This window comes from Enhydra lutris, unplaced genomic scaffold, assembly GCF_002288905.1.
Source record: "Enhydra lutris kenyoni isolate GAN:26980312 unplaced genomic scaffold, ASM228890v2 scaffoldscaffold2, whole genome shotgun sequence".
In the NCBI taxonomy this organism is placed as follows: domain Eukaryota; kingdom Metazoa; phylum Chordata; class Mammalia; order Carnivora; family Mustelidae; genus Enhydra; species Enhydra lutris.
Genome location: NW_019154086.1, coordinates 39,883,639 through 39,955,727, shown reverse-complemented (window position 1 = coordinate 39,955,727; position 72,089 = coordinate 39,883,639). Strand labels below are relative to the sequence as shown.

The 72,089-nt window shown below is 37.3% G+C and overlaps 2 protein-coding genes across 3 annotated transcripts in view; both read left to right on the top strand.

Moving 5' to 3' along the window:
* Positions 1-27,882: 27,882 nt before the first annotated feature.
* Positions 27,883-62,354, top strand: LOC111147955 (carboxypeptidase B1). Its single transcript, XM_022504253.1, has 11 exons — positions 27,883-27,957; positions 28,067-28,142; positions 35,663-35,787; positions 43,238-43,337; positions 43,425-43,526; positions 44,355-44,456; positions 47,223-47,333; positions 47,423-47,513; positions 48,188-48,390; positions 60,093-60,177; positions 61,983-62,354. Exons 1-11 carry the CDS (start codon positions 27,887-27,889, stop codon positions 62,168-62,170), a joined length of 1,254 nt encoding a protein of 417 aa, XP_022359961.1. The 5' UTR covers positions 27,883-27,886; the 3' UTR covers positions 62,171-62,354.
* Positions 62,355-67,901: 5,547 nt separating this feature from the next.
* LOC111151528 (carboxypeptidase A3) overlaps positions 67,902-72,089 on the top strand; it is a 34,856-nt gene continuing 30,668 nt past the window's right edge. Inside the window, exons 1-3 of one of the 2 annotated variants that reach the window (XM_022509595.1) lie at positions 67,902-68,047; positions 68,146-68,221; positions 70,770-70,894. In XM_022509595.1, coding sequence (XP_022365303.1) covers positions 67,980-68,047; positions 68,146-68,221; positions 70,770-70,894 — 269 coding nt within the window. In that variant the 5' untranslated portion in view covers positions 67,902-67,979. The remainder of the gene's footprint in view (positions 68,048-68,145; positions 68,222-70,769; positions 70,895-72,089) is intronic. The other variant, XM_022509586.1, reaches the window with a different exon arrangement.

The following is a 72,089-nucleotide window of genomic DNA, read 5'->3' as shown; positions in this document are numbered from 1 at the left end:
TTGGTGTCCAAGTCCCCAACTTTGCAGTAAAAAGCCTTAAAGAAGATGGAATCTTTTCTCTTCTACCAACAATGATAGTCCAAGGACTGCACTGGAAGTGTCACACTCAGATGAGCAGTACTGAAGTATAGAACAAGATCACTAACTGGCCATCGATGACATATCTTGTTTCTCTGTATCTAGGAGACTGAAAATCATTTGGTTTTCTTTATCTAGGCCACAGCTGTCTTGGGCCTGATTCCAATCATTTTGATCTGGTGAGGATTCTTGTTGGCAACATAAATGCAGTTGAAGAGGGGCTGTAATGACATGGTAGTGACAGCTGAAATGCATTTCCTCATTTTGATCTACGTGAATGTTCTCAGTAGTATTACTGGAGACCATATGCCTATTCCTCTCACACATCTAGGAGATTTTCTTTTAAAGGAACCAAAAGGTTTTGGTTTTTTTTTTTTTTTTTTCCCATTAAACTCTGGACAAAGAGCAGTTGTGAGCCAGAGTTGGTTAATTCATCAAATTATAAAGTATAAAAATCAATAAATAGAAAAATGCAAAGTACCCCTCTCTGCTTCCCCTCTCCCATCTCCAAGGAATTCATTCATCAGGAGAGAGAGCATCACAGCAGATTTGTTAGCCTAATTATGATGTATTTTCTTTTAACCAGTTTGTATGCAATAATTGATCAAAAGTCTTCATAACAGGCTTCCCAGAACAATTCATTAGTTCAGTAAAACAATGTGAATAATAGTTGGAACACACTTGCCTCATAATCATTTTGCTAGGGGAAAAAAAAAACCCACAACAGCTGTAGTTCAGTGTGGATGGCCATCAGAAACAGTTGATTTATCAAAATGAATTGATCTTGGCAGTTTCCATTCTGGGGCTTAGATAGAGCAGCACAATTAGAGTTCAGTGCTGCTCACATAGCCAGAACAAAGTAATGTTGGCTCATTTTCCACTAATATTATGGGTTACACCATAGACTGAAAATTCAGAATTTATCCAGCTGTACAGATTAAGCCGCAGAACTAAGTGATCAATAAATGGAGTAAAAGCATTTCCTGTTCTCACTCCATAGGAAAATGGCAGGTCAACACCTTCTTTCAAACCTGGACCTACTACCACATCCCAAAGCGCAGAGCATCAACAGTAATATAGCACATTCGGCATACTGGAAAATCAATGGGCCTAGAGAGTTAAAGCTAAACTTGTGTAATTACTTCCCGCAGCATTCCTCCCCCACTCCCCTACCCGGAAATAGATTATTGCTCTGACTCTCCATAGGATAGCGTTGTGCTTTGGGAAACGTTCAGTCAATTAGTGCATATAATCCTGATTTTTAACCATAGATCATAGCCCTATACAGTTGCATGCATCTATAACTTCTGTCTTTTTTCCAATCCACATTCTCTCCTTAAAAACTATGGCTTGATTCATTTGGTTTAGCAGCTGCCTCCTTATAGCACTTGCCTCCCAGATACACAGATTACATTGATAACCGGCCATCTGTGCTCGACAGTCACCCACACCAGCTCCAAATCTTTTTGGCTTCTAGTTCCAAGCTGCCAGTGGGATACTTGACCCTCAGGTACTGGGAAGCAGTCAGAGATGCAAAGAGCTCTGGATTACACACAAGGGATGCAGAGCTGAATGACTCCATGAAAGCGGCCTATTTGGGAGTGTGACACCACCCCCCCCCCCCCATTAAATGCAGATAGATTCAGCAAATATTTAAAACTTATTTTCATATTACCTACCTTGGCTTGCCTGAGAGGAAGTGGATTTTCCAGGCCAATGCCCATTTTTTGTTGCCACTAAGCTTTTAAGATCCAAATCAGGCTCTCACTCACACTGCCAGGAAGCATGCTCAGTTGAATATATTATCTGCTTCTAACATTTCCTTATTCTGGAGACTTTGTGGTCTGCCTAACTATGTTGTCTTGGGCGCCAAGTCTGTTCTGTGGGGACCAACTGGGGAACTTGCTCAGTGAACTTGCTCAAATGCTAGGAAAGTCATAGTCACAGGGCTAAGGGAAAACAAACAAAACTCCGAAGTTTCACTGTGAAAAGTCTGTGGCTTGCTGCTGAAGGCAGGAGTGAAAGGGCCATGGCTGGATTATGGATAATCCATGGCTAATAATCCATGACTGGATTATTAGAGGATGGCGTGACTGAAGGGAATTTCTTGAAGGTCCAAGTCTGTTTGGTAGCCCTAGGCCCTGCCTTGACATCATTCTACTCCATGTGAAGCAGCATTAACTCCCAAGAGCTGCCAAGTGCTTATGATCCAATGTATTCATGAACCACAGCGCAATGGGAAAAAGTTAGTATCTGGGATGAAGAGAGTAAAGACTAGAAATTTGATTTGTATGCTTTTACTTTGTTTTCTGTGAGAGCTAGCCATTATTGCACTTTCATTGTGCAAAAGACAGACTGATTAAACAAATGATTATGAGAACTAAGAACCTAGCATTGGGATCTTGGCTTGCCTCCAGAGCTAATCTGGGTTATCAGCCTCCTCTTTGTCTGTGTTCTTAGCATGAGATACACAGGAATTGATAATTACTGAGCAAGGATGAGTTCCTCTCTTTACCAGTCTTCAGATTATGTGATTTCAGGATATTTTGAGCATTTTCACCAAATCCCTTGCAGTTAGTTAGTAGCTCTTATTGCTGATTGATTCCCTCTACTCATGCCTTCCCCAAATTAAAATGTCCTCGTGGATCTTATTTTCCACATATTTAAGGTCATCAGTAGTGCCCACTAGAGTAAGGCCAGAGGGGAGATAGCATGGCTTGCAGGGCATTGAGCTGGGGGCAAGGTGCAGAGGGTAGCTGTGTGATGTTGGACAAGGCACTTAACATTTCTGAACCCAGTGCACTACTCTGAAAAGTGAGAGGGTTCCTTTGACAATAAGATCCTATAGTGACCCTTAGAAAAATCAAGCACTGCCAGAAGTTTCCAAGCACATATAATAGGTTTACATTAGTGTTTGTAAATATAAACTATATATGTTGGTACTAACGTATTATAAATAGAAAATAAGTAGTATATTTTGGCATTTACTTAAAAAGTTTACTTCCTTTCATAACCTTTCCTATTCCATTTCACTTTATAGTTTTGCTGTTCCTTGGGAATCTTGGGGATATTATTTAATATTATCAAGAATGGGACATAATTAAATGGCCATTTTATGGTATAGTTAGTTGTCTTTAGCCGTTTATGAGAAGGGCCATTCCCAGTGATGTGCTTCTGGTGTTGCATTCTTGCCAATGTCCAGGGCTTCTCCTCATCTCATCTGTTGCCTTCTCCCCAGAGCCCAATGTCAGAGGAATGCACGCTTAAGTAGGCTCTGTCAGGAAAACTTGTGGTGACCCTGGAAATGCTATTTAACCTTTCCATGGATAAGCATCCAAACTACAACCCTAAAATGACAGAAGCTGCCTCTTTCACAAATTTAGTTGGTATGACTAAGAAAAGAGACGGTAAAACACTGAAAATCCAAAGTGCTACAGTCAAGTAGTGTTAAGAATTCACCAGCTCGGGGCACCTGGGTGGCTCAGTTGTTAAGCATCTGCCTTCAGCTCGGGTCATGATCCCGGAGTCCTGGGATCGAGCCCCATATCAGGCTCTCTGCTCCGAGGGGAGTCTGCTTCTCCCTCTCCCCGCCGCCTGCCACTCCCCTACTTGTGCTTGCTCTATCAAATAAATAAATCTTTAAAAAAAAAAAAAAAGAATTCACCAGCTCACACCAGGCAGTCATCACCATACCCTTAAAACCAATTGCTTAGCAGAAGTCCAGGTCATTTCTGACTGGAAATGGCAAAAACGTGAATGACAAAAGTTTTCACTAGTATTAGATAATTGGGTTTTTTTTTGTTTTGTTTTTTGTTTGTTTTTAAAGATTTTATTTATTTATTTGTCAGAGAGAGTGAGCACAGGCAGACAGAGTGGCAGGCAGAGGCAGAGGGAGAAGCAGGCTCCCTGCTGAGCAAGGAGCCCGATGTGGGACTTGATCCCAGGACGCTGGGATCATGACCTGAGCCAAAGGCAGCTGCTTAACCAACTGAGCCACCCAGGTGTCCCGTATTAGATAATTGTTAACAGGGAAACTATGGATATTCTGAAGTTCCTGTGAGGTATATCAGCACTATAAGAAAGTGGTTCTCCGGGGCGCCTAGGTGGCTCAGTGGGTTAAAGCTTCTGCCTTCGCCTCGGGTCATGATTCCAGGGTCTTGGGATCGAGCCCCACATCAGGCTCTCTGTTCAGCAGGGAGCCTGCTTCCCTTCCTCTCTGTCTGCCTCTCTGCCTACTTGTGATCTCTGTCTGTCAAATAAACAAAATCTTAAAAAAAAAAAAAAAAAAGTGGTTCTCCTCGGCTCACAGTGAGGTCACAAAGACTGTTAGTGTGGCTTCTTTCACCTGCACTAATTTCACAGAAGTCTCCTTGTAACAAGTTTTTTTTTCTTTCTTTCTTTCTTTTTTTTTTTTTTTTTAAAGAGAAGAAAACAGATTTTGCTAAGTTACGTGACAGCCACAATAAGGTTTTCTTATGTATGGAAGACATTGCCAATCAGGCCACACAGTTTATGTAATTTGAGAATACAGTTTTAAAAATCATATAACAATTGGCAGTACTTAAGATTAGTACAGAGGCCATTTACCTTTTATTACATGTTTTATTAGCACTTAGCAGATTACTTTGCTATAAAAATTATCATAAGAAGGTGACACTATACTCCTCAGTTTTAGGAGAGAAAGTTGTGGAAAGTTTTCTGCAGAGTGTAGCTGATCAGAAGTGATCTTCCCGGAGAGACTACCTAAAGAAAAATTAAGAGAGGATTCCTCTGGGAAGGTGGTGATTGTGGGAAGGCCAAAAGGAGTATGTTTATAATGGGGTGTGGGAAAAAGGAGACCAGTGTAGACAGAGGGAACAGCATATACAAAGGCCTCAGATAAGAAAGAGGTTGGCATGTTCTGGGAGCTGGTCTAATAGTATGGCTGGGACATCATGAACAGGATGGAGCATGACAAAGTGGAATTTAAGACATACGCAGTTAAACATTTAAAAAAAATAGTTTGTAAAGTAAAACCTTAGTTTACTTGTTCATGAATCAAAAGTTACTGTGTCTATAATGAAATTGTCTACATAAATTTTAGCACAGTTATTCCATTTCTAAGGATTCTAAGGGCATGATTTTATATATATATACATACACACACATGTATACACATGCAAACACATATATAGTATTTTATATCCAAGGATGTTTATGATGGCGTAGCTAACTTTTATTTTTTAAATAAAAAATGAATAAAAAATAAAACTCAGTTTCTATGGCTTTATTCTTTATCAAGCTTTCTATAAGATCGATCATGTTTTCTGTTACTCATTTTTTTCCTCTACTAATTTGAAAGTTTTTCATTCTTTTTCTACTTTGTTACCTTTCAATATTTATGTGCCTTTTTAAATTCTAAAAAGTACATCCTCCTCTGAGCCAATATCAAATCCTTAACTCTGAAAACCGCCCCCATTTTCTTTGTTTTGTCCTATATTTTAGTCCCCTTATTTTAAAATCATTTCTATTCTAGGTTCCAAATGATTAATTCACTATTAGCTGCACCTGTTCTACTGCTTAACATTTCATTTTTTTTTTTAAGGTTGATTTATTTACTTGAGAGAGAGAGAGAACAAGCGTGGGAGGGAACAGTGGAAGGAGAGGGAGAGAGAATCCCAAGTTGACTCCATGCTGATTGTGGAGTCCAACATGGAGCTCGATCTCAGGACTCTGAGATCACTATATGAGCCAAAATCAAGAGTCAGATGCTTAACCGACTATACCACCCAGGTGCCCCTAACATTTCAATTTTTTAAATAAATAATTTCAACCTAGAGAAAGCTTATAAGAATAGGATAAAGAACTTTTTTTCATGATACATTTAAGAGTAAGTGATGCCCTGTCACTTAGGATTATTTCAGGTTGTAATTCTTACAAACAAGGAAATTCTTCTTCAAAATCCAAAGGAACCTCAAAATCAGGAAATTAACATAGATACATAAGTACCATCTAATCAAATTCCATTCTAGTTTTGTCAGTTATCTCAGTAATGCCTTTTGTAGCAAAGGATCAAGCATGGAATCATGCACTGCATATAGTTTTCAGATCTCTTTAGTCTTCTTGAGTCTGGAACAGTTCCTCAGTCTTCCGTGACTTTCATGTTGAAATTTTTGAAGATTATAGCCCAGTTATTTTGTGTGATGTCCTTCAGTTTTTATCATGGCTAGACTCACATAATATATTTTGATAGGAATATCACAGAAGTCATACCATATTCTTCTCATTCTCATTTTTATTTTTTAAATTTTATTATTTTTTTGTGAGGGGAAAAAAAGGTTTTATTGATAAATAGGTTACAGGGAAATAAATAGAGTGACAGTTTGTTGGGGAGTAAAACTCGGACAGGATCTCTATGTTTTCACCTCAGCTCTAGCTTTCAGCCTCCACCTTCCTACACGCCAGTTTGGACAATGAGGCCTTGGTGGGCATGTGCAGCCTCCTCCGGCCCTTGGGGACCTCTGTCTTCCTGGGTTTCTAATTAATTTGTAATTAATAAAGATTTTGTGGAGAAATACTTTGAAGCTATGTAAGTATCCCAGTGTTCATTAAACTTTCACCAAGTAGCTTTAGCCGCTGATGTTTCTTGGCTGAGTTAATTGTTACTCTCATGGCTGTGAAACTGTGATTTGCTGATTTGTTTATTCTACTTCTGTTTATTCATTGGAGGTCTACTGTAGTGAAAAGTTTTCTTTTTTTTCCACAGTTAGATATTCTCTTATTTGTATCAACATGGACTCATAAATTATTTTATTAAATGTATTATAATCCCCTACAATAATTATTTATTTTGATGCTCAAATTATCCAAAATTTGGCTAGGAGTATCTGTACACTGGTGTCTGTGTCTTTGATACTTCCCCATGATTCTTTGAGCATTTTCTTACTTTCTATCCTAAAGATATTCTAGGATCATCTTATACTTTCTTTGATGCAGCCCAGAAAGCAGACATTTTCTAAGGAACCCTGGTTCCTTTCAGTGGAGAGTGGTTATGTAGAAACTAAGATATCAGTGTTAAGTGTAATCATTGCCATTATTCTGAAGTTCTCTCACATTCTCTCTCTTTATGTCTCTCTCTCCATATACATAAATATATAAACATACTTCAATATTTACTTCCCAAACTGTCTATATTGACACTGAGTTTCACTGGTACCTTCATTTCCAATACATTTTATTATTTTCTCTTTCCATGTTTGCCATTACTCTCTCCAACAGTGAAGAAACTGACTCTCATTATCACCAATATACTTATTTATTGCACCAGTCTTACCTTTACATTTTCCTGAAAGGGATTCTTTTTCAACTTTTTTTTTTAATCATTTTTTTAAATTTATTTTCAGCATAACAGTATTCATTGTTTTTGTACCACACCCAGTGCTCCATGCAATCCGTGCCCTCTCTAATACCCACCACCTGGTTCCCCCAACCTCCCACCCCCCCCACCTCTTCAAACCCTTCAGATTGTTTTTCAGAGTCCATAGTCTCTCATTGTTCACCTCCCCTTCCAATTTCCCCCAACTCCCTTCTCCTAACTCCCCATGTCCTCCATGCTATTTGTTATGCTCCACAAATAAGTGAAACCATATGATAATTGACTCTCTCTGCTTGACTTATTTCACTCAGCATAATCTCTTCCAGTCCCATCCATGTTGTCTTCCTTGTAGCTTTCTGAGGCGGGCAGAACTTGTAGAATAGAAAGCACAGCATTTAGGGCTCCTCATTTTATACAATGTTTAGTTCTGACTCTTGTGGGTATGACTTCTTTTTTCCTACCTCCTGACATGTTAAATTCCAGCCTCCAGCCCCTGTGGCCTGTATCTGATTCTTGTACCCCGGTGAGTGATTTCATCTCCTTTTTCTCCTTATGACTTTTAGTTTTCTCTTTGATTCTGGCACCCAGGAATTCCCCTATCTTGTACAGTTGGTTATATATTAAAATAGTTTCATTTTGATTTTTTGTTACATATTAGTGTATATTTAAATATTTTGAACAGGGAAGTCTGTATTGTTTCTAGTAATGAAAAATTTTAAGTGGCTGAAGTGGAGTGCTAAAATAAATTATAATGTAAGATGGAATAACTTTTAACTATTATAAATAATATAGTTGAAATCTAATTAAGAAGATAGGAAATGCTTATAATATTAGGTTAAGAAGCATGATATGAAATTATGGGATGTTAATTATGTAAAACAATAAAAATGACATGTAAGAAAAATATAAGAACGTACTAGAATGTGAAGAGTAAACCTTCTGGTTTGTGGGATCATTATTGAATTAACTTTATTTTCTGTAGAGGTAGCAGAATAGTAACTTTGACAAACATTCCTAAAAATTCCATAGAATTCCTCAAAAATTAATAATATCAATACCAATGGTACTTTATGACTTCAGTGGGGGCTAATTATCTGGATATTGGTTGAAATAAAATACTTTGTTGAGGACTAGGGAAAACTAAGCAATTAAAATTGTGATTTGAATAAGGTGAGAGGGAGCTCAGCAAGATGGTGGAGTAGGGGCCCTAAATTTCAACTGGTCCCAGGAATTCTGCTAGAGAGTTATCAAACCATTCTGAACACCTACAAACTCAACAGGAGATCAAAGAAAAGAACAGCAGCAATTCTATGAAGGGAAAAGCAACCACTCTCCAGAAGGTAGGATGTGTGGAGAAGTAAATCTGAGGTGATATTTGGGAAGATAGACTGTGGGGGAGGGCGGGGGGGAGAGGGAGCCTCTGTCAGCTGGCTACTGGCAAGCAGTAGAGCAGTGGATCACAAAATCGGAACTTTTAAAAGTCGGCTCTGTGGAGGGATGTTGCTCCATTGGCTAAGCGGGGGGGTGGAACCCTTGCCGGAACAGTGTGATCTCAGGGCCTTTGGGGTCACAGAAAGACCAGGGGTACCTGAGTATGGTAGAGCTCCCACATATCAGAGCAGGGATGCTGGCTGCAGAGACAGAGCCAAGGAGTGGGTTCTCAGCTCCGAGTCATCATAAACTGTGATCCGAGGCACAACTGGGCTACTACTCTTTGAGCAGGGACTCCACAAGTGGCAGATCTGGGGAGACTCCACCCCCTTCCTCCACTGGGAGGAGTGGCGGAAGCACACTACAGGAATCTGCTGGATTTGGAAACTCCAAATGGGGCTGTGTGCCAGAGATAGAAACACGTGGTCACAGGCCAGGTGAGCACAGAGCGTGGCTGGAGACCAGGGAGACAGGAGTGATTGGACTGCTTTTCTCTGAGGGCACACTGAGGAGAGGGGCCTGAGCTCTCAGCTATTCTGTGTTGGAGCTATCATCTTCATTCTCATCCTCCAAAGCGGTACGGAAAGCTTTCTGGGAACAAAATCTTGTGGGAACAAAACAGAGCAAATTATTTAGCCTGGCCCCTGCAAGGGCAGTGCAATTCTGCCTGAGCTAGAGAGAATTGAGAATCCTGGCAGTAGGTGCCTCTGCCAGAAGATCAGCAAGAACATCCAGCTAAATCCAAGTTTACCGATCAAGGAGAATGGCAAAACTCCAGTGATAGGGAATACAGCCTGTAGAATTCATGGCTTTTTCCCCATAATTCTTTAAGTCCTTCAAAGTAAATTTTTAAAATTTTCTTTATTTTTTTTCTTTTTTTTTTAAACTTTTCTTCTTTCCTATTTTATTTTTTTAATTTTTTAAACTTTTTTTTTTAAAAGATTTTATTTATTTATTTAACAGAAAGAGAGAGAGATCACAAGTAGGCAGCGTGGCAGACAGAGAGAGGCAGGAAAGCAGGCTCGCTGCAGAGCAGAGAGCCTGACATGGGACTCGATCCCAGCACCCTGAGATCATGACCTGAGCTGAAGGCAGACTTTAACCCACTGAGCCACCCAGGTGCCCCTTTTCTTTCCTATTTTAACCATATTATCAATTCTTTTATAAAAATCTTTTTTTTTAAGATTTTATTTATTTATTTGACAGAGATCACAAGTAGGAAGAGAGGCAGGCAGAGAGAGAGGAAGGTAAGCAGGCTGCCTACTGAGCAAAGAGCTTGATGTGGGGCTCAATCCCAGGACCCTGGGATCATGACATGAGCCAAAGGCAGAGGCTTTAACCCACTGAATCGCCCAAGCGCCCCTAAAAATCTTTTTAAATTTTTATTTTTACAATCATATTCTATCCCTTCATTGTATTTAATCTTACTATATATATATGTGTGTGTGTATATATATATATATATATATATAACATATATTACATATATATATATAACACACACAAGTTTTTATTTTTATAAAATTTGGGGATGCAGTTCTTCAAAAGACCAAAATATACCCTATATCTAGTGTAAGGCTGTGTTGGATTCTCCCGCTGATCACATTATCTCCTTTTTCTTTTTAAAATTTCTTCTTTCTTTTTCAACCAACTTTTTATCTTATGAATTCCTTTTTAAAAATATTTTATTATTTTCATGTTTACAGTCATAGTCCATCCCTTTATCATATTTACCCTTATTTTTTGAATGTGTATGTTTTTATTTCTTTACAATTTTTAGGCAGTTTTTTCTAATAGACCAACATACACCCAAAATCTAGTGTGTGACTCTGTTCTATTCATGAACCTGATCATATTCTTTTTTTACACTTCTTCCCCCTTCTCTCACCATTTCAGGTCACTTCTGATTAAGTTAGTGTATATATTTTTGGGGTTGATGCTACTCTTTAGTATTTTGTTCTCTCATTCATCTATTCTTATCTGGATAAAATGACAAGGTGGAAAAACTCATCACAAAACAAAACAAACAAACAAACAAACAAACAAAACAGGAGGCACTACCAATGGCTAGGGACCTAATCAATATGGACATCAGTAAGACGTCAGAACTAGAATTCAGAATGATGATTAAAAAGATACTAGCTGGGCTTGAAAAAAGCATATAACATACTGGAGAATGCCTTTCTGGAGAAATAAAATCTAACGAAGTTGAAATCAAAAAAGCTATAAAAGAGGTGCAGTAAAAAAATGGAGGCTCTAACTGCTATGATAAATGAGGCAGAAGAGAGAATTAGTGATATAGAAGACCAAATGATGGAGAATAAAGAAGCTGAGCAAGAGAGAGACTGACAACTACTGGATCACGAGGGGAGAATTTGAGAGATAAGTGATACCATAAGATGAAACAATATTAGAATAACTGCGATCAAGACGAAGAAGAAAGAGGGTGGGGGCACAAAGTATACTGGAGCAAATTATAGCAGAGAACTTCCCTAATTTGGGAAAGGAAACAGGCATCAAAACCCAGGAGGCACAGAGAACTCACCTCAAAATCAGTAAAAATAGGTCCAGACCCCATCATCTAATAGTAAAACTTACAAGTCCCAGTGACAAAACGAAAATACTGAAAGCAGCTCGGGATAAGAGATCTGTAACATACAACAGTAGAAACATTTGATTGGAGGCAGACCTATCCACAGAGACCTGGCAGGCCAGAAAGGACTGGCATGCTATATTCAGGGCACAAAACGAGAAAAATATGCAGTCAAGAATACTATATCCATCTAGGCTGTCATTGAAAATAGAAGGAGAGATGAAAAGCTTCCAGGGCAAACAAAACTAAAAGAATTTGCAAACACTAAACCAGCCCTACAGGAAACATTGAAAGGGGTCCTCTAAGCAAAGGAGAGCCTAAAAGGAACAGACCAGAAAGGAACAGAGACAATATACAGTAACAGACACTTTACAGGCAATACAATGGCACTAAATTCATACCTCTCAGTAGTTACCCTGGATGTAAACGGGCTAAATGCCCCAATCAAAAGACAGAGGGAATCAGAACGGATAGAAAAACAAGACCCATCGATATGCTGTCTACAAGAAACTCATTTTAGACCGAAAGACACCTCCAGATTTAAAGTGAGGGGGTGGAAATCCATTTACCATGCTAATGGACATCAAAAGAAAGCTGGGGTGGCAATCCTTATATCAGGTAAATTAGATTTTAAACCAAAGACCATAATAAGAGATGAGGAAGGACCTATATCATACTTAAAGGGCCTATCCAACCAAAAGATCTAGCAATTTTAAATATCAATTTTAAATGCCCCTCACATGGGAGCAGCCAATTATAGAAGCCAATTAATAACAAACTCAAAGAAATACATCAACAATAATACAGTAATAGTAGGGGACTTTAACACCCCCCTCACTGAAATGGACAGGTCATCTAAGCAAAATATCAACAAGGAAATAAAGGGTCTTAAATGACACACTGGACAGGATGGACTTCACAGATATATTCAGAACATTGCATCCCAAAGCAACAGAATACACATTCTTCTCCAGTGCACATGGAACATTCTCCAGAAGAGATCACATCCTGGGTCCCAAATCAGGTCCCAACTGGTACCAAAAGATTGGGATCATTCCCTGCATATTTTTGGACCACAGTGCTTTGAAACTAGAACTCAATCACAAGAGGAAAGTTGGACAGAACTCAAATACGGGGTGGCTAAAGAGCATCCTGCTAAAGAATGAATGCGTCAACCAGGAAATTAAGGAAGAATTTTAAAAAACTCATGGAAACAAATGAAAATGGAAGCACGACTGTTTTTGGAACACAGCAAAGGTGGTCCTCAGAGGAAAGTATATAGCAATATAAGCCTGTCTCAAGAAACAAGAGCGGTCTCAAATACACAACCTAACTGTACACCTAAAGGAGCTGGAGAAAGAACAGCAAAGAGAGCCTACACCCAGTGGGAGAAGAGAAGTAATAAAGATCAGAGCAGAAATCAATGAAATAGAAACCAAAAGAACAGCAGAACAGATCATCGGAACTAGGAGCTGGTTCTTTGAAAGAATTAGTAATATTGATAAACCCCTGGCCAGACTTACCAAAAAGAAAAGAGAAAGGACCCAAATTAATAAAACCATGAATGAAAGAGGAGAGATCACAACCAACACCAAAGAAATACAAACAATTATAAGCACATATTATGAGCAACTATACACCCAGCAAATCCGACAATCTGGAAGAAAATGGATGCATTCCTAGAGGCATATAAACTACCACAACCGAACCAGGAAGAAACAGAAAACCTGAACAGACCCAAAAACAGCAAGGAAATAGAAGCAGTCATCAAAAATCTCCCAACAAACCAGAGCCCAGGGCCAGACGGCTTCCCAGGGGAATGCTACCAAACATTTAAAGAAGAATTAATACCTATTCTCCTGAAAGTGTTCCAAAAAATAGAAATGGAAGGAAAACGTCCAAACTCATTTTATGAGGCCAGCATTACCTTCATCCCAGAACCAGACAAAGACCCCATCAAAAAGGAGAATTACAGGCCAATATTCCTGATGAACATGGATGCAAAAATTCTCACTAAAATACTAGCCAGTAGGATCCAACAGTACATTAAAAGGATTATTCACCACGACCACGTGGGATTTATTCCAGGGCTGCAGGGTTGGTTCAACAACCACAGATCAATCAATGTGATACAATACATTAATAAAAGAACGAACAAGAACCATATGATATTCTCAGTAGATGCTGAAAAAGCATTTGACAAAGTACAGCATCCTTTCTTGATCAGAACTCTTCACAGTGTAGGGATAGGGGGTACATACCTCAACATCATCAAAGCCATCTATGAAAAACCCACCGCAAATATCACTCTCAACGGGGAAAAACTGAGAGCTTTCCCCTAAGGTCAGGAACACAGCAGGGCTGTCCACTATCACCACTGCTATTCAACACAGTCTAGAATTCTAGCCTCAGCAATCAGACAACAAAAAGAAATAAAAGGCGTCCGAATTGGCAAAGAATTGGCAAACTCTCACTCTTTGCAGATGATATGATACTTCATGTGGAAAACCCAAAAGACTCCACTCCAAAAGTGCTAGAACTTGTACAGGAATTCAGTAAAGTGTCAGGATACAAAATCAATGCAGAGAAACCAGCTGCATTTCTATGCACCAAGAGCAAGACACAAGAAAGAGAAATTAAGGAGTCAGTCCCATTTACAATTGCACCCAAAACCATAAGATACTTAGGAATAAACCTAACCAAAGAGGCAAAGAATCTGTACTCAGAAAACTATAAAGTACTCGTGAAAGAAATTGAGGAAGACACAAAGAAATGGAAAAACGTTCCATGCTCATGGATTGGAAGAACAAATATTGTGAAAATGTCTATGCTACCTAAAGCAATCTACACATTTAATGCAATCCCTATCAAAATCCCATCCATTTTTTTCAAAGAAATGGAACAAATAATCCTAAAATTTATATGGAGCCAGAAGAGACCCCAAATACCCAGAGGAATGTTGAAAAAGAAAACCAAAGTTGGCGGCATCACAATTCCAGACTTCAAGCTCTGTTACAAAGCTGTCATCATCAAGACAGTATGGTACTGGCTCAAATACAGACACATAGATCAATGGAACAGAATAGAGAGCCTGGAAATGGACCCTCAACTCTATGGTCAACTAATCTTTGACCAAGCAGGAAAGAACGTCCAGTGGAAAAAAGACAGTCTCTTCAACAAATGGTTTGGGAAAACTGGACAGCCACATGCAGAAGCATGAAGCTGGACCATTTCCTTACACCACACACCAAAAGAGACTCAAAATGATTGAAAGACCTCAATGTGATACAGGAATCCATCAAAATCCTTGAGGAGAACACAGGCAGCAACCTCTTCGACCTCAGCCGCAGCAACTTCTTCCTGGAAATATCACCAAAAGCAAGGGAAGCAAGGGCAAAAAATGATCTCTTGGGTCTTTGTTAAGGTCAAAAGCTTTCGCACAGCAAAGGAAACAGTCAACAAAACCGAAAGACAACTGACAGAATGGGAGAAGATATTTGCAAATGACGTATCAGATAAAGAGCTAGTATCCAAAATCTATAAAGAAGGTATCAAACTCAACACCCAAAGAATAATAATCTGACCAAGAAATGAGCAGATGACATGAACAGATATTTCTGCAAAGAAGACATCCAGATGGCCAACAGACATATGAAAATGTACTCAACATCACTTGGTATCAGGGAAATACAAATCAAAACCACAATGAGATACCACCTCACACCAGTCAGAATGGCTAAAATTAACGAGTCAGGAAATGACAGATGCTGGCGAGGATGCAGAGAAAGGGGAACCCTCCTACACTGTTGGTGGGAATGCAAGCTGGTGCAGCCACTCTGGAAAAATGTATGGAAGTCCCTCAGAAAGTTTAAAAGAGAGTTACCCTACACCCAGCAATTACCCTAAAGATACAATTGCAGTGATCCGAAGGGGCACATGCACACTAATGTTTATAGCAGCAATGTCCACAACAGCCAAACTATGGAAAGAGCCTAGATGTCCATCAACAGATGAATGGATAAAGAATATGTTGTATATATACAACAACATATTATGCAGTCATCAAAACCCCAAAATCTTGCCATTTGCAATGACATGGATGGAATTACAGGGTATTATGCTAAGTGAAATAATTCAATCAGAGAAAGATAATTATCATATGATCTTTCTGATATGACGAATTTGAGCGGCCAGTGGGGGGTCATGGGAGGTGGTGGGGGGAATAAAACAAGATGGCATAGGGAGGGACACAAGTCATAAGAGACTCTTAACTTCATGAAACAAACTGAGGGTTGCTGGGGGATGGGGGAGTAGAGATAGGGTAGCTTGGTGATGGACATTAGGGAGGGTATGTGCTATGGTGAATGCTGTGAAATGTGTAAGCCTGATGATTCACAGACCTGTACCCCTGGGGCAAATAATACACTTTATGCTAATAAATGAGTAGTTATGAGTACTATAAAAAAACATAAATTTATTATCTTATACTTCTGAGTGTCAAGTCCACAATTACTCCTTCTGGGCTAAAAATCAAAGTGTTAGCAAGGCTTTCTTCCTTTTGGAGGATCTAGGCGAGAATCTGATTCCCTCTTTTTTCTAGCTTCTAGTGACCACTTGTGTTTCTTGGCTTGTGACTCCTTCTTCCACCTTCAAGACTCTTTGACTCTCAAATCTTTGCTTCTATATACAGATGGCCAACAGACACAGGAAAAGATGCTCAACATCACTCACCATCAGGGAAATACAAATCAAAACTATACTCACCTCACACCAGTCAGAATGACTAAAATTAACAACACAGGAAACAACCGGTGTTGGTGAGGATGGGGAGAAAGAGAACCCTCTTTCACTGTTGGTGGAATGCAAACTGGTACATCCACTCTGGAAAACTGTATGTAGGTTCCTCAAGAAGTTAAAAGTAGAACTACGCTGTGATGGAGTAATTTCACTACTAGGTATTCAGCCAAAGGATACAAAAATACTGATTCGAAGGGATACATGCACCCTGATGTTTATAGCAGCATTATCAACAATAGCTAAATTATGGAAAGAGCCCAAATGTCCATCAACTGATGAATGAATAAAGATGTGGTATATATATATGCAATGTAATATTGCTCAGCCATAAAAAAGAATGAAATCTTGCCATTTGCAATGACATGAATGGAGCTAGAGAGCATTATGCTAAGTGAAATAAGTCAAAGAAAGACAAGTATCACTTGATTTCACTCATATGTGGAACTTAAGAAACAAAACAAACAATCATAGGGGAAAGAAAGAGAGAGGCAAATCAAGAGGCAAATCTCTAGAGAACAAACTTATGGTTACCAAAAGGGAGGTAGGTGGAAGGATGGGTTAAATAGGTGATGGAGATTAAGGAGTGCACCTGGGATGAGCACCAGGAGTTGTATAGATCTGTTGAATCACTAAACTGTATACCTGAGACTAATATCATACTGTATGTTAACTAACTAGAATTTAAATAAAAAGTTAAGAGGAAAAACCCTTGAAAAAAAGAGAATTCTATAACTCGGAAATTAGCAAAGTACGTTAGTTCTTTAAAATTCTAAATAGTTTTCTTTTAAAAATATATGTTAAGGATGAAAAAAAAAGCACATAAATAAGGAAGAATTTCTGGTGCTCATACAGATTTTAACTAATAGTATTAAGCAAGCCAAAGTCAAGAATGTTCTACAGTTTATGGGAAAATGTCAAGGATAACAGAAAAATATTTACTTGAATCATAAATTGACAAGAATTGCAAGAAATGGGTCCATCCTCCTCACTTCAATTTTGGGAGATACTATCATAACTAAACAATAGAAAGGAAGTAGACATAAGTACACAGATCCTAGTTGCTCCTGTCCCTGCTCATCTTCACTTAGAAAGGGTAGAAGGAATTGAGCCCAAGAAAAATAAGGAATAGTAAGAAGTATCCAGTCTATTTACCATGGTCACAGCCTCTAGGCTCAGCTGGACTATGCAAAGAACTCCATTTCCTTGAGGGACTGGAAGCACTGCAGATGTTCAGAAGGAATGAAGTATGCAATATTAAATCAAAATATCTCCATGCAAGTAAAGCCTCCCACTCAATATCTGCTGCCTTCTTTGCAGGCAACTTGTCACATCTCAGCTTCCATTCTTTAAGCCATGCTTAAGGATTTCTTTTACCCTGGGTAAAGTTGTTCCATTTCATCTCACAAAACTGAAGCCATCTACAAGGCTGCCAACTTCTCTCACTGTTCTGCACAGTTCCAAAGAATAATATTGGAGCAAGGATAGTTTTCATGCTAGCACATAAGTACCTCATTGTTGCTGATACTGTCTTGTTACTTAATGCTTTAATAGGGTCTTATTATGCCAATGGAGCCATCAAAAAGCCATGATTAATGTCTAATCTAAACATACTACACATACAACTTTTTTCCTGATTTGTCTCTCCATCTGTGTCTACAATCTTACTAAAGTTCAAGGAAGCCTTAGCTATATTTGGAAACAAGCTAATCCTATCAGTAGGCCAGGGTTCTCAATAGGAGAAACTTATCCCTGAGGAGACATTAGGCAATGTCTAAAGACATTTTTGGTTTCACAACTCAGAGGGAGTAAGGGAGATTACTGCTGGCATCTAAACGGTACTATCAGGAAACAGTACTAAACATTCTACAATGCACATAACAGCCTGCACAACAGAGAATTATCCAGTCCAAAATGTCAAAAGTGATAAGACTGAGAAAACCTGCAGTAGTCTAACAAAATATTCTAATTCCAAGACTATAAAGTCATTTCGATTTGACATGTATTCTTGGTGTACAGAATTACAGTACCTGCCTTCAAAGACTAAACAATAAATGAAGCAGAATATAAGCCTGTTCTGCATATCTGCCATGCATACATTTAAACTACAGAGATCACCAGCCATCAGATAAAATAATGCACGTTAAAAACATTGTTGACTTTTTAATTATTCCCAAAATACATGTAAGCTATTAATATGAATGAATAAATTAACAAATCATTTAATAAGTATAAGAAAAAGGAGTTACTAATGGTTTCTATGCATAATTTTCATTTATGACTCTGTCTCCAGATTATTTGTTGGCCCCATTTAAGCTTTACCTGCATTTAACATGAAATCCCCTCACCATAACCAGGAAGAATATATATGGAGTCCCTCTTTCATATCAGGAGGTCTGAGCCACACAGCTGATCCTACATAGCTGGAGTGTATATTCCAGATCTGCCTAATGTCCATCATGATGCGCCCACACTGTTGTACTGATTCATGTAAACATTTTGTTTGTTGGGTAACATACTAAGTAGAACCATGAGCAGATACATGGTTTAAAAAACATGTATAACTGAGAGAGTGAAAAAGGAAGAAAACCAGGAACAAACAGAGAGAGAGAAAGAGGTTTTTGTTTCTTCTTCTTTTTTTTTTTTTTTCATCATTAAGGCTTATGCCAGAGATGTTGGGGATAAATTACTTCAGCTGTGTCCTCGCTCTGTCTCTGAAGCCCTGCCATCGTACACAATTTGTGACCTGGTCCTGTATATCTCTTGATCAACTTGTCTATCAGTTAAAATTTGCCATCAAACAAAACTTTTACCAAATGCTACCCTTATGCCCATTGGACTTAAACCAGCTACTCTTCCCCACATTTTATACTCTGAATTAAATTGTGTGTGAAAATTACCTTTTATTGACTTTAGTGAGAGCCTTATACAAAGAACTGAGGGCAGATTTCAACTACCCACTGCCAAAATAGCCCTCTGTCCCATCTGTTGGATGCACATATCATTAAGACTTTTATTATCCTCAGAAATAGAGAACTCATTTTACAGTTAGCTAAAAATCTATCAAAGTCCTTGAAAAGCAGCTCTTACTGGTCCTGGTAACCATTGCAACTCAGCAAATGCTGCTAAAGAACCAGACTAGCAATAGATATCAAAAGTATAAAATGTTTCTAAATGATAGCACCAAAATGTAATTCCATGTCTATAAATTCATACTTTACATTAAACTGTTCAAAGAAAATCTATCTACTGTGCCTCCAAAAGCAGAGAAATTTTAAAATTAAAGTTTTAAAGGAATATTAAGAAAATTTCCTCAGAAACATTGGAAAGACATAATGTCTTACAGAAACCACTATGAAGTAAAGACATGGCATAAGACATGGCATCAGAAGAAATCAAGAACTTTCTTGGAAATGAAAAAGTTGTAAAGGGCTTAACCATTAGGGGCCCAGGGAGAAGTAATGACCTTTTACCAGAAGAAGAGAATAAAATCATGGAAGCCTAATATGGCTTTTTACAGTTCTGCTTACAATTATGCACTAGACAATTTACCCCTTGTGGATGAGTTCCTAAAGCCTGCTGAGATGTTGCACTCAGAGAATGAATACATGCTGTTTTTTCTTCTGCTGTGGTTCATTTTTATTAAAACAAAAAACTCACAACAACTAAAAAAAAATTTCACTTTTGCTGAATTTTACTCTTTCCGAAAAGACTGACAGCATGGATGAACATTTGTCCAATATTTGTAGTAAGTCCAACAATAAAAGACAATGGTTTATACATTCATGCCCAGTCAATGTCCTATGGGCTGGAATTCATAAAACAAAGGCAGCAGATGGCATACCTAAATTTAATTTGCTATTTGATTTATCCTTGTGTTACCATTCTGAAATGCAGACACTGAATGTTTTCTAACACTGTTAGAAAACATAAGACCATGCTTTGAGGAAGTTTATCATATAATCTGATGCTGGATCATCAATCCTGAAAAATGAAAACTATATCCTATCCACAGAGGCGCTCTCCTCAGATTAAGGGGAACCTGTCAACAGCCAATATTCCATGCGTCAGGGATGCCATTTCATGTAGTTTGGAATCACCACTCATGGCAATAGAGCAATACCAGACGTCATCAAAAGGGAGAATGTGCTTTTGATTCTGCTGGTCTAATTTGAAATTATCAGGGACATTTCTTGTGTTTCATCCTTACTTTCCAATGTTTCCTGAGAAAACTGGTGTTTTGGTGTTTTTTGTTTTTTGTTTTTTTTTTTTATTAATGTGATCACTTTTCCTTGTGGGTTCTTCTCTTGAACACTGCGCTACCATCTTTGATTGCCTATTAGTATGTATACAGACCAATATTCTAGGCTACCACATTCTAAAATGAGAACTTCTTAAGCCTTATGTTACTGCTTCTGGCAGCTGTCAAAATAACTCCTGCTGACATCATGTTTAACAGACTTGCCTCGGATCAATGTTGGGAAACAGCATGCAGTGTCACAAAATTAGGTCATTAATTGTGAAGCAACCTCAACCCTCCTTGTATTTGGAGACAAAAACTTTCGAGGTAAAAGGAAACTGAGCAATCAAAGAGTCTGAATCTTTTTTTTTTTTTAATCTCAAGTTGTCAATTTAGGTATTTAATTCTCAAAATTCTTTGGAAGGATTTTATTATTTTAAAAGTACAGTGATAAGGTATTTAGTTCTTCTAAGGGACTGTAGAACATTCCAGCATAAAACATATCCCTCCTAACAGAGGAAAACTCAAGTGCAAATATCCATTGTACTGGTTTTCTTAAGCACTTAAATGTCAACTTTTTCTAATGACTCCAGGAGAATCTGTTGTCAACCTGTTACCCTCAAATATCAACCAGAATAGTCATCATAGGGTTAGCCTATCAAATGACCTCAAGTAATATAATAGCAATGTAAGAGTCTCAATGAGTTAGAGTCTGGGAACAGAAAAAACAATCCGGTAGTTAGAACCAGACTGCCAAATGACAGCATCAGCTGCATTATCTGTGTGCCTGGAGGTTGCCCTTCCAAACTAATTTTAAGAATAAATTGAAATTGAACTGGAGCCATGCAAAGTAGAACACAGACCTTTTCGAAGATTCATATCGGGTAAATATTAAAGAGGTTGTCAGAAAATACTGACATTTTCTTTTTTGAATTGATTGTATGCTTTTATTTCTCTACCCATACAGCATTTCATATTATTTACATTTTATTTATTAAAACCCTGCCCTTCCCTCAAAAGGCTTTAAGGGACTTTCATGTTATGTCACAGCATATTAAGAATAAAGATAATTCCCCACTATCTTACAAACAGCATAAAACAAATATTTCATGTATTTGAATTAAAGGTAGAAATGTACATCTTCCCACAAGTTTGTTTTCAATAAAATAAAGACATTAATATGGAAATATAACATTTAATTTATTCATTTAATAATTAGAAATACCTTGGAATTTCTTCTTAAAATCCATAACCTAATATACAAATATCAAAATATTAAGATGGCCTATAAGAATTAACAAAGATAAATGTAGGTGCAAAAATAGGTTGATTTATTTAGCACCATTCCAATTTACCTCCCCACTCTTCTGTCCTGATTAATTGCCCTCAGCAAGGAGCTGGAGCCTAGTTATGCTGTTTCCTTAATTCCTGTTGATGGAGTGTTGATATAAGGATAGAAAGAAAACCAACTGCCTTTGAACTAACCCATTCTTCAAGAGTTAATCAATCATAACCTGTCCATTTTAATTATCTCCCAAATTCCAAATAGAGATATGTTTGCAGTTTCCAAATATTTGCTTGATTAAAGATGTTTTCCTTATTTCAATAAGGAACTTCAAATTGATGAGTTAGGTGGTAAGATTTATGGGATGAAGTATCCCAGTTTATCTTCCAGTTTTCAAAAATTCTGGTCTGCAATTCAATAACAAACAACATTCCCCCCAGAGATATGCAGACTATTCCCATTAATGATGATGCTCATGTTTAAAAACATATGTATATATATATCTCAACATCAGTAGATCTCAGAGAGAAAAGCCTGCCAAGAAAATGTTTACTAGCCTCCCTCTTCATATCCATAAAAAAAACAGTTTATTGGAATATTAAATATAATTACACAAAGCTAACAGGCCATTGGTGCACCTGGATAACATTTTCTGGTTGTTTTTGCCCTCCTTGGAGCAATACCAACAGATCGGGTCATCAATCAGTTATACCCATCAAGTTACAGGGAAATTCTGGCTGCCTCACAAACAACCAGACAGTTCAGTTAAGATAAGGATTTTAGCAGAATTTTCCCTGAATTGACTAAACTAATTAGTTGTCTTAATTAGATGCACACAAAAACAAAAGCTAACTCTTCCTGGAAATAATTCCCCATTTAGGAGCTGTGTTTGTAACATCAGAATCAAAGCACCAAAGTTCTCCTCTCATAGACCTTTCATGGTCTAGCAATGATGATATAATATGATGATAATGATGACTATGATGATGATGATAATACAAGATTTCTGAAAAAAATACTTTTTATATAAAATTTCTCCTATTTAATATCAACAGATGCAAATACATGTACAAAGTACTTTTAAGACTTTAAAAAGTCAGTTAAAACTGTTTTCTCTGACATAACAGAAATTATACATTCCCTAATTCATCTCTTCTCCCATAGATCATTCAGTCCTTTAACAATGAAGAAGAGCCCTCACCCACTGGTTCAATATAGCTTGCAAGTTGAGAGAATGGTTTACCCAGAATCATCAATTGACCCAATTATTAAATCCACACTTCAAAATAAAGAAGGAAGATGTCAAGAAAACTATTCCTTTAATATTTGTAACTAACCACTTCCATGCCTGGCACAGCAGGGCCTGAAGAGCAGAAATCAAGCTCTTTTCATCTCTGAGTACTCCACAGCACTTAACCCAGTGACCTTAACATTGAAGTCACAATAAACTCTTCAGCCTCGAACAAAACAGACCAAGAATGTACAGAACCAAACTTTTAAGTTAATGTGACTCCATTTATGAACTCAGTCTAGAGTTTCCCAAAATGTGTTCCCAAAATCACCGGTCCTAATTGATGCTTTTGAAGAAATATGTTTCACAGCCAAAAATACTGGAATGTAGCAATGGTCCTAAGTCTTCTAATTTTACCTAGACTTAACCAACCTGGCACTCTACTGTGAGATACATTTGGGAAATGCTGTCAGGGTCCCTTTTTGATGATTTACCATACATATTTTAAGAGTCTTTAGACTCTAAAAAGCCCCCCTAAAGGAGCTTGTTTGTTTTAGTGTAAAGCAAACACATTTGACTTCAGAACCCTTTCTTATTTAACACCATGGAAGGTGTTTGGAGAAATGTTTTTCCAAAAACTGAGACATCCTATAGGATGAATTATAACACCATGGGGCAGTTTACAGACTCTCCACAATCTCACGCTGTTACATGAAACACAAACAGACACAAAGGTGCCTCTGGGTTTATTAATCACCAAGCTGTACATAAAAAAGAAGAATTTGAATATATAAACATGTGATGGGAAGCAGAAATTTCAATATCTATGGAAAAATTATTACAACTAACAAAAACAAATTTTAATTACTAACTGAAAATCCTAATTGTCCTCCTCTTGCATTCACAAAGCATCAACTAAAATAAACTGTTTACTATGTTTAAGTCCCAAGATCACACGTCATCCACAAATGATTTATCCCCTTTAGTGTATATTTGTCACTCCTTTTAACTGGCCAGATCTGAACCCCTGCTCTAAGTTTGGAGAATGTTCTAGCTAAAGAGCAATACAAGGCTCCCATTATTTAAGTTAAAATTTGAAATCCAACTTTCCCAGCCTCTCTAGAAGCTAGGGCACTGACCTAAGATCTTGACCTTGACTAACTGCTTAAGATCATCCTGGGAAGGGTAACAATATAAACAGTAATAGCTACATTAGATATTTTGCATGAGGTGTATACTAAGGTTCCAGGGGGTGGTCAAATGACTTAGGCTTGGCCAATCAGCACATCTCACCATCCTGACTATAGAATTGCCTCAAGGACAGAGAAGTTAGTCCACTAGGATTTAACTGAAGATCTGGGTTAAATTTTTGAGAAGAAATTAGTTTTCCAATAGATATATACACACACACATACACATATATATTATATGTATATATGTATGTGTATATACATATGTATGCATATATAAATATGTGTATATATATGTATATGTGTGTATATCTTTGTAAAAATATAAACATCATCAACTGAACTTGTGAAGCCAGCACTATCGCTGAGCACTCCAGCTGCATGAATAATGAGTTTTCTCTTTCATTCAGCTAGTTTAGACCAGCGTTGTTATGCATGATAGAATTGCCATAGTCTCTCTCCTTGCAGGCCATGGTACAGTTTATACAGTAGCTAATAGATCCTGTTGTAACTGTATTATTGTCTCAGGGAAAGTGAAACCGTCAATACCGAAATTGAAGAAGAAAGCTACCTGTCTCTCTAAAGCAGATATTGATAGTTTATGGAATCTTCAGCTAGTTGGGTATGGTACCCTAGAGAGGAATGGCTGAGGTCAATGTTACAGATTAGTTTCATCATGCTTCTTAGAGTCATGTTGATACTAACCTTAATTAAATACAACACTGAATGAATTTGGTCCTAGCCCCTGTCAGTAAGATTAATCAGAGTGACCAACAGAGCACCATACTCATGAGAAAATTCACCAGAAGTCAAGAGCATATAAAAAAGGGTAGATATTGTTGAGAAAATTCTCCATGGATCCCTCTCTTTCAGCACATACTACGACAGATTTTATTCTGGACTATCTTTTCCAAAAATGTTTATATAGCAAAGAGTTTAGAAAACATCTCCCTTTGCGGCAAAGGGAAGTTCTGTTTGCCCTATAGGACAATAAAGCTAATGTCTCCTGTAAGACAAAAGTTGAGCAGATTTGCTAGCAGCTGCCTCGTGAGATTGAGAGTTTCTTAAACTCAGTATACCTCAACTGTGACACAAACCTCTGCACCCAGTATCTAGCTGGAACGCCTTTACATCATCCCCCATAGGACAGGGAAATTAAAGGACTGACACACAAAGTCTATGCTGTCTGCTAGACCATGCATAATAAAGCCCTTTGCTTCTGACCCAGAAGTTTCACGTCTTCTGCCAGCTCTATGAAACCACAACAGGATAACTTTGTATCTTGTAGGTAGGATAAAAACTCAGACCCTTCCACTTTTCGACAAAGACCCAGATTAATATATAGAGATGACATATGTAAGAGCTGAAGACTAAATATTGTAATTATATCAGTTCTCCCCAAATTGATCTATAGATTCAGTGCAATCCCAATCAAAATTCCAGTAAGATTTTTCATTGAAATTGATAAGTTAATACTAAAATATAAATAGAAAGGTAAAGTAGGGGCGCCTGGGTGGCTCAGTGGGTTAAGCCGCTGCCTTCGGCTCGGGTCATGATCTCAGAGTCCTGGGATCGAGCCCCGCATCGGGCTCTCTGCCCGGCAGGGAGCCTGCTTCCTCCTCTCTCTCTGCCTGCCTCTCTGCCTGCTTGTGATCTCTCTGTCAAATAAATAAATAAAATCTTTAAAAAAAAAAAAAAAAAAAAAAAAAAAGAAAGGTAAAGTATTTGGAATCAAACTTGAAAAAGAATGAAGTTGTGGGATTTACATATTATTTGACCTTAAGTCTTACTATAAAGTAAAATAATCAAGACACTGTAATAATTGTATAAAACTAGACAAATAGTTCAATGGGACATAATAGAAAGTCCAAAATTACACCACATATATATGGCCAAATAACTTTTGACATAGAAACCAAAGTTAATTAAATGGGTAAAGAAGTCTTCTCTATATATAGTACTGGATCTCCTGGATATCCATATATTAAAAGTTTTGTTGATCAGGGTACCTGGGTGGCTCGGTCGGTTAAGCGGCTGCCTTCAGCTCAGGTAATGACCCTGGGGTCCTGGGATCGAGCCCTGTATCAGGCTCTCTGCTCAGCTGAGAGCCTGCTTCTCCCTCTCCTTCTGTCTGCCACTCTGACTACTTGCATGCTCTCTCTCTGTCAAATAAATAAATAAAATCTAAATAAATAAGTAAATGAAATTTTGTTGATCCCTACCTTATACCATACATAAGACCCAAATGACAAAGCTCTTTATAAGAAAATGTAAGCAAATATGTTTGAGACCTTGGGATAGGAAAGATTGCTTGGAAAGAACGTAAAAGGCATGAACTATAAAGAAAAAACATGGATAAACTGAAACTTCATCAAAATTTAAAACTTCTGCTCATCAAAAGATAAAATTGAGAAAATGAAAATAGAAGTTACATACTGAGAAGAAATATTCGTGATATACATTTCTAATAAAGGACTTGTATCCAGAATACATAAAGAACTGCTCCAATGCAATAACAAAGCCAAATAACAAATTTCTTTAAAAAGGCAAATAACTTCAACAGATCCTTCACAAAAAAAGATTTACAAATGGTCCTATATATATGAAAAAATATTCAACATCATTAGTATCAGGGAAATACAAATTAAAAGCACAATTAGATAACACAGCATACTCTCCAGAATTGTCAAAATTAAAGACTAATAATACCAAAATCCTAGAGAAAATGGAGAGCTACTGGACACTGGTAGAAGCTTAAAATGGAACAACTACTGGACACTGATAGAAGCCTAAAATGGAACAACTACTATGGGAAAATGTTTGACAGATTCTTATAATGTTAAACCCTCACCTACATTAATATTTAGCAATTCCACTCTCAAGATATTTACTCCCCCAAAGTGAAAACATGCCAACAAAAAGGTCTGTACAAAAATGTTTACTGCAGCTCTATTCATAGTAACACCAAATTGGAAACAACACAAATATCCATCAACAGGAAAATGGATAAACAAATTGTGGTATATTCATACAATAAAACATTACTTAATATTAAAGAACAAGTTAATAATGCAAACAAAAATACTAATGTGTCATAAAAACAGTACCTTGAATGAAAGAATCCATACACAAAGGAATATTTTGGTATGACCTTATTTACATGAAGTTTTGCCTGAAGTACAGGCAAAACTAATATATGAAGCTAGAGATCCAAATATTGATTTCCTGAGGGGAAAACAGAAAGAGACTGGAATGGTGCTCAAAAGAACTTCTTAGGGTGATGAAAATGTTCTATACCTTCACTGGGATCTTTGTTACATGAATGTATGCATTTGTCAAAAGTCATCAGCTGTTACACTTAAATCATTGTATGTTATTCTCAATTCAAAATGAAAAAAATACTACAAAAAAATGACTAAAAAATGTATTTTATTTAAAACTCATTTAGCTCCCAACTATTCAAGGTCTGACATCTAAACTAGATGGGTTGAACTTGAGATTATTTGCTCTGTATCCACAGGTGTTGAGAGAGATATCCTCTCTGACTTTACACAGCTACCAAGGCAATAATGCTAGGAAAACTATTAATCAAAATTTGATAGTGCCTATCTGCAATCAGAAGAAGAAAACAAAGAACACCTTGGACTATAAAAGCAGGTAAAACACACCCAAAGGATCTAGTCAGTCACAATGTTGATGTTCTTGCTTCTTGTGACTCTGGCCCTAGCATCTTCTCACCATTCTGGTGAGCACTTTGAAGGGTAAGTAAGCAACTCCTTAAAAGGGTAACTCCTCTTCCTTGCTATCCCAAAAATTTGAATGCACTACCCAATTTTAAATTTTGTCTTCTTCTGCTATCTCACCATTCAGTGAGAAGGTGTTCCGGGTCAATGTTGAAGACGAAAATCACATCAACTTACTCCGTAAGTTGGCCAGCACCACCCAGGTAAGTAATGATCCTGTAATACAGGTTTGCTTTACACTTACTTTAAAATCTTAGAATGCACTGTGATTCCATCAAAGGAAGAATGACTAAAATATTAACCATAGCAAGAAATAACTTGAAAAACATTTAATGCCACAATACCTTCTTTTTCTGCCTAAATTAGATTGCCATGGCCCTATAGTATTATAAACCCATGAAAACTTTTTAAGGAGCTGACAGGACATGACAACTAGATGAGATGGAACTGTCACAAAGGTCACAGTACATCTAATGTACAGTCACTTCCCTTCTAAGGCAAAAGTGAAAAATGATCAACTTGGATATTACTGAAAAACTGGGCTTCTGTCCAACTTGAAATTCATTTCCACATCCCATGTATCATCTGTTCCCTTTGATTTTCTTTCATTCCAAATCAAACAGCTTGAGTTTTCATGACCTTGATTCAGGCCCTCTTAACGATATGACATGAAGGGGTGGGGGGGGGGCAAAGGAGGTAAAAGCCATGAATGATTTCCATATTTGTTTTTACTTTCAATAAACCAAAATCTCTATGCTAATTTTAAAAAATCCACTGTATATGAGGTGAGAACTGATATTTTTTTTTAAGATTTTATTTATTTATTTGACAGAGATCACAAGTAGGCAGAGAGGCCGGCAGAGAGAGAGGGAGGAGGAAGCAGGTTCCCTGCGGAGCAGAGAGCCCGATGTGGGGCTCGATCCCAGGACCCTGGGATCATGACCCGAGCCGAAGGCAGAGGCTTTAACCCACTGAGCCACCCAGGCGCCCAGAGAACTGATATTTTTAATTACATATGCACTTAGCAGGAAGCTATTGCTGACCACAAATGGTTCACTTGGGCCAAACCTGTTTCCTCATGAAATATAAACCAAAATAATTTGCTAGCCCCTAAATATCCGTCTCCTATCTATATCTACATCTATATCTATATCTACCTTTTTATAGGTTTTTTCTTTTAGCTTTTAAGGTATGGGGAGAAAAAAGAAGATACAGTATCATAATCTGAAACAGATTCAAAAGTTTAGAATTTAAAGAAAATAAAGTCATTTATTCCAACTCAAACCTGGAATTTCCTCCATAGAAATATCATCCCTGGTTGCTAGTCCCAATAACACCTGCTTGAGCACCTCCAGGGATAGCAGGAATACTGCTTTCAAAGTAGCCCATTTGCCTTACAAGTCATTCCAATTGTTATATGAAGCTAAAAGCTACCTTCTCCAACTCTAGCCCATTGGACCTAGCTGAGCCAAATAGTGTCGCACTCTCTAAAATTTTTTTATTTTATTTTTATTTATTTTTAATTTATTTCTTTTCAGCGTAACAGAATTCATTGTTTATGCACCACACCCAGTGCTCCAAGCAATACATGCCCTCCATAATACCCACCACCTGACTCCCCCAACCTCCCATCCCCCGCCTCTTCAAAACCCTCAGATTGTTTTTCAGAGCCCATAGTCTCTCATGGTTCATCTCCCCTTCCCATTTCCCTCAACTCCCTTCTCCTCTCCATCTCCCCATGTCCTCCATGTTATTTGTCATGCTCCACAAATAAGTGAAACCATATGATAACTGACTCTCTCTGCTTGACTTATTTCACTCAGCATAATCTCTTCCAGTCCCGTCCATGTTGCTACAAAAGTTGGGTACTCATCCTTTCTGATGGAGGCATAATACTTCACAGTGTATATGGACCACATCTTCCTTATCCATTCATCCGTTGAGGGGCATCTTGGTTCTTTCCACAGTTTGGCGACCGTGGCCATTGCTGCTATAAACATTGGGGTACAGATGGCCCTTCACCCTCTAAAATTTATTTATTCTAGGTCTTCTATAATTTCTCTTAGCATGGGTTTACAGACACCTGATCATTTTGGTCACCTCTGGATATAGCTCAATCTTTCTGTCTATATTTCTTTTTTAAAATGTAGCTTTCAGAATTGACAATGGACCCCTAGCTATGCTCTGATTAATACATATTGCAGGACCATTGCCTGTCTTCATCCGTAAAACAGACATTTATTAAGGGGGCCTGAGATTCTTTTCAACATCTTGAACAGTTTACAGAATAATCTTAGGTTGTAACAAATATATTGGCCAATTGAAACCATTAGGTTATTCTTTTTTCACATGAATCACCCTCAAACAAGATACTACTTCTTCTTGCCTAATTTATTTTTTAACCTAAATGCAGGATTTTGGATTTACCCTGTTAAAATGTATCTTTATAGCCTGTTTTCATTATGTTGAGATCATTTTTATAATGAATTCAGTCACCCAGGGGAATAATTCTTCCCCCTAACTTTATATTACCAGCAAGTTTGACAAGCATGCCTTTCCAACTTTTATCTTTGTCACTGATAAAAATATTAGGTCAATCAGGGGTCACCATAGAATTAGAGGCTTCCTTCATGGCTTATTCATTCAATACGTACTTATCATGAGTTTCCAATGTGTTAAGTACTGAAAGTGATGCATTAACCAACCATCCTCAGGTAAGTTTGCTCAAGTATCCACATTACTGTTAGCTGTAGCTAACGTTGTATTTTCCCACTTATAAAGAAGAATATAAATGCAGAGGCTTGGTCAAATGTTTTGCTAAGATACAGATTCAGCATTCCATCAGGATAGTGGTCTTTTTCCATAATAAGATGAAGTTCATTAGGCCTGACTCACTCTTGCTTTAAACCATGTTGGCTCCCAGGGATCATAGCTTCCTTTTCTGAACATTCACAATCCATCTGCTTCCAGTTTACTCTGCAGCTTTGCCAGAATCCACGCCAGGCCCCAAGGAGCTCCTGCTTCTGGAATTCACCTGTTTTCCTATTTCTGAAATCCAAGATTTACCCCCTCCACTCTTTAGTGATTCCTTCAAGCTCTGATTCCTCCAAGGATGCTGAGAAAGTTCTGCAGTCACACGTGCAGTGATTTTTTTAGTTACCTAAGATTCAGCATTTTAAAATAGTCAAGAGCAGAGAACCTGAACTCAGACTCCTGGATTCAATTCCTGGCTCTACCACTTGCTAGCTGGACCTTGGACACCTCTCTGGGTCTCAACTTTCTCATTTGTCAAATGAGAAGAATAGTATTTACCTTATAGGATTGTTGTGAGATTTAAAAGACTTACATTAAGTCCTTTAAATCTTTAAATCACTTAGAAAGAACTTATATAATGATATCTATAAAAGTATTTGTTATTATTACCATCTTTAGAACTGGAACCTTGAATGCAATTTACATGGCCACTATAATCCTTTCTCTACTCATCTACCTTAGGCCTCAATATTCTCTTTCCAAAGAAGATGTTTCTGCTAAAAATCCTAACATGTGAAAATTTTTTTACTTATGGTAATTTTATCTCTCCGGAAATAGAAGAAACAAGAAAGAGTATACCCCCTGAGAAAAGACAAAAGTCAAACAATAGTTAAATAGAGTGACTTTCTCTCTTCCAGCTGCAAACACCAAGCTTTAGCTTCAAGCAATGGGACTGCATATTTGTTCTTTATTCATTTTATTTCCAACATGAATGAAAAGATTTTTATTCTCCTCAGCAATCTTGCAAGTGCAGCATAGTCTGGACTGTAGCCTTCCTGATAAGATCATTACAAGGGCATCTAGTCTTTGTATTCATCCTTGGCCATGTGTCCTTCCTCCCAGCTTTTGAACATATCCTTTTACAAGCTGAATGTACAGGAGAGCTGTGACCACATGGGACTCTGGTAGCCTCCCCTTTTCATCTGTAATTATACAGTAAGTGTTTTATTTCATCTTGCAATCAGAGTTGCACTTGTTCCTTTATTGGAGACATTAACCACAAAACCTACTCTCTTTTCTCTATACTTTCTTGAACCCTGTTTCTCTATGATAAGGTGCAAGTTAATCTATGGCCAAAGTAACATGGTTACAGTCTTCCAGGGTTCCCATTACCCCCACTATACTTTTCTACTAAGTTCTTCCCTGCTCTCTGGAACTAAGCCTCAATTAGAAGTCACTTCTTCTTCCAAGAGGAAAAGAAAATTCCACTATATAAATGAAAAGTCCATCAGATGTTCAACTTAGAGTCAAATGCAATGTGAAGAAACAAATTTATATAAATTTATAAAGAATCAAAGACTCCTGATACCAATATTTATTTTCTTCTAAGCCCTAAAAGAATGTATAGTGGATACACTACTTTATCTTGCTTTTATGCTGGTCTTTTAATATATTTAAGAAAGGCTCTTTAGTTATTAGCCAGCTGGCTGATTAAGTTGACATTCCCACAGTGTTATCACGTAAAGATACCCCATTACCGGGGCGCCTGGGTGGCTCAGTGAGTTAAAGCCTCTGCCTTCGGCTCAGGTCATGATCCCAGGGTCCTGGGATGGAGCCCCACATCAGGTTCTCTGCCTGACGGGGAGCCTGCTTCCTCCTCTCTCTCTGCCTCCCTCTCTGCCTACTTGTGATCTCTGTCTGTCAAATAAATAAATAAAATCTTTAAAAAAAAAAAGTACCCCATTACCTTCCAACAAATGTTCTTTATGATTTTTTATAACTCAGCTTCCTAGAATTATAATTTTATAACCTCCATTTTATAAATTATTAATACATAATTCAATTCCCCATATCTCATATCATCTTTTGCTCTATTTCCATATTTCAGATATAGATCTCACTCACAAGGTCTTGGTAATTAGTGAAATGTATATTTACTTCCTTGTGATAACATTTTGAGTTTATTATTTGTATCCATACTTCATGTAATGGTGAACATCTATGAGGCTATAGAGTTGCTCCTGATTTTTGGCTCCACTTCTCCTAAGAAGGACTGGGAATTAACTTCAGTATAGTAAGTCTGAATCACACCTGGAAAACTTCATACTGCTGGATGTTGGTATATATGTTGATCAATCTTCTCCATGTCAAAATGAAATCTTAAGGTACCTCAGGTTAGGTCTGCAAGTTTTCTGTCGAACATTTTCATGAGATTTATCTACCCCATTTTAAATAATCCATCATTCTCCCTACAGAATCTTAAAAGTCTCTCCCTCTGTGTGTATCTCTCTCTCTCTCTCTCCTCTCTCTCTGTACATATATAGAGATATGTATATGTAGATATGCAGATAAATATAAAGAAGGAAAGAGATCAATCTCCCAATAACTAGGAGAACCAAGACCAATGAGCAAGAAATAAGACGTTAGGAAAGGCAACTTTCAACTTAATATAGCAAAGAAAACCCATTCATAAAGCAATTAGGCTATTCTGAAGTGATACTAAATGTACTCAAGATTGTATTAAAACCATCACCAAGACAGTATGCAGCTATATGCTGCTGTACATGAAAAGCTAGTATCTTAATATAGATTCTTCAAAGCAGAATCTTAGACAAAGATTTCAGGCCAAGGATTTTGTTTGGGAAATATAGGGAATACTGGTAGAGGAGTGAGAAGTGATGTAGAGAAGGGAAGGCAGCTAACAAAAGGGATACTATTAAGACAGTTACCACAGAGTATGACTAGAGCTTAATCCAACAGAGAACTCAAGGAATGGGTGTGCAAATCATACACCTTAGAATTATTTATCCCACCTGAGAAACAAGGGAATTGGAGTATTTAGACATCTACTTTCCAGGGTCACTGGTTGAGCACGTCTCTGGAAAGAGTTTTGTTTGTTTGTTTGTTTGTTTGTTTTTTGCCATCCCCTGCTTACCGCAAGCTGTTAGCTTGGCCTTTTCCAGTTCTAGGGGAAAGAGCTTTCAAACACAGAGATGCATATCTTGGCAGTGGGGAGTTCCCTGAGTATGCCAAAAGGTCCCCGCATTATGTATGGGTGCAGCTCTGTCAAGTTGCCTACAGATGCCTGGAGGGCTTTATGTGCTCTACCAATTCTAAACCTCTGCGTCTATAATAAAGATATACATCCCTGTCCCATCCCATCTTGGAATGATAAGCATTTATTAGAAACACAAATTCAGTTAACTTTTAAAAATATACTTTCTTCCATAATGTGCTTGTCTTCAGTGTCCTTCTCTTTATAGTGTTGGCTAACTAGAATTCATCACCAGCCCCTAGCTTTTTCTGTTCTTATCATGGCATGTCTTTGTATTTCCCCTACTGTCTTTTAACCTTTCATCTTTATCCTCTCATCTTTGACTCACTAGATCACATTGTGTAGCCAATCCTTATCAAATCATCAATACTGTCTCCTTTAAACACCTTAGTGACAACCACGCTCATATTTTTCTTCTGGAATCCCTTCTGATATTGTCCCAATGTCCCTGCCTTGTACTGCCCTGATACACTCTATAGCCCTGACTCATGACTCAGCACCCACTAGACATCTACAGTGGTCTGAAGATTACCAGGACAGGACATAGATTATTGGATTCTCCATAGGCAAGTGTATCTGAAATTGAGTCATCTTAATATCTTACCTATTAGTTTCTATTAAATGACCTCTAAGTCTTGCCAAAACTCGCTTCTAAGTTTCCAAGCAATGGTCCTAAATATCACCTGTCACACCTCCAGCCTGAGACCAGCTCATAAATACCTACACAGGGATTGGGTGAGAAACAGAGGCAGAGAAAGACCCATTGTCAGGCTCATCTCAAGCTCACTTTCCTCTGCTCAAGGAAGAAACAAGAAAACAGAAACCTGAGAGAGACATCACATCCTTGGTTAATGTTTTTCGATGGAAAAAGGAGATTTGAAACCACACATCCACAAAGAAAAAGATTAGAATTATCAAATATGTTATTCTGTTATTTTTGTGCATAATTTTCTTCAAAATCTCCCCCATAAGAACAGAAGCTATGTTTGATTTGCTCACTAGTGTACTCCTAGTCTCAGGCACAAAGCCTAGCACATAGTAGGTCCTTAGTAAAGGCTGATGAATAACTGAACAAATGAAAATATCTGGATCTTTGAGAGCATTTTGTTTCTGGCCATGACGACAAGATGACCACTGGAGAAAGATGTACTTTCCTTTCCAATATATCCTCCACAGGTCAGAGATGTAGATCCTGGTTCTGCACATTACTGTGAGTGCTGAGTTCCAAGTACAAATTAATAAAATAAATCATTTAAAAAGTAAAAAGGAAAGGTCAGTTTCTTTCTATTAAATTTTGTGGCTGTAGTTAATTCATCATCATTCATTCAGAACATTTATCCATTATCACAAACATTACTATCACAATAAGCAATTGCTCCAGAAAATCAATAAATAGAATAAGAGCCATTATAAAATACTGGTATTATGGGAAATTAACTAGCATTATGGGAAATAATTATATGTTCTTCATGCTTGATGATAATCAGTTAAGGCCATGTATATATATGTAAACATTTTATTGACATACTGCTTGGTCCCAACTCTTGTTCACTCAAGGAGATATTTTTAAGAGATTTCATAGATAATTTGAGTTTGAAAATAACTCAATGGAGTAGAGTAAGAGTGTGCTTGCTGATGATAATTCACCCATTGAATTATAGGTGTCAAACATAATATATTTTACTCCTTATTCAGATTGACTTCTGGAAACCGGATTCTGTCACACAAATCAAACCTCACACTACAGTTGACTTCCGTGTAAAAGCAGAAGATATTTTCACTGTGGAAGATTTTCTGGAGCAGAATGAACTAAAATATGAGTAAGTTTATGTTTTATAGCTATTAAAATTCTCTCCTATGTATGCTCTCATCTGAGCCTCTGAATAACCCTGGGAAAGTAAAAGTAAGACCAAGACCATGGCTTCCCTGAGGCCCCACAAATAGCTGATGGCAAAACTGGCCCTAGATTCCAAATTGTAAGACTTTAAGCCTGGTAGATATTTTGTTTAGTTCTTATTCCAATTAAAAAAAAAAAAAAACGGTTTTGACTCCTGAACCCCAATTCAGCAAGATATCTGACCTGCTAAATGGTTATATATAGACTATAGGCCAAACCAATGAACACTGTTATCAGCTAGACACAGTTTTAGTCCCAAATAATATCAAGTCTTCCTTCCAACTGAGCAACAGACCTATTAGGAGCTTTAAGGACTCCTCATGCTCCTTACTTTTTGTGTATGCATACCAGACTCAATCAATATTTATTTCAACTTAACCATTCATATATTTTCTTATCATTTGATTGTTTTTTTCATCATAATAAGTATACTCTTTAATCTCCATCCTCTATTTCCTCCACTCCCCGACCTATCCTCCCTCTGGTAACCATCAGTTTGTTCTCTATAATTAAGAGTCTGTTTTTTGGTTTGTCTATCTACTCTTTTTTTTTCCTTTGTTTGTTTTGTTTCTTAAATTCCACATATAGTATTTGTCTTTCTCTGACTTACTTCGCTTAGCATTATATTCTCAAGCTCTATCCATGTTGTTGCAAATGGCAAGATTCCATTCTTTTTTAAGACTAATATTCCATTGTGTATATATGCCACATCTTCTATATCCATTCACCTATTGAAGGACACTTGGGGTGCTTCCATAATCTGACTACTTTAAATAATGCCACAATAAAAGGAGAGGTGCATGTATATACTTCCTGGATCACAGAGTAGCTCTCTTTTTAATTTTTTGAGGAACCTCTATACTTTTTCCACAATGGCTGCACCAATTTGCATTCCTACCAATGGTGCAAGTGGGTTCCTTTTTCTCCACATCCTCACCAATACTTATTGTTTCTTATGTTTTTGATTTTCACCATTCTCATAGATGTGAGGTGATATCTCATTGTAGTTTTGATTGTATTTCCCTGATGATGAGTGATGTTGAGCATTTTTTCATATGTCTGTTGTCCATCTAGATATTTTCTTTGGAGAAATGTCTGTTCATGTCTTCTGCCCATCTAAAACTGGATTATTCGCTCTTTTCAATATTCGGTTGTATCAGAGCTCTTTATATATTTTGGAAACTAACCCTTTATCCGATATGTTATTTTCAAATATTTTCTCTGATTTCATAGGCTGCCTTTTAGTTTTCTTAATTATTTCCTTCAATGTGCAGAAACTTTTGATTTTGATATAGTCCCAATAGTTTATTTTTGTCTTTATTTCCCCTGCCTCAGGAGACATAGCTAGAAAAATGTTGCTACAGCTGATGTCAGAGAGACTACTGCCTATACTCTCTCTTCTAGAGTTTTTATGCTTTTGAGTCTCACACTAGATCTTTAATCCACTTTGAGTTTATTCTTGTGGCTGGTGAAAGAAAGTAATCCAGTTTCATTCTTTTGCATTAGCTGTCCAGTTTTCCCAATACCATTTGTTGAACAGAATTTTCCCCATTGTATATCCATTCCTCTTTTGTAAATATTACTGACCATATAATTGTGGGTTTATTTCTAGGTTTTCTGTTATAATTCATTGATCTATGTGTCTATTTTTATGCCAGTACCATACTGTTTTAATTACTACTGCTTTGTAATATAACTTGAAATCCGGAAATGTGATAACCTCCAGTTTTGTTTTTCTTCCTCATACTCCTTTAGATTAAGGACAAGATTGGGTCAGACTGAATGGTTCTCTGTCCTTTTATCCTCCACAGGCCCCACCACTATTTCTAATGATAGAAGTCATAGAGAAAAGTACTAAAAAAAAAAGAAAGTGATTCCCCAGAGGCCTAGAACAGAGTTAGCTAAGCTGATCATCACATGTCTCCTCTCCCCAAATACCACATTGGTCCATGTAAGCCTCTTCAGATGAAAGTGTCTTCCTAAGTAGAAGCAGTTGTCCATTGTTGATCAACAAATAGACAGTAAGTGCCTACCTATACCAAGCACCATAAAGGATAGATATGGTCCCAACCCCTTCAGAGGAAAACAGACTTTAAACAAAGAATTTCAGAATTGTGTAACAGATGTTAAGAAGAATGAAGTGCTAGAGATAGAGGGGAATTGAGCAGCTCTGGGAATCAGGGAAGGCCCCAGAGGAAATGAGTCTTCACCTGAGAACTTAAAGATAAGCCAAAGTTAGCCATAGAAAAGGAAAAAATTATACTCTAGGCAGAGAACAGACAATATGGTAAGCTTAGGACTGGGAGAGACCACGCTAACCTGGAGGTATTTGCACTAGAGAGAAGAAAGAAATGAGGTCTTTTGTCCAAAACAGTTCTTCCTCCAGGGAGTGGATCAGTAAGAAGCAAAGAGGCAGTATCAAGCTCCAGTCCTGAACACTCAAATGTTTATCCAACAATACCCCACCACAAGCTCAAGTCTTCATTAATTTTGAGTAAATGTAACTTAAAATTTTTTAACGGAAATTTTCTCTTGTTTTTCACCTTAAAAATATTGAATAGTATTTATGCTAATGAAGATGTCAGAATTATTACCTATAAAGTCTGTATCTCATCAGGAGAAGTGGTACAATATAACATAACAAGTAAATGCTCTAGGAAAAAACAAAACAAAACAAAACAAAAAAACAACCAGATTCAAATCCTAACTCTGCAACTTCCTGAATGTGTAACCTTTGATAATTTACTTAATTTTTCTGAACTTCAATTTCCTTATCTATAATATGAAGATATAATACCTCTTTCAAAGGACTGTGAAGATGAACTAAAACAATATGTAAATAAATTGCTACTGGCATTACTATTGTTATGGTTTATTATTATACTAAGAGAGAAATGAAACATTTCTTAAAGGTCAAGAGAAATTGTTTTGCTTAACCCCATTATCAGGCTTCATATAGCTTAAGCTATCTGCTTCTACCTAAGGGAAGTGTCAAAATGTGACCATAAGAATGGACTGCCTTTTTAAAACAAAGATATAACACAGTTAAGTTTCAAAATTTGATTAAGATTCATGTCTGTGACTTTTTGCTCTTCTTATTACACTAGGAAGAATTTTTAAAATCCTAGCCTTTAGGAGCCTTTGGTAATTTTTTTTTAATATTTTTTTAACGACAGTTTCTTTATGATTCTTTGAGAAAAACAAAAGGAAGATTAGACACCATAAGCTAACCCTAGCTACCTAAATGACATCCTAATTCTACCTATATCACAAAGTAGCAATATGGCTTCTAATTGCGTATCAATCTCCCTTTATCAGATGGAAAATTTATATCCTTTTTTAGTGGATAAACTTTTTGGGAATTGGATATGAATGTTATCTCATCTAGAACATAGGAAATTCCCCAAGAGCTAAACTCTTGTTAATTTTTGCTTCTCTGTTCACTGCTTAGCACACATGTAGCATACAATTTTCTAAATATCAAATAATTATAAGTTCTTAGAGACTTTATTGCTGGAGGAGCACACCAGCAATATCCTAGCTGGGACTGTCAGCAGTCCCTTTGCATCCCATTATTATCTCATATGGTAACTAATTTGTATTTAGACAGTTTCTTGCTGGCAAGAATTTGTAATCATGTTTATATCCAACAGGAACCATCTACTACTGCACAAGTTCCACCAAAATAGCTTTGCAGATTTTTCCATGGTTCCATCCCTCTTCACCAAGACTTATTATCACTTTGGAAGCTTTAACCAATTTCTGAGTTGCCATGGGAAAAAATTCAGAATGTGTGCACCAAGAATAATAACTGTATTTTTATGTTTATGCTGCACCCTTAGATACAGAAAGACTAGGAAATGGATGGTGCAAATCTCCAACTTACTGTTCTGAAGCCGTTAACAGACTTCTTGGTGGGCAGGCTTTCACAGAATACCTTCTTACAAATTACAGGAATGTTGTCTTTGCCCTATCCAATCCCGGGAGAGACTGATTGTTACTAATATAACTTCCTATAACATTATTTTTCTGTGTATTTCAGATTAAGACAGGAACATGTCCTTGGATAGCAATGGGTACATAATAGTGTTCTTCACTAGCAATGGGCATGTAGTAGAGGAACTAACCAAATACTCATTTTTCAAGAATGTATAAGGGGGAGAAAAGTGAGTCATGCCTCTTCTTCTCAGATATTCTGTTCCTTGTTTTTTTGGGAGTCCCTGTTATCTAATTCGCCTGCATGTTTATAGAAAAGAAGTTGGATAGCACTATAAAAGGAACATATGAAAGTATAAACAGTGTACACGCCTCTGTATTTTGGAGGTATAATGCAGTCTCTATTACATTAAAAGGCATTGTTTTAATCTCATAGAATAGAAGCTCATTATTTAGTAATAATATTTGTAATATAGCTTAAGTAGTGCTTTGTCTTAAATCTAATAAAATCAAATAATCACAAGGCTGGAAAGGATCATTTGAGGTCAATCCCCTGCCTTCAGGCAAAAGTAAGCACCACATTTCTACCTCATTTTGATGCTCTTTTGCAACTTACTAGAGGGTACTTATACTCCTGGGTGTCATCTTAAATTTAACAGGCTGTTTGCTTGTTTTTTTTTAATGCTTCTTTGCCCTAATTATTAATGTAAAGATTTAATAGTTAACATAGTAATGACTCTAACAGAATGCCTCATCTAACTACCAAACAAAACACTAATCCCTACATAGTCACTGATTCTCCTAAATAATGTGAATTTGAGGATTAGGTGCAGAGAAAGGATAGCAATATTTTGTGAAAGGTCTATTGCCCCCTCTACTCAGCGGGTTCCTGATAGATCACAGCTTCCTATGGTTATGGTCTTAGATCCAGTTGAGGCTGTGGAACGCCTGGGAGCATTTAAGTGATTATTTCTTTTCTCTGGGCACCACTAACAATCCATATGACCTAGATGATATTGTACTCACTCATTGACAATGAAAAATCTTGTTCAAGTGATTGTTCAAGTAGATGTCATTTACCATTTCCTCTTGGAGTTTTAGTTTTGCCATTCGGCCAGAAAAGTTCAACCTTATTATACAGCATTTGTTCTTTCAAACTGATGATTTCGGTATATAGTTGTTTTCTTTAAGATTTTGGCCAGTCGATTTTTTTGTTTCAAAGGTTTTTGTTTTGCTTGTTTTGCTTTGGTTTTGGTTTTTTTGTTTTTAGTTTTTATAAATGTTGTATTTGAAAATCATTTTCCTAAACTATCTATTTTAGGTGTTTCCTGGAGTTTATGAAGTTTATGGTAACCAGAAATTTCAGTTTAAATTTTTTTTCATAAACCTTGAAAGACAACTATGACCAAGGCCTACAGATTTGAGTCAAGTCACTGCATTTTAGAACTGAAAAGGACATTTAACATCAGCCAATCAAATGCCCCATTCTAAAAATTATCAAAGTAAGGCCCAGAGATTAAATGATTTTTCTGAAGCCAATTTATAAGTTGGGCAAAACCATGACCCCTGACCTTTTGGTTCTAATTCTGGATTCCTTCTACTTCTGTCCTATCCCCTAACAATCCAATTTGGGTATTGAATATAATTATAGCACTTACTATAATCATTGTTATAGTAACAATGCCTAACTGAAGCAGGCAGAATGGTGATCCTGCCCCAAATGTCTATATCCTAATCCCCAGAATACCTGAATGTGTCACGTTCCATGCTGAAGAGGAGTTGGGTTTGTAGATGGAACTAAGATTGTAGAGCAGCTGAACTTAAAATAGGCAGATTATCCTACATTGTCCAGAAAGGTCCAACATGATCACAGGGTTCTTACAAGTGGTAGAGGGAGACAGAAGACGGGGTCAGAGTGATGTGACATGCAAAGGACTTGAACTGTCATTGCCGGGTTCAAAGTTAAAAGAGAAGGGCAAAGAACCAAGGAATGTTGGCAGCCTCTAGAAGCTGGAAAGGGCAGGGAATCAGATTCTCCCCTAGAGCTTCTAGAAAAAAGCACACCACTGCTGACACTTTGATTTTAGCCCACTGAGACCTGTGTTGGACTTCTAACCTACAGAACTGCAAAATCATAAATTCATGTTGTTTTATATCACCATATTTGTGGTAATTTATAGCAGCCATAGAAACTAATACACTAACAGAGTATTAATGGCTGCTCAAGGAGAAATTTTTTTTTCCACAAGCTAAATCTTAAAATCCGCTCCTTTTCTCTCTCTCTCTCTCTTTTCTTTTTTTTTTTTTTTTCTTTTTTTTTTTTTTTGGTAATACCACCTTAAGATAGTTAAGACCTTAAGACAGTATTTGCCACTTGCCAGGAAGAAAATATCATTTAGTATTAATTTACTGCATTTTCCACAAACAGAAGTTCATTCCCAAGTTAACCAAATGAAGGAGAGACCAGGAGGAAGGTTCAGAGGATGTCCCTGACATACTTCATCAGAATGCCCTTGGGGCAGCCACAGGAGAAGTAGACTTTTTGATGTGTGGCTGCAATTCTCTCTGTGTCAGATAAAAACATTTCAAGGCTTGACTGTGGATAATAGAAGCTTCTGCAAACTAGCTTCTGTCCATAATACTCACAATGTTATGATCAAGAACATTAATGGTCACAAAATTTTGTCCTTTCAGAACATACTTTCCTCTCAGCAGTAGCAAAGACAAATGAAGTCACACACATCCACACATTCCAGCCTGCCTTTTATAATAGAAACTTTCACCTAAACAATCCCTTATAGAAATACACAGGCCTCAAAGTTCTGTCACCAATTTTCATACTACCTTGCTTTAGAACCATTCTTTGGTTACTTTAAACCAGCCAAAAGACAAGCAAGCAAAAACTAGTTCTTTAACCCAGCATTTTTTGCCTAATAAATATTTAGCTTATTAATATTTCTGAATTTCTACCTTTCAAGATATTTTTCTCAAAACCTAGAGAAAGGCCCAACTGTCCCAGTTTACCTGGGATGGACTGGTTCCTGGGACATGGGACTTTTAGTGCTAAAACTAGGAAAGCCCCAAGGAAAAAAGTCCACAGATAGGACTCAATTGCATACTTTTGGGTGGCAGCCCAAGGCTGTTCCAGAATGCTCCAGGTTCCAGAGGAAACCATTTTCTGAATTTACAGTCCAAGGACACTTAAATATGTCAAGTTTAGGCTGAGAAAGGGTCTGCCTTGCTTGCAGTCTCCAGTGATATATTCACTTTTTGTGATGAGCAGCTCAGGTTGAAGGGTATCAGGGACACTCAGAGGACAAGAGTGACTCCATGGAGAATGTACTGCATGATTTACTAAGGCAGCAACTCTGCTTTTTTGCTTGTTCACTGGGAAATACTCTTATGTTCACAGGAGCACATCCTTTGGTTTATTGCAGGGTATTGATAAGCAACCTGAGATCTGTGCTGGAAGGTCAATTTGACAGCCAGGTCCGTTCAACTGGACACAGTTATGAGAAGTACAACAAATGGGAAACGGTATGATGTGCTCATGATTTAGACAGACATTGTTATGGGAACTGAACTAAGAATGGCACATTAATCTACAAATGGTTGCATTGGTAGATAGAGGCTTGGACTCAACAAGTCACCAGGGAGAATCCAGGCCTCATCTCTCGTAGAGCCATTGGAACCACATTTGAAGGACGCACTATGTACCTCCTCAAGGTAATCATTTTACCCATGATCTTCCCATATCTGAGGGCTTTAAATCAATGAATTCTAACACATTAACATCTGTTTCACAGACATGCTCATCCCAAACATTGTTATAACTCTTTCCCTGCCTATATGCCCCAGGGAGTCAGATTCCCAGCTTCTTTTATCATATGTGGATTTTTAAATCATTATTTTGATTTATTCAAAAGCAAAATGCAATAAAATACAAGAAGTCCTATAAATTTAACCACATTCCTGTAAGCAATGTAAATGATTACCTACCTTGATGAAATTCTTCTCTCCCAGATGTTGTTTGCAAATCCATTTGTTAAAGAGATTCATAAACTTCACGTCTATCAGACAACATTACAGAGCGTATCAACGATTTGCTTCTGTCATTCTCTAATGCCATTTTTGTCATGTAATTCTAATGAAGAAAATAAAAAGACAAGGAGTAAGTAGGAGAGAAGGAAAATTCTTACAAGATTAGCAACAATCATCATTACTTCTAATTACTCATCCAGTTGTCTTGGTCATGTCACCTAATAATAGCAGCTGAAAATAACCTCCACGTGAGTACAATTAAGCAGGGTAATCAGCATCTTCTGAAAATATGAGCTTGTCAAGCTTAATAAAAATAATAAACAGCCATGTAAGCTCAAACATTGTATCTAGAGGCAAGAACATACTGTGCTAGTATTATGTTTTAATTTAATCATGGGATATATCTCTTGCTGCTGTCAAGTTTCACCTGTTGAATCCAAAGCCCAGACAGGTAGCGAATGTTAACCCCTGACTGTGATGAATCACAATTTCCCTTTTTTTTGTTTGCAATAGGTTGGCAAAGCTGGACCAAATAAGCCTGCCATTTTCATGGACTGTGGTTTCCATGCCAGAGAATGGATTTCTCCTGCATTTTGCCAATGGTTTGTGAGAGAGGTCAGTATGTAGAATCATTTTTGGTGGAGGGAAGTAGAAAGTATTTTGTTTATTTAAATCAATTTCTTATAATCTACCTATAATAAGAGAGAATAATAACAGAAAAACTTTGTTAATTCCAAGTTCCCATTTTTGGGTATTAGTTTCAACTTTCACCAAGAGATCTTTATAAGGTAAGATTTTAAAACAGCTGCTAAACTGTATTTATTTATATTTGACTCATCTGAACTTTCTCACCCACCTTTGGTGGAGAGACCAACCAGTAGTATAATACATAGGTCATTTAAAAATTAAAGATTGTGGATAAGCCACTAGGTTTATTATTATCTCCTGAATAATAATCATTATATACTTCAATGGCAATCCCACTATAAATGATACTGTTTTTCATTCCTCATAATTCTAATGATAAGATATATGTGAAAACCCTTCAATTGAAGTTTTTAAACATCTATGAGCCCATACTAGATAAATTATTCAATAAATAAAGAGAGAAGGAACAACTCCTTCTTAAAGAAGAATTATAACTAATGGATGCACAAAGAATGAACAAAATAGAAAACTATCATTAGAACACCACAGTAATAATCATTTCACAAAAACCTATGTACATATGTAAAATTAGTGAGTAAATGTTTAAAGACAAATAGGATAATTCCTATCTCAAAGTATCCCCCCCAAAATATGTATTACATTACAAAGGCAAAGTTTACAGTAGAGAAACTTAGTAGAAATTACTTAACCAAGTGATCAAGGTTACTATAACCAGTAATATCACCAGCATTAAGACATAATCAGTATCATGTACCCCCTGATATTATGTACTGAAAAGACACATCATCTGTATGGTATTCTTCCTCAAAATTCATAACCTTCCTCTAATCATAAAAATATATATAGAGAGAGAGAGACAAACCTAAATTGAGGGACCTTCTGCAAACTAACCAGACCAGTACTCTTCAACTGTGTCAAAGACATAAGAGACAACTAAAGACTGAGAACTCACAGATAAGATGAGACTGAGGAGACATGATAATCAGTGCAATGTGGGATTGTTTGTATATTGGATCCTAGATCATTAAAAGGATAATAGGGATGCCTGGGTGGCTCAGTCATTGGGCATCTGCCTTTGGCTCAGGTCATTGATCCCAGGGTCCTGGGATCGAGTCCCACATCGGACTCTCTGCTTGGTGAGAAGCTGCTTCTCCTTCTTCTCCCTCACCCCTGGCTTGTGTTCCCTGTGTAGCTAGCTATCTCTCTGTCAAATAAATAAATAAAATTTAAAAAAAGAAAAAGAAAAAGGCTAAGAGTGGAAAAATTGGTGTTATATGTAAACAATGAATCTTGGAATACAACATCAAAAACTAATGACGTACTACTATATGTTGACTAACAACATACTAAAAAAAAATAAAAAAATGAAAAATTGGTTAACTCTAAATAAAACCTATAGTTTAACTTTATTATTGTACTAATGTTAATTCCTTCACTTTGATCATTGTACCATGGTTAAGTAAGATGAAAACATTAGGGGAAGCTGAGTGAAGGGTATATGGGAACTATTTGCAACTCTTCTCTAAGTCTAAAATTACTTCAAAATTAGAAGTTTAAAATATTGAAGTACTTTTAAAATTAAGAATATTACTATATACAATATACTGTCTTTTGTAAGAAATATTTCTGTATCTATTTGTCACGGTCTTGGTTTCTAGACATCTTATGTGTCCAATTAGAACCATTTAACTTCAATGGATATCTCACCATCTGCCCTCTAGAATGAAGAAATTTTATCACTACTTTGGTTATCTCCAAGATTAAAAGAATGTGGTTCACTAAAAGAATGTGGTTCTATAACTCCTCCAGCCTAAAAATCACTTATTTTATCATGTGCTATTATAATAAATACAATGTATAGAGTCACAAAAAGTATATAAAAACTATTAATACATAGAAGCCTTAAATATTTTAAAGTCTATTCAAGAAAGCCTGGGAAAGAGTTGAATTTAAGTTTAATATGATCCTGGGGCTGGGGAACTATGACTAAGAGAACATAATAAATGAGCATGAAGTCCTTCATTCATAAAGAAGTCCTTCATTCATAGAGAGATCACTTAGAAATCATCACTTAGCAAGGAGAACTAGTCTCTTAACTCTTACTCAGTATAGAGGAGTAAGAAGGATACTTTCATCATTATTCAGCGTGGAGCCTTGGTGAGAGCCACCCAAAATCCATCAGTGTGAGTTCACTTCATAATGGGAGGCCTTCTCATTCTTCTTCCTTATTGGACACACTCTCTAGTGCGACCATCTACAGGAGGTTTCACAAACTTAAATAAATTTCTAGATGATATTAGAAACATGCACAGCCATCCACAGACATTCTTTACTTACTAAGTATAGGTCTTACCCTCACATCCTACTCACTCTGAAAAAAAATTATTGCAAATAAGTAAATATATGTATGTTTCTTAAAAGTCTATAATTTTATTAAATCTTTTGTTCATCTTTAAAGTAAAAAGTGAAATAATTATGTGAGTTATATATGGATATAATAGAATATCCTGGAAACAGAGAAGAATTAAAAACAACTATTTTAACCAAAATTATGGGTAATATTTTACTAACTGCCTTTTAAATATTAATAATGTCTACCTCAAAGAGACATGGCTTCCATTACCAAAGTCAATATTCACCCAGTCTATGTAAATTTTAGTAGCATCACGTATTCCATTTTTCCATGAAATTCTCTTCCTAATTCATACTTAGGCTATCCGCACCTATGGACAAGAAATCCACATGACAGAACTTCTCGACAAGTTAGACTTTTATGTCTTGCCTGTGGTCAATATCGATGGCTACGTCTACACCTGGACCAAGGTATATGAGCCAATACTGAAAGGGGATGATGAAATTAAAACCAACCCACTTTCTATTATACTTGGCCTAACCACATAATCCACTTTCAGAACCGAATGTGGAGAAAGACCCGTTCCACCCAGGCTGGAACTACCTGCATTGGCACAGACCCCAACAGAAATTTTGATGCTGGTTGGTGCAGTAAGTATCAGGATCACCATTTTGCAAGCATCTGTTGAAAAGCACAGAAGGAAAAATAACACAGGAAAACACAACAGTGTCTAAAACAAGAAAAAATATAAAATTTTATATTTTAGAATTCTAACTTTCTGAAAGCACAGACAATAAACGGTTTATTTATTCACTCAAAAAAACGTACTGTGTGCTCTACTGCATTCCCAGCTGTGTTAGATGCTGGAAACACAAGACTGAGAATCCAGATGTAATCCTACTATTTTGAGATATATAATCTAGAGGACACAGTCATTAAATAATTATTTAAATAAAATTGTGATATAATTCTAATTTTGTGATTCAACTCTCAGAGAATGATTACAGTAATAAGGAAATTTCTCATGGATATTAGTTTGTCCCCTAATTATTAATTTTTTTACACTATATTGATCTCATTGTATATTATTACACAGGGACACACTGGTGATTTCACATGCAACTTTTACCCCGTAAGCTTAAAAACATACCACCCCTAATCTTGTGAGTAATGCATGCATGCTTTATTATATACATATATACATACATTATCATAAGGACCCATGTAAAAATAGCTTATTCTTAACTTTCTAATTTGAAAGTCTGAAACATGCCTTGTGGTAACTTCCATAGATGACCATTCCATTAACAACCTGTTTTTCTAGAAATCGGAGCTTCTCGAAGGCCCTGTGATGAAACTTACTGTGGACCTGCTGCAGAGTCTGAAAAAGAGACCAAGGCCCTGGCTAATTTCATCCGCAGCAACCTCTCTTCCATCAAAGCATATCTGACAATCCACTCATACTCCCAAATGATGCTCTACCCTTACTCCTATGATTATAAACTCACAGAGAACAACGCTGAGTTGGTAAGTAGTCATGGTAGTAAATATGGTATTTCACTGTTAAGATTTTCTTAAATCCTATTCCTGAGAAAAAATTCTAAGAACAATTTCTAAAGATTCCATTATTAATTACTGATAGCAGGAGCAAAAAAAAAAAATTACTACAGATTTACAAGGAATCCAGAATTGGCTAGATAAATTAGCTAAAAGATATAGGATTTTGATACAGGAAACAGTTCCCAACGTGTTAAACTGGTTTAGTCTTCAAAATGACAATAGGTACACTTACCCTGGCTTCACCACAATACTAACTCACATGATGATTTCAGATGCATCTGGGATAATCAACAAAGTAGTTTTGTCTCACACACAATTAGAAAGTCAATTTTGTCAAGTTGCCTTGAGCTGGATTTGACATAGGCAGAAGCATGGCAGATGTCATTAGGAACCTGGCACATTTGGTTAAGGATAAGGATTAGGATGAGATCCTAATTAGGATATTAGGATAAGATCCTAAAATTATTTCACTATTTGATTAGGTGAGACACAGAAATAAAGCAATCAATGAACAAATGGTATGACTGGATCCTTACTAGATACAGGAAGCAATGTAAAAAAATTTAAGTATCCATGACTCAAAAAACTAGCAATCTTGTTACAGAATCATGATACAACCACATGAAAAGTTAAATAAGAGTTTTATAACACTCACATTAACAAATATCACATATCAAAATATCACATACCAATGCATAATTTTTTTAAACCAGAAGTTTTGAACCCTTCACACAATATTTTTTTCCTAATTTATGAAACATCTGGCTGCCAGAAGTTGGGACCAGTGATCTAAAAGAATAAGTGTAAGATTTAAAGCATTTGAGTTATGCCAAAAAAAAAAAAAAAGTGCTCCACTTAGACAATGACATAGATATTTGGCTTACCTAAATGCATAAATTTGAAGACCCAGTAACTTTAACAACTGGAAACTGTTGTTTTGTACTTTTAGTCCTTCCGAAACCAAATAAAACATGTAATGCTATAAATATTTTGAGACGACTAAAACAGAAAAATAATTTAGCCTCTTAGAAAATTGATAGCTTATAGTTGGCCAGGTCCTCCTCATTAAAAATGACAATAATAATAATAATAATGTTATTTTCATAAAGCTTCCCATTTTCCTTATCCAGGGCCAAAAAAAAAACAAAAACAAAGGAAAACATCATCAGTTGGAACCTTTAACTATTTCAGTTTTCCAGTTATGTTCCATCTGTTAAATGTTCCCAGTGGGTGCTCACAGTCCTGCTATCCCAGAGATGGGTGTGGTCAGCTCCTCATTTCAATCCCAGATTTCAGTCCCAGAGGAGAGAAGGTGGAGCTATGTTGTTTGCTTTATTCATGTGAATATTTAAACTGTACCACATCAGAAAAGAAAAAGACAAAGCCATAATAACTAAGTACTAATGAGTTAATAAGTAAAATATTAAAACTAAAATTAAAAACCATATTAAGTGTAACAATAATATATCCAGTTTGCTTAATATAGCTAGTTTTAAACACAAATTCTAAAAGACAAATTCTTACAGAAAAACAAAGTGTTCTCTGGAAATGAGCTGTTTCACAAAGTTTCAATACCTTTTCCTACTTGGGGAATAAGTTAATTCTAATTAACAAAGTGGAATAAACAGAATTATATCACAATAAAATATTCATAATCTATTCTCAACAAAAACACAAACCATAAAATAATCTTATCTTGGAAGTTTAATTATGTATTCACAAAACTAATAAATTCAAGAAGTACATGCTACTTCTTATACTTTCCAAGCATGATAAGAGAGGTGGCTAAACTATAAAATTTAATTGCACTTATATCACATTAATTAATTTTAAAGTTATTTTAATTTCTAATAATTTTTTTCTATGATTAATCTTTTGCCTAGCATCTTAGAAGAAATATTTAAATGAATGTTAATTTGATTAGTCAATTCATTGGGAATCTGAATTTAGTTCGGCACCCCAAAGCAACTTAAACCTTTTGAAAAACTAGAGATCCTTTCAATCTTCTTCTTATTTTGCATAACTCCAATTCACTTACTTCCTAAGCACATTTTGCTAGAACTCATAACTGTAGTGTTAATGAGTATAAATATATGTGTGTATACATATATTTTTATATATGTATATATATATACACATATATATTTATATATACGTGTGTGTGTATATATATAATATATATATTATATATATATAGCCAAATGAGAATTTGAACCTCTCATAAAGAAAAATATTGGCTTTTTCATGGTTTTTATTTGCAATGAGAATATTAAGAAAAAAAGTAAAAGTCTTGATCTGGGCGTGATAAATGTTCCATGCAAATCTAATGCTTCTATATGAATTTTCAGCTAGAAAAATGTGACCCTGCTGTAGAAAACTAAAGGTAGGAAAAGATTTATAAGATGCCTTCTTGGCACACCACATTATGGATAACTCAGAATTTCTTAAAGTATTGTCTTACCTAGAATTCAGTGTATGGACATAGATATGATTCTTATTTATCTTTACACTTATAAAATTTGTAAGATTATATCTGTAACAAAAAAAAAATGCTTCAAGGAGACTATGACTCCAAACAAAAGGAAATTATTCTGTACTTCTAGTAACATTCTCAGCCCAAATTTAGGATATACACAGAAATCTCTGATATCTGAGTCATGATGAAAATGCATGTGTCTTCATTTCTGAAAGATCTTACATGTAGATTGCCTGATTATTCACATCATGAGACAACCTTCAGAGTGAAGAAAGGCAGAGATGAGAATGCAAAAGACCAATGAGGTAAAAGAATAGAAGTGACAGCATGGATTACAAAGAAAGCTACCAAAAATATCTCTACAGCAGATCAGTAAAAAGAATGAGAGATCATAAAAATACCTTACATATATAATGCTTTTCAGTTTGCTAACTGCTTTTACACATACTATATTATTTAAAGAAAAAATACAAAGTATACTGTGAGTTTCCAATGGCTTCATACACCTTCCAGTTCCTCAGTGTTAACTTCTTCAATATGAAGCTATCACTATCTTTAAAGGAAGCTTTAAGATCCACGAGAATAATATACTTTACATTTTCAAAATTCTGAAGGATAATGAAATATTGAATTGTATGACCTCTTTATTGTCAGAGTAATTCTCTTTTTATTAAGAAGACTTAACTGAAAATGTTCCCAAACCTATCCATATCTTTGCATTTATTGAGCATGGAAGAAGCTCCAAATCTTTGGTCTGCCTACCTACCCCAAAAAGGCATACGTGTCACTGTTACTTATTATTATTATTTATCATAATACCATTTCTAAGTCCAAAAGCAGGAATGCAAAATAATAACTGGTCAACCAAGTATCTTGACCCATTCCCCACACTGACCAAACTGGAAGTTGATATGAACTCCACAAAGGTGCTGATCCAGGGCATACATCTGACACCACATGTCTTCATTAAAAGCACAGAACTTTACAGCTGGAAATCTTGGAATTTCTCTGGTTCTGCTTTCTCATTTTCCAGCTGAAGCAATGAAGGCTTGGCTAAGCCAATACAGTAAAACAGGCAGCCTTGGGCCTAGACTTATTGGATCCTGAAGAATCTCCTAGACTGACCCAATTTCCAAAGATACCCACACATATTTGTTCACACATTTGGCCATGTTCTATGTTGGTACCCCATGTAGCTGTTTTACAGAACACTCATCAAATAGTCTTTCATCCCATAAATACCTTATTACCTCTGTCCCTGGACATTGCTAAGGATTTGCAGTGGTCAGCTGGGACACCTAAATTCCCAGGACCCAGTCTTTATGATTCTGGTCCTATGCTTTCAAGGGCATATATTCACTAACCAGGAGAAAAATGACAATCTTTCTGAAAAATTATTAAACTTGACCAAAAGATAAGAATCCACTTCTAAACTCTAACACCTTCCAGTACAGTGGAACCTCCCTCTTAATTAAAATGTGAGTTAATCAGCCACCAAGATAGAAATCTACTGTTCCACCCAAGTACTGAGCATAAAGCAAGACCATGAATAGAGATAAACATAAAAATCAGAGGGAACAAATGTTGTGATCAGAAGGTGGATAATTGCAGGGCCATGTGCACACCCTATCACAGCTGTCCCCATGTCCCTGCCTAATAACAATAACAAGGCCATAACCCCTCCGTCAAACAGGCTACCAGAACCTAAGGAAGACAGGACCTGAGGCACGAAATATCCACATCCGTTATCTTCTCAGAATTTTTAAATTTCACTTATAATATTAAAAAAAATCAAATGACAACTGCAGAATTTAATTAGAGAAACTGTTGTTGATTTATCACTATACATTTTAAGAGACTTCTTGGCCTGTTAAGATATTCTTACAGAGGCCTGGTCAGAACAGAGTTCATCAGACAATTATCAGAAATTTCACTGAGTACCTATTAAATACTCAGCATAAAACATGTTTTTTGCTATTAAGAATGTAGGATCTTACTGAAATGGTAAGACTCATATATCAGAAACCATACAAGAGAAGTACAAAATTTGGAGTTTCAAACTAAGCACAGTAATAGGAATTTAGGGCAGGAAAATGGTAGTATGTAATGAGGCTGGTCAATGAAGGTTATAGAGAGGAGAAAAACCCCATTTATTCTGGGTCTTGAAGGATGGGCAGGATTTGGGCGACAAAGGACAGAAGAGTGCATTTTAGGCAGAGAAAAGAGCCAACAAATGGCCAGCAATAGGTTTGAAAAATGGGGAGAGAAGAAAGATCAACCTGTTTCCAGTGTTCTTGTGAAGGAAGAGGGAAAGTGAGGTAATGACATTACCCAAGAGACTTAAATGTCACAATGAGTCCTGTGTCACAGCAGGCCCTAGAGCCAGTAACTTGGTAAATAGGATTGCCGAGTCAAATACAGGGTTCCCAGTTAGATGTGAATTTCAGATAAACAATATAATAATAGTCTAAGTATTGTCCAAATATTACAGATTTATACTGAAAAAGTATTCACTGTCAATCTGAAATTTACATTTAACTGGGTATGCTGTATTTTTGGCAAAGATTGGCAACTCTGCTAGTAGAGGGATATTTTAGCAGCACTGACCTAGTAGCAGTATTTAAGAGACACTTGTACTATCATCAGCAAAAAAGACAGGCATTCAGAGAACCTTCAAAACGAGTTGTCTTTCTTTTTAATTCTTTCTCCAAAATACATTCATGTTTACCAGAATTATGTCTTTTATCTGATTTCTTTCAAGCTAATTCTGTCCCCTCCCCTACCTCGTAGGAGACATTTGGCAATGTTGGGGAGACATTTTTGGTTTTAACTGTGGGAGTACTATAGGCATCTAGTGGGTAGAGGCCAGAGGATGCTGATAAACATTCTACAATGCACAGGACAGCCCCCACAACAAAGAAATCTCCAGCACACATGTCAGGAACGCCAAGGTTGAGAAACCCTGCTTTAAGCTAAGATAAGAACAGAATCACATTCCTGGCTAAAGTCCCCTGGCTTTCACCCTCCTCGCAAACAGCTTACAGTGTTCTGCAAATCTGAAGTGCCAGAAACCCAGTACATTCCCATTATACAACATGTATTTTTTAATATTTATTTGGAAGAAGTACCACCTACACACACACACACACACACACACACACACACACACACACACATACACACACATGCTCTAGACTTTGCAACTTCAGCTAACTCACGTTTCACATTTTCCTTGAATTTTAAAGAGCTTAAAAATATGCAGGCAGATCAGCCAAAGAAAAAAATTGCTTTACATCAGTGAAAGCATTCCCACACTCCCCAGGGGCTCTGCCAAGATGGGCAGGCCTTGCTCTCCCAAGCCAAGCCTTTCGCTAACTCCTTGCCTTTCTCTGATCTCAGGCTTTGCAACCAGAGCCTGTGCTTGTTTACCCTCCTGTTTTTCTCAGAAACATATTTGTTTTTTCAAATCCCAAAGGCTTTCTCCTCAGCGCTTGCTTGTAGGCCTTGCGGATTTCTCCTCTAGCATCAAAATTATAAAAGTTAAATTCCTCATTGGTCCCTTGGTGTACGTTACCCATTATCACAGAACAGAAGGAAGGAAACCGCAGTTAAAGATTATTTTGATGCTTTCATTATCACATGTATTCGCCCAGAGGAATAATTAAACTCAGAACTTCAAGTTAGAAACAAAGTTCTGGGGAAAATTTCCTTCGAACTGGTTTATACCCATAGTCAGTTTGGAACTTTTGTTTTCTTGTACTGTAATAACGGACCAGTGGAAGATTAGAAGAGGCAGCCCCCACCTCCCATGACACTGGCTTGCAATGAGGACCATGAGCACAGCCATGAGACAGGGGCTTCCTGATCACATGTTACCTGGGAAGGCAGGTCAGTGGAAAAGAACACCTTCGCCTTATTCATCTTACCAGCCTCCTGGAGCTCAGAGCCTGGGAAACATTACACTAGTTGGTCTTTTGTCTCTTGGGCTTTGAGTTAGACGTGACATTTTAGACTCTCTCTGTCTTTTGCTCTATGACCAAGGCCTCTTTTTAAGAAAACAGGTGACAAAAGAGAACATGCATAAGACATGGTAGGAAACTCATATCTAAGGATTAATAAAGGCTGGCCATGTTTGGCCTTGACTGAAAGCAAAGTTTTCTCTGAGGCTGATTTATATTTAGCTTCCTTCTGTTCTTTACAATTGGTAAAACCAGCTCCAGCAACACTTCTTTTGAAGTATTCGAAGGCCACAAGGAGAAGTGAAAAAGAGCACAGAATTTAAAGCAAGAAGAACCTAGCTCAAGTCAGCCACTTATGGGGCTGCATGCCCTTGGGAAAGTTCTTTTATCCTCTCTGAGTTTCAGTTCTTTTATCCGTAAAATGGGGATAAAAATATCTAGCTCTTATCAAGAGCTCTTTGTAAAGTCTAAGGTTTTATGTAAATGTTAGTTCTTATTTTGAACCCATTGAGCAAGGATGTAAGATGTCCCTCAAATGACAGGTTGTAAAGAAAGTGTCTTTAATTGGAGTTTCAAGATGTGGATCACACTTTCTGATGTGCTATTGCTTCTGCGGATCTTTCGTCAGCTGTCTTAGTCCCTTTTTACAGAAATGTACAAGGGAAAGGAGTTACCACTCTAACGTTTTAGCAAATACAGGAATTATCTCTCTTTTACCATTCCTGGCTGGGGTCAGTCACCCAGCTTGGTTGGAACATTCCCACTGAGCATGCTGCCCCACGTGGCATTCCATTCTGCGAGAAAATTCTATGCTGATGAAATGTGGACAGATAGTGTTAGAAAGATAAATGAGTAACATTTGTGAAAGTATCTTCAAAAGAAAAGACCCACACTGATTCCAGGGATTTTTGTTATGATCATTGGAATTTAAAATATGATATTTTGGTCAATTAATGTCTGTTCTGATTTTTTTTTTTTTTTTTTTTGTCTCTTGGCCTCAGAGGGGCAGAGAGAAAGGGTCCACAGACTTCATTTTTTAAAAAATTAATGGAAATAACTAAAATCCACAGCAGAAGTCATTGTGTAAATGTGGCAACCCATCAACCATCACTACATGGTACTATGCCCTCCCCACAAACATCCCCTATCTCCACTCACATATGTCACAGCCTTTACAGGGCTCAGTGTCCTGCACATGCACCCAAATCGGGCTCATCTGTAATGCCCCAGCCCTAGGATAAGACTCAATCAACCAACCATGTGCTAGATGCTACACAATCTGTTGAGAATATAAAATAAATAGCCAAGAATCCCTTCCTATAAGGAGCTCACCTGGGAGGTGATGCAAAATAGATGCAAAAACAACTCATTATACAACACAGTGACAGGAACTCTGATAGTGGTATTAGCCTTCACAAAGGAGGGGGAATCGTTGCTCCCTAAGAGATTCAGGGGCAGCTTCACTAACAAGATGACACTAAAACTGAATGTGGACAAACAACAGTAGTTCTCCAAGTGAACAAAGACGAGAAGAGGATTCCAACAAAGGGAGAAGGATATCCAAAGTGAGGGAGGTAAGGAGAGTCAAGAAGAAGTGTATGGGGAAGAAGTTCAGGGAAACCTAGCTCCAAAGGAACACGGAGTGCACAGCAAGTGACGCAGACTGAAAGAGAAAGGAGGGGCTACCTCACACCCTTTAGGCTAAGAAAGGAAGTTGGGACTTCAAGAGGTGAGAAAGCCACTGAAAGATGTGGTGATGAAATGACACTCAGAAGATGAGTGATGAGGTAGACATCAAGAGGACAGAGCAACTGAGAACAAGGAAAGCAAAGGCGGACACAAACTAAATGTTCCTGCAATGTGCACCAGTGACAGCAACATGTTAACATCCTTTTTAAACTAATATCAATCTTAAATATTTTGGTCAGTGCCAAAGGCAGAACAACTTCTTCCAGAAGATGCCTAGGAAGTCTTAGAAAACACGTAATTCTCACTTTGAGGAAAGGCAAACTGAACATTTTTGTGTGGTCCTAACAGTAGTTATGACTAAAATGATAAAAATTGGTAAGTCAAATGAGGTAACAGATCACAAGTAGGCCCCTTCAGTTTTGTCATATAACTCATATATTACATCATATCAATAAACATATTAAGAGACTTGAAGTTTTTTGAAGTTGAAACTTGAAGTTAATGGATAACTTCAATGATCTTCTTATTTTAAATCTTCTCTAGTCTTCGTAACTTCATGTTTAGAACTAATCCTACAGAATCACACTACTTTTTTCTCAGCTTTATTGAGCTATAATTGACTTAAAACACTGTGTGAGTTTAAGGGGTACAATGTGATGAGTTGATGCACACAGATATAGGGAAATGTTCACCACATTAGTAACATGTCCTTTATCTCACGTAACTATCATTTTGTTGTTGCTGTTTTGTTGTTTTGTAATGGTGACAACATTAAAGCTCTACTCTCAAAGCAACCTTCAAGTATATAGTACAGTACTGCTAATCATAGTCATAACGCTTTACCTTAGGTCCCCGGAACTTATTAGAATTGTATTTCTAACTAGAAGTAATAATTCAAGACTTAAATGGGGAGGGGGGAAACCAGAACAGATGAAAAGCCTCAGAATGGTAACTAGCAAAGGAATCAGAGTTCTTTAGAATTAAAGGTTCTGCCTTACAGAAAAATAACTACAGGTGTCCTCAGATGAATGGCAAGTTAAAGAAATTGTAGAATAGTAGAAAATGTACTATTTACTTACCAAAAATATTAGCACCTCACCACATTTCACATTTCCACATGATGATTTTATATCTATTCTGAGCACTGTGCAACTGTTAATTATTCTCATTTCAATCTGCAATAGGCCCTATACTAAAGGGTAAAGAGAAGACTTAGCTCTAGTGTGTTGGTTAGAACAAGATTAAACAACAGGAACTATACATTTAGATCACAACAGTAAAGATCCTATGCAGTAAAAGAAAACATGTATTAGTTTACCAGATTGGAAAAAAGGGAAGTAAAACCCTAAAATTTTCAAGTTAGTGTTTCAAAGCTCTGAGAATAAATTAGTTCCAAGAAACAGATTATACCATTTCAGTGGACCAGACCAGATAATCATGAATTATGTTTTATAATTCTTTTTAAATTTTCTAATTTATCACTCAGTTGGTGCAGCACTAACAATTTGGGAGCTGGAACTTTGAAATTTTATAGACATGCCCTTGTCAGTCTGACATAGGACACTACTAAACTGGTTTTCATATTATAACAAGGACTAAGGGAAGCTGCTACTTTGTAAAACGAGGAGTATTTTGATTTCATTACCAACCTCACTGCTTTCCAAGCATATGTACAAGACATAATTATGATGCCAAAATATGAAATATAGCTAGTTTCATAACCAAAATGAATTATGGCTAATTCTCCTGTAGTAAACAATCAGATTTTCAAATCTGTATTCCCAAGACAGCCAAGTCAAGCCTTACTTTTTGAGTGATTTCATTTAAATATGCAGTATGTCAGTGGATGCTGGGAAGTTTACAGCACAGGGAGGCTGGGGGCACAGAGCCCTTGCCCTTGAAGAGTTGGGGGGCACTGAGGCAGAAAAGCAATGGGTCTTTTGAGAAAATGAAGCCACTTCTTAAAAAACAAAAATACACATAAGCTAATACTTGCTGCTTTTTTTTAAATTCTGGAATTCAAATGTTCTTCATTTTGAAATAGAGTAGATGTTGTCTAATTCTTCAGTCTAAAAATCTCCCAAGATGGAGCCACCCTGATCCCTGGAACTGCCAATGTTCCAGTGTTGGCAGTGAACACTGTATTAAGTATCCCATCATTCATATGTGTAATTTTTAATGCTCCTGCCCCAGCTCATATAATTCTATCCTGTCCTGGCTTTATAACTTGCCACATTTCCAGGTAGTTTATGTTTTGTTTTGTTGGGGGTTATTTTGTATGTGTTTGATTTTTGTTTACCTGTATTAGGTAGACAACCTCTTTGTACAACCACAAAGACCTTCTTGTCTCCTGCTTTTCTCTTACAAGCTCCAGAGACAATATAGATTTGCCAAACTAATCCTTACACATAACCTAATTCTTTTTTTTTATTAGATTTTTATTTATTTATTTGACAGAGAGAGAGATCACAAGTAGGCAGAGAGGCAGGCAGAGAGAGAGGAGGAAGCAGGCTCCCTACCAAGCAGAGAGCCCGATACGGGGCTCGATCCCAGGACCCGGGATCATGACCTGAGCCGAAGGCAGAGGCTTCAACCCATTGAGCCACCCAGGCGCCCCAACACATAACCTAATTCTTAATAAACACTGACATTTTACTAAATCAATGAATGTGATATCTGAGACAGTTACAGATTGCTATAGTCTCATTTCTCTAGCCTAAACTAAGGTTTAAAAAAACAAAATGTTTAACAAGCCTAAGGAAGAATACCTGGGAAAAAAGATACACTAAGTTCTATATAAATAAAAAAGAAAAGAAAGTCGGGGCACCTGGGTGGCTCAGTGGGTTAAAGCCTCTGCCTTCAGCTCAGGTCATAATCCCAGGGTTCTGGGATCCAGCACCTCCCCCACACCCCTACCCACACTGGGCTCTCGGCTCAGCGGGGAGCCTGCTTCCCTTCCTCTCTCTCTGACTGCCTCTCTGCCTGCTTGGGATGTCTGTCAAATAAATAAATAAAATCTTTAAAAAAAAAAAAAAGTAAAAGATTGTCCTCTGACTAAAACAGAAGTTACTGCTAGGACCCATACTTTACTGCAACAATTATTTACAATGAATTTAAAGACCTAATGCTCAAATAAGAGGGTAATATGCTAATGATCTTCAGAGTTCCAACAAATAGTTCCTGGACAACCACCAAGTGGTAAGCCTTGGCGAGGGCCCTGAAGACATGGAGATAAAAGACAGAAAAAGTCACTGAAAACTCAGAGGCCAGTAAATGGTATTGCCACAATATGACACACATTCAAAGGGAAGCTCAGAGTGAGTGCCTGGAGAGGGCATTAGGGAAGACATATTTTCACAAGAATTACTCGGATCATATAATCAGCTTAGCAAGAAAAATTGGATGGACACTGAGCAGGATTAAAACTAACTCAAATTGTGTCTTATACTTCTTCAATGTCTTAAAAATAATGTATAGATGTTTATCTGTTTGTCAGTGTGTGCTTTTATTTATTTACTCATGAACTGCTGCTGGTTCTTTTGCAGAATGCCCTGGCTAAAGCCACCATAAAAGAACTTGCCACCCTGCATGGCACCAAGTACACATATGGCCCAGGAGCTACAACAATCTGTGAGTCTTGGCTTCAGAACTATGCAAAGAGACCACATGCCTAAAAAGGCAACAAATGGTTCCCAGACCCTTTCCTTTCAGATCATTTAAAGCATGTGGCTTTTGCCTGACAGTGAATTTTTTATACATGTCATCAGTTTTCTGTTCAGAAAAAGTATCCCCTCCAACTCAAGAAAACAGTTGCGCCCGGTAAACATCCATCAAGCAGCCACTGCTATGTGCCAGGTGCTCACTAGGTGCTAGGAAAGAAAGGAAAGGAGGATGGAGGGAAGGCAAGAGAAAAGGAGAAAGAGAAGTTGGGGAACTAGCACAGTCTTCAAAAAATCTACAGTAGGGCAGCAGGAAAACTAAATATAGGGTGCTAGATGTTATGACAGAGGATGCACAAGGAAAGAGCACACTCCAGCACCAACCAGCCCATTCCACAGCATCATGGATGACTGTCCAGGATAATGACACAGCCGCTTTACCTGGAAGGACAATTGCTGAAGAAAGTATAAGAAGGAGTGTTTTCCTGACTAAACAGATTGCAGACGCAAGGGCTGATTCAGGCTCAAGCCACTTTCCAGTGGTAGATGTCAGCCCCTCTGACCAGTCACTCAGTGTGTTGGAGCAAGTGGCAAGAGACACACAGCAAGAAAGTTAGAGAGGGGCTAGACCCCAGATTTCACTTAGATGCTGCGGAGTTTAAATTTCACTGGGAAGGCACATCCTGCAGGCCCTGTTTTAAATTTCTACTTATATTTTCCTTTGCCTTTGCATGATTTCTTTTTGCCCCAGATCTGAAAGGACTAGAAATACAAGGGAGAAGACCCAGTCCTGTCATCACAGGGCCCTCCATGCAGCTGGAGAGGCTCCAGTCCTGAGTTCTGTTTTGTTTTGTTTTATGTAAAATACAGTTTTCTATAGTCTTATCCTTTTTTAACCTGCTTTGAATCATACGGGGTACAGTGTTTTCCAAAGGGGGTTCTAACAGAAGTAGCCCATCTATTCATATACTGTGAACTTCTTATATGTTTTATGCAGAGTAGTTCAGTGAGGGTTCTTTTCTCATACTGTAAACGCTTGAAGGGCATTAAGTCACGTCTTTCCTTTATGCTGGCATCTCCAGAGGAGAGCCCATGGCCTGTACGGCTGTTGACTGAATAAAGAGATGAAATAATGAATTAATGAATGAACGAACAAATGACCTAGTGACTGAAGAGATACAAAATCTACAAGGCAGTGACTTGGTAACTGCTACCAAATGAAGAACTGAACCTCGGCCTAATGCTAACCTCGGCCAGACCATCTGCTAGGCCCTGAGGAAACACAAACAAAGGCCCAGCCTTGCCCTCAAGATGCTCTGATTTCATCAGTCAGCACTGTTTCCTTGGGGTTTGGAGCCCTCTCCTATCATCAGTCATCATGTGGCTCTCCATATTTTCCTAGGAAACAAACATTCTTTCCTAAGAAATTATCTCTATTTTGTAAACAAATTATATATGATATAGTTTACCAAAGCATACAAGCACAGTGAGAAGTTTATATTTTATTATAAATTACATACTTCCTGGGATATGAAATACATCATTCCCACTAATTAGGCTTAGAGGTTAAGATTGGACTGATTTTTTAAAACAGCCCCCCGTATCTTTTATAATCCAGTTTTCCAGAAAATTGGCCCACCTATAATATTTTGCCCAGTGAAACAGTTTTAACTATAAAAGAAAGCTGGTTTTCTTCTTTTTTTTTTTTTTATTTCCTTCCTGGATTTAAAGTTTTTTGGGGTTTGTTTGTTTTTTTCTGCTCTTTGCATATTTCAGATCCTGCTGCTGGGGGCTCTGATGACTGGGCTTATGACCAAGGTATCAAATATTCCTTTACCTTTGAACTCCGGGACAAAGGCAGATATGGCTTTGCCCTCCCTGAATCCCAGATTCGGCCAACCTGTGAGGAGACGATGCTGGCCATCAAGTACCTTGCCAGATATGTCCTGAGACATCTGTACTAGCAGAAAATAATGACAGCCTTATTTCAAAGTGCTCACTCTTTGTCTCTTTCCTATCCTGAATTCTTATTTTTGTCTGCCTGGATATTTTCTAGATCCCAATCTTTCTTTTAATCCTCTAGTCTATTATAAACTACTTGGATCTTTTAATAATGATCATAATAAAAAGGAATCATTATAATTAGAAACCTGACAGACTGTCTACTTCTTTGGGGAAAAAAAATGATGTGAACCAGTGACTAAGCAAGTCATCCACAGGTAATGATGTGGATCAACTATATAGGAGTTAAAGTCCTCAGGGTATTTGCCAACACTGGCAGAGTCTAGAGATGTATGGTTATAATGGGGGCTTATGAGGAAGAAGATATATACAGGGAAATTCAGGGGAAAAGACCCCATCTTGCTTTAGCTTTCTTCTCAGCTCATTTATTTTATGAACTGTTGACTACATGTCAAACACTTTGTTAAGCAATTAGAGACAGAACAATGAAAAAGAAAGACCGTTCTTGCCTTCAATGAACATTCGGGAAGACAGACATGAAATAAATAATTAGATATTTCACAAATTATTTAGTAATTCATTATTTAATTTACATTAAGCAAGTAAGTGCTAGACAAATTACATAAAAAGAACATATACTCGGTCTACCTCCCTGATGTGGAAGAGAAGGCTCTCTCAGAGAATCCTGGAACCTGAAGAAAGAATCACAATGATCTGGATGAAGAGCGTGCCCCTTCCAAGCCCTGTGAAGATGCAGAAACCTTAGGAAGAAAGCCAGAGGGAAGAAGGGCATGTACTGGGGCTGAGGAGGGAAGGAGGGACTATTAAGCAAAGCTTAGAGCTTAAGGGTTTGGAACATTGGTCTAAGAATAATGGGAAGCCATGGAAAACATTCAGTTGCAAATGACATGATCAGAGTTTTTAAAACATCAACCAGCTAAGGTGGAAAGCAGACAGACGTAAAACAAGAGGGTGTCAGAAGGATGTTAACAAGGAGATTTGTTAAGGAGGGTGATACAAAGCAGATGGGAGGTAAAACAAGAGGGTGTTTGGTCTTAAACAAAAGAGGCAAAAATTACTCCATGACTTGAAGTTTCCCAGAATTAGAATTGAACATGCTAATGTCAGAGAGTATTATGCAAAGTTCAAATTTTAAAATATAATAATAGGTATTTAGTTGCAGTTCAGGAGTATCTCTTAACTTAAAATCTACTTTACTATTCTATTTACTTTAAAATATGAACTCGTTGTTTTCTATGTGGATCCAAGGAAAACAGGATTCCATATCAAGCAAAACATGTTAAAATATCTATGATAGTGTTCTATTCAAAAGAAGAATACTTTGTGATGAAAAAATAAAATGAAATGAAAAACAACAACAACAACAACAAAAGAAGAATCCTTTGAAGCCACAGTAGTTCAGAAGCTGTCAAGCCAAAGAATGATTAATTGCACTAATTGTCCACTAGATGGTAGCAGTGCAGCTGCTACAATTTGTCAAACAAATTGACAAAATTTAGTACATTTAAATAGATACACAGACACTTAAGTGCAAAAAAAAAAAAAAAAAAAAAAACTCCCATGAATTCTCAAGCAGTACTGATCACAACAGAAAAAAACAGATGTAATTTGGTTAAATTATCTTTTCCTGTGTTATTTAAATTTATATCCATGTTGGGAATTGGAGAGCTAACTCAACCAGAGTTACCTGAGTGAAGTTATCTTGCTGGATGCATATCATTCAATCCATAGATAGTTCCACAAGACACTCCCATATTCCACCTCTAGCAGATAACATTGACCTCTAAGAAATGTTGTGTGTGACCCAAAGTTCAAAAGTCATGTGTGTCAACCATAAAGAACTATGTCTCTAAATTGAGCACTTTAAATTAGAAATTAGAAATGTTCAAAAATTCCAAGGAATTTTCTTTTTAAAGGTAAGGACTAGGAAAGTAAGTATGTAAATATTCTCATTTAAAATCCCTTGTATCCAAGATTTCTTGCACCAGAAAAATTTTTGCTGTATCTCTGGCCAACTGAAAGTCAACAGCTAACTGGTTAGGAGTGCCACTTGCCTGAGCTAAACTGAGTTAAAATAAAAAGACACGTCTGCTTTAGTCCTTCCCAGTGCAGTAATACCATATGACCTCCTACAGGTGGACCAGGGACTACAAAGGGTTCCTACCCAGCCCTGCCCACCCAAGAGCCTCTGACTGTAAGAGCACCTCCCTTTAACTCCCTCCTTTAAATTATCCCCACATTGAGATCCCAGGACAGGCTCTGAGCCTTTCCTCAGTCCCAAGCCCTTACCTCCCCAAAAGGTAATTAGCCAACAGCACAGAAATGGCTCCCTGAATTTTTCCTATCTCAAACAGTGTTGCTATAACATAGCAAGACTGGTTTTCCAGTCTGGAATATGGGAGTAGATTCTTCACATCTAGAATAACATCCCATGTATTCACCTGTTTTTGCTAGCTAAACTATATGAATTGCTCAAAGAAAATTTCAGGCACAGAGGAAAAACAGAAGGAACCATCACAGCTAATGAGGTTATTTGGGGGCCAAATGGGGTCTTGATGATCCTCTTAGGTCATCTCATTTGAGCAGATAGTCACTTCCCCCCCTCTCTAGCCAGCTCTGACACTGCCTGAACCACACACCCACAACTCTGTCAGAAATGCCACCTTTCCTTCAAATAATGAAGACAAGTTTCCTTCAGCATTTTGCAGGGCAGCTTCATTTCAATGTTAAGAATCCAGTATCCACAACTAAAGGCCACAAATTTTTCTTTCAACATACCCTTTCTGAGATATCTAAAGTATTTCAGAAGCTTACTGGATTTGATTTGAAGATGAAGAAGTATCTGAAAGAGTCTAGTAAAATCACAAGAGAATTTTCATTTTCTAGGATATCTCTTTTACAGTGATAATGTTTAAAAATATGCATAAAAATATAACTTCAAAAATAAAGCAGTAGTTTATTTTTCTTAAGATTTTATTTATTTATTTGAGAGAGAGAAAGTGAGAGAGAGAGACAGCATGAGCAGAAGGGGAGGGGCAGAGGGAGAGAGAAGCAGGCTCCACAGAGAGCAGGGAACCCAGTGTGGTGCTTGATCCCAGGACCCTGAGATCATGAACTTAGCCAAAGGCAGACACCCAACCAGCTGAGCCGCCCAGATGCCCCTAAAGCAAGTATTTTAAACTGTGGCTAGATATATACTACTACAAAAATCCTAGGAGTACAGAGATCCAGAAGGATGGAAAATTATTGTTGAGTGAGCCATTCAACTTTAAATTTCTTTTTAAAGAGATGAATTTGACCTATGAAACGTCACACCACCTTACAAAGTCAATCCTAAAATATGTTGTCCAATAGCTATTATCCTATTCTATACATACGCCAAGATCTTTTAAAAAATTTTGATGCAATAATATAAGATTATTCAGAATTATAACTACCAAGAAATCACTTGTTCTGAGGAAAAGCTGCAGAATACTCTTGAAATCTATTGTATCTGTTCTTCAAAGGCTAAGTAAACTGGGGAGTAGTGGGAAGTCCTAAAAGCATCACATGCCAATATCCTGTTCTAGAAACAGGGAACTGAAATACGTACAGATATTAAGTCCAAGATTATTTATAATCAGAGTCTTATCCTGAGAGATACCAGAATCCTTCACACATTTACATAGATCCCCAAATAAAACAGAAGTGTCCTTCATACTTGACCTGAAAAACAGATATTCAAGCCTTCTCCACAGTTTTAATACTAGTCGTACAGGAAAAGGCTTTAAGAAAACTTAAAAGAATGTTAGAATCAAAGGTGATTTCTATTTTCTTCTTTCAAATTTTCTGTTTCTGCTAAATTATTTCTAGTAGGCATTCATTACTTGAAGAATCAGAAAATAAAACTCTAAAAAGAAAAGCCCTAACAAAAAATTTTTCCTGAAGTAGTCCACATTAAAACAAATACAGAAAGATATTTCACCCCTAAAGGAAACAGCCACCGCTTTATTTATTTCTTCATCAGACAAAGAGAGAGAAAGAATGGGTGCATGAGGGGGGAAGAGCTACATGTAACTACACTACTTCTCCAAGAGGGAGAAGCAGACTTCACACTATGCAGGGAGTGGGATGCTGTATTCGATTCCAGGACTCTGGGATCATGACGTGAGTGGAAGGCAGACGCTTAACCTACTAAGACACCCAGGCACCCCTGCAGCCACGGCTTTAATCTACTACATGATACATGCTGATACCCCAGCTGACAGTAGTCAACTATAAGTCTGTTCACAGAACCTCGCAACCTTAACAAGTGCTTAGAGGGCACAAGCATATGTTTTAGTACCTACCATCCACCAAGTCCTTCACATATGCTATCTCATTTAGCCCTCCCACCACTTGACAGAGTCCAATTTGCATCTCCATTTTACAGATGAGGAAACAAAGGCCCACAATGACTAAGCAGCTCGCTCAGGGTGAAGGAGCCACTCTAAGGTTATGTGTTTCTAACTGTAACGTCAAGCTCTTCCTTTTCCTCTGTACCCCTACTAAATACATCCTCAGAAGCAACAGAGCAAATATTTGCTTTGGGTATTTCTAGTGCTGATGAGTTTGTCCACTGTCAAAAACGTGAAGGCATTTGTAAAACCCACCTCTCCCTTACCTTCAAGGTTGGGGCAAAGAGAGCCCCTTGGGGATATGTTCTAATCCACACCTATCAGAGAGAGAGGAATGAAGCTATTGCTGCTGTACATGCAACATGGGCATCTCCCCCAACACTATTATTTTGATAATAAAACTATATAACCATGACTCTGCGAAGTTTCCTATAGGACGATCTATATCCATTTGTCAATGTGAAGAAGTAGCTTTTAAAAGGAAAGTCTAGTAAGTTATCCGATTAGCTAAATTTACTCACTCCATTAGATTACCTTAATTCTACTGAGCAGAGGTGATGACTTCTCCCAAATAACCCATGTTCAAGTTAAAGATCCCTCAAGAGACTGTTTAGAATGGTCTATAAATGACTTTCATTAATTCAACTTTCTGAAAGCATTTATTGAACCCTGCATCCAGACCCTAAAGAGAGCAGCCAAGGAACAAACACTTGAGCAACCATATAATGGTGCCTTCTAGGAGTCCTCAAGTTGCTTTAGATACAGGAGTTATCTCTGAGAACAGAGGGAGGAGAAGGAGAAAGGAGTGGGGATGTGATTGCTTTAGCTCTTTCTGTAACAGTTACTTCTTCACAGAGAGGTACGGAGAAAATATGGCAAGAGTACAAAATACAGATAGTGAACACATCAATATTTTTGAGATTATAGTATTTTTAGTATATTCAAAATATTTTATAATTTACCAAGTTACAATGTAGCTTCAAAAACATATTTTATGTTATTAAGGACCACCCACCAAGGTTCTGAAGCCAGATACCCAAATTCATCTCAGGTTCCAAGTGCAAATTTGAAGTGATTTTTTTCCATCACAGAAAAGCTGCATTTCAGAACAAAGAACTGGGCTCAAATCTCAACTCTGTGAACATACTAGCTCTGCTATCTTGGACAAGTTATTTCCTAAAAAATGAATTTGCCTGCCACCTGTAATATGGGTATTCCCAATTCCAAAAGGGTAGCGTGACGTTGCATCTGCCACAAAATGGGCATTTGGTGTTAGTGTTGCCATCCTACCCCTCCCTCCCCAATTAGAAAAACATTTCATCCACCAGAACCCTAAGAGGAAATCAGCTGCTCCTCCAGATAAGACCTGAGGCATAAAACTGGTAGAGGATCTTGGGGCGGTCAAAGAAGAACCATGCGGTTCATCCTGCCTTTGGGTTTGATCGCTACCACCCTAGCAATTGCTCCTGTCCGCTTTGACAGGTAAACCTAACTGCCCTGCATTCCAGTCTCTATACAGAAAGAGGATAAAGGAATGCTTCTTTACAGTTCACATGTTTCATCTTTTTACATTCTTAAAGGGAGAAGGTGCTCCGCGTGAAGCCCCAGGATGTAAAACAAGCAAATATCATAAAGGACTTGGCCAAAACCAACCAGGTAAAGCATTTAGAGGGTTGTTTTATCTTTTCTTCCTGTTTTCTAAAAGCTGCCTCTTTTGTATTTTATTTTTAATGCACGCAGAGCTTCCAAAGGCAAAGAAAGGGAAAGTGGCAAAAGGTACTTAGATAATTCAGCCAATCACCACTATAGTGCTTTCCTTGTTTTTGTTTATTTTTTCCCCAAATTACCAATCCTGTTTTCCCTCCCAAAAGCTTTGCAAACAACAGCTTTTTCTAGGTGAAACTGTGAAATAAGGAGGCAGGCATTCTTGACCTCTTTCCCCCTCCCTGCTAGTCCCTTGCTCCATTCTCCTCTCTCCCACTCTGATATCCACCAGTGGCATAGTTTCTCTTAAAATTATGTAACATCAAGGTATTGGTTAACTGGTAACATCAAAGTAATGGTTTATAATACCAAGATGTAACCGTTCCCAAAAGTAGACCCATTTTAAAAGGAAACTCTTAAAGTTTGATCATTCTTTTAAAATCCAGTGAGCTAACATAATCATTTTATCATTTATTCAGAGGCTCCCATATACAAAGCACACAGCGCAAGTCACCTTCTATGTATCATTTCAAACTCTCCAACAGATTTTGGGTCAGTGGCATAATTAAACCCACTTAAAACAAAAGAACTGAAATTCAAAGACAGTAAATTAAATGACCAAGATAACATGGCAGACTTAAATCCAGAACTGAATCTGAGATTTATTCTAGTCACAGCCCCTCATCACCACATCAAACTAATCGAAAGTTCTGCTCTTCTAATTTCCCAAATGTTTTTCAAATCCATACTTTTCTTTTCATTCCCTCCTTGTCACTGCCAAATTTATGTCTGCCCCACCTTTTAACCGGACTATTTCAATAGCCCCTTATCCAGGGTTCAGGTTCTAGTACTGCTCCTAAAAAGCCATGTCTGCACTACAGCCTGACTGCTCTAAAGCTTGGTCATTGTATTCCTCCATTTGAAGATTTTTAGTGAGAGGCAGCCTGGTATGGAAAGAGCACGGTCTTCAAAATTTCAAGTACTAGCTCTACACAAGTTCTGTGGCCTTAGGCAAGTTACTTAATTAACTTCTCTCGATCTGTTTCCACCTCTGTAAAGTTAGGGTAATAATCATACCTACTTCTTAAGGTTGTTATAAAGACTAAGTAAGCTAATAATCTGGTGACGCTAAGAAGGACGCCTGGTCATAATAAGCACTATAGAAGCACTTTCTATTGTTATTTGTGTGACATTTGAAATCCTTCATGATCTGCCAAACTGCGCATCTCTACGGTCTCCCACTCCTCCACCCTCTTTCTCACTGTTCAAGCTCCATGAGCACCAAAACTCCTTTCAATCATACTACATCTCTCATGTGTCCAATTTATGCTGTAGGCTTCTCATCAAAATAAACTAATAAATACTTGTTGGTTCAGAGCAGCCTCATATTAGGGTGTAACAGACTGACCTAGAGGTAGAGTGGGATTCAACTACAAAATACTCAGGTGGACTTAGACATGTCTACAAGCTTGAAATGGTGGGTAGGAATTGAGCATTTCCTTCACATTTCCCAAGTTAGGGAATTGTACTTCATTTGATTTCATGATGGAGTAGGATTTTGAAGAACAACAAGAATTGGAATCTTCGAAAAGTTATTTTAACCTGAATGCTATCCTTTTGGACCAATTCACCAAATTTCTGAAATTCTCAGCTAGAGGAAGAAAAAGAAAAGGGAATCAGCAGCTGTTAAATGTCTGCAGGTCCCAGAGTTCACATCCATTTCATAATCTCTACAGAGGACTCCAAATGGAGTCCTCTTAACCCTATTCCTTTACAAAAAAGGACTGAAACTCAAGGAGTTTTAGTATTGCCCAAGGACATATGGATAGAAAAATAACAGAGCTAGAGATTAATATGCCTTCTGTTGGACACAAACCTTGCAGGAATTCCAAAGTTTACAGGGGCAACTAGTTTTGAGGCCTGACTCAGGGGCAGGGTTGAGGGAGCCATATTTTAATCTATATTCCCAATTAGAGACAGATTCTATGGTTAAATAAACTGTGAAACAACCCCACTCAACCCCAAGATGGTAGAAGCAAACAGATTAAGCAAAAACTACTCTTTTTTTGCATTTATAGATACTATCTATATCCTGAAAAAGTAATCAGTGCAAATGATCAGTATAATCTCTCCCACTCCAATATTCAATAGTGTATTTGCACACTCTCTTAAGCTTACTAAGAGAAGGGCCCATACCTTAGCCCAGATTCCTTTTGTAGTGTATGACACATGCATTTCTTAAAAAATATGTGTTGGGGGGCGCCTGGGTGGCTCAGTGGATTGAGCCTCTGCCTTCGGCTCAGGTCATGATCTCAGGGTCCTGGGATCGAGCCCCACAACAGGCTCTCTGCTCAGCAGGGAGCCTGCTTCCCCCTCTCTCTCTGCCTGCCTCTCTGCCTGCTTGTGATCTCTGTCTGTCAAATAAATAAAAATCTTTAAAAAAAAAAATATGTGTTGGGTGAACAAATTACTGTAACTAACCTTGAACTCTTCTATACAGCTTGACTTCTGGTATCCAGATGCTATCCACCACGTAGCTGCTAACATGACAATAGACTTCGGAGTTAGTGAAAAGGAATCCCACTCCATCCAGTCTGCCTTGGATCAAAATAAAATGCACTATGAGTAAGTCCTATGAAATATTCAAATGTGTTAGACACTCAAAGTTTGGAGTATCTTGAAATTGAGAAGGAAGTACTATTTTTTTAATTGGGCCAAAAAAATGAAAGCTCTATGAGATAAAAATTTACAGTTACTTCTGAACATACTATTGAGGCCTGCTTACAGAGGTGATGAGATCAAACGTGGCCACTCAACTTCCATCTTTTTTTGCTTTGATCTGCAAGAAGGGAAATTATCTATGTCTGCCCTCTCCAAAATTCAGCTCCTACTAAGGACATTGTGCATCTGTGCAGGCATGAATGGTTTAGCCACACTCATTGCCTCTGAAAGGTAATCAACACAGAGCTCAAGCACTACTGGTGACCACCAGCACCAATTCTTGAGAATTTTAATTCTCTTGCTACATAAAAAGAGACCCAAATAACTGAGTCAGAGATATGGGAATATAAGATATATAATAAATAATTCTTTATGAAAGAAATTCTACCTCAGAGAAAGCAAAAGCAATGCAACAGAGTAAGATTTAAATCCAACAGGAGTGAATTCTAAATCACTAAAGATGCAGAAATGAGTCATTGTGCTCCCATAGAGAAATGAGGGAAAATTAGAATTCATTGACCTCCAACCATTGGCCATGCACAGTCTGGGCCCTGGGGCACTGAACAAGGGAGCCCAGTGATGAATTTCACAAATTCACAAATACATAGAAAACAAAATGTGTTTGATGGGCTGAGGGGTCCTGTTTTAACTCTACCAGCCCTTGTCATCCCAGTAATTCCCTTCACTGAGACCCTCACCATTCAAATCACTAAGCACTACCTCTTTCTTTCTGACTTGCTATTTCATGCCTCTGCTACCCAACATGGAGCTGTAACTAAAGAAACCTTCTTATTCTGGCTGAAACATATCATGTTATTTCGCAGAGCAGGATTTACTGCTGCTTACCACAACTTGCTTGTGTTCTTATTGCCACAATACCCTTAATAAATACAAACTCTATTGAAATTAAGGAAAGACAAATATAAGACAAGTAAAAAAAAATTCTTGTTCAGCTTAATGGCTTAAAAAGTAGCAGGCTTTATTTGTGATTTTTGTTAACGACTATCTTTGTTTTTCCTGTTGTTTCAAGAGGTTAGTGAAACAAATGAAGAAATTAATAATTGAGGAGCACATATTCAGAATTAATTTCTATCAGCAT

What these genes read in the sequence shown, in the direction of transcription:
- LOC111147955 (XM_022504253.1), top strand. Translation starts at nt 27,887, where the DNA reads ATGTTGATGTTCTTGCTTCTTGTGACTCTGGCCCTAGCATCTTCTCAC. An exon ending in AGTTGGCCAGCACCACCCAG is followed by an intron (nt 28,143 to 35,662) that starts GTAAGTAATGAT and finishes CTCCTTATTCAG; the next exon opens with ATTGACTTCTGGAAACCGGA. An exon ending in GCCAATGGTTTGTGAGAGAG is followed by an intron (nt 44,457 to 47,222) that starts GTCAGTATGTAG and finishes ATTCATACTTAG; the next exon opens with GCTATCCGCACCTATGGACA.